This window comes from Mercurialis annua, linkage group LG7 (assembly GCF_937616625.2).
Source record: "Mercurialis annua linkage group LG7, ddMerAnnu1.2, whole genome shotgun sequence".
NCBI lineage: Eukaryota > Viridiplantae > Streptophyta > Magnoliopsida > Malpighiales > Euphorbiaceae > Mercurialis > Mercurialis annua.
Window position 1 is genome coordinate 41,647,306 of NC_065576.1, and position 71,724 is coordinate 41,719,029.

Sequence of the window (71,724 nt, forward strand, 5' to 3'; positions counted from 1 at the left end):
TTTTTTGATTAAATTTTAAAAATATAAAAATACACAAATGCTACAATTTTAAAAATACAATTTATGAATTATTTATGTTATATAATTTTTTAATATACTAAAATTAATTTTAATATTAATTTTATTTTTAAAAATATAAATATATCAATTTTTTGACTAAATTTTAAAAAAATATAAAAATATATAAACGATAGAATTTTACAAAACATAATCTATGAGTTATTTATAAAATACATTATTTATACATACCGAACACGGGTCTGATGTATAAATAATGTATTTATTATATATAAAATTTTGTATCATAAATATATTTATTGTTAAAAAAATATTTAAATTATATATAAATGATGTGGTAAAAATATATACATATCATGTATAAATTATATGTCAACGATGTATCTACTTAATGTATTTAACATGTATAAATTATGAATAAGCGATATATTTATTAATTATATTTAAAAAATATATCTATCGTGTATAAATTTAGTAAAAACAATGTATCTATCATGTATAAATTATATATTAGAGATGTATCAAATATGTATAATATATGTAAAAAATTCCCACACGTCTCAGAAATGTATCATATATACGTATCAGAGATGTATTGTATATGTATTAGAGATGTATTAAATATGTACCGGAGATGTAAATAAAAAAAAAGTTTCGAACAATCGAATATGAATGAAATATATATTGACAATGTATCAAATATGTATCAGAGATGTATCATATATGTATCGTAAATGTATCGTATATGTATCGGAGATGCATTACATATTTATCGGAGATGTATCAAATATGATCGTAGATGTATCATATATATATATATATATATATATATATATATATATATATATATATATAATCAACTAAAACAATGTTTAAGAAAACAAAAAAAATATTCAAACAATCGAAAATCTACATCTAAAAAATATATTTTTTAATAAATAAAATTAAGGAGACATTTTAAAGGAAAACAATAATCAAGGAATATAAAAATTTAAGCATAATTACAATATTATTTATTTGTAAGTAAAAGAAGTTAAGAGATTTTATGCTAATTTTTTTGGGAGGGGCCAAGGGCCCTCTCGGGGACTACCTGACTCCGTCCTTGTCGGAGATGTATCGGCACCAATAAATAAAACCCTACCGCCGCCATTGTTGAAAATTTATATTTTAAAATTAAAATTCATATTTTTAAAATTCATAAATATAATTTAAATAAATATGAATATAAATTATTTATGTTTAAAAAAATAAAAAAATAAAAAGTTCAATATATTTATATTTTAAAATTAAAATTTTAATATTGTTGATAATTTATATTTTAAAATTGAAATTCATATTTTTAAAATTTATATATAATAAATAAATTTTCGAAGAAAGGGTCAATGCGCCCCCTGAACTTGTGACACGGGGTCATCTAACCCAATTTATACTTTTTTGATCAACTAACCCCAAAACTCTTCATTTTTGGGTCAAATAACCCGATAATTTATATTTTTATTTAAAAAAATAAATTTAGAATAATTATATCGTAATAATTAGAGAAATATCTAATTACTATTTTGCATTCCTCGCCTCCGATTTGTATTTTACACGTTTTAAAAATATAATTATGGGGTTATCGACCCAAAATTGAAGAGTTTTGGGGTTCGTTGCTCAAAAAAGTATAAATTGGGTTAGATGACCCCGTGTCACAAGTTTAGGGGGCGCGTTGACCCTTTGTTCATAAATTTTCTATATAATTTAAATAAATAAATATACATTATTTATGTTCTTTTAAAAAAATAAAAAAATTAATATATTTATATTTTAAAATTAAAATTAAATTTTTTAATATTTATGTATAATAAAAAAAATTTATAGAATATAATTAAATTTAGGGTCAATGTCATAAAAATTCACCAACTTTACACGTTTTCTCATTTTAATCACGTAGTTTAAATTTTCTCATTTTCATGCACGAACTACCACTTTTTCTCAAATTCATGCACGGTGTTGAGGTGTCACGGCTCCATTGGTATAATTCGCTGAGGTGGAGGTCATTTTACACCAATGAATGAGTGCCACCTCAGCACCGTGTATGAATTTGAGAAAAAGTGGTAGTTTGTGCATGAAAATGAGAAAAATTAAACTATATGATTAAAATGAGAAAACGTGTAAAGTTCGTGATTTTTTTTTACATTAACCCTTAAATTTATAAATAAAATATTTATATTTTCTTTTAAAAAAATTAATAAAAACAGTGACAGAATAATAAAAAAAAATAAGGACAATGAAAGAATGACCCCGCATCATACGCAGCGCGGGTCATTAAAGCAAGTGCACCACCAAAAGCTTGTGCACATGTTGATAGATATATGCTGACGTCATCAAAAAAGGTAGAATTGAAAACTTTTGCATGATTTATGTACATTGTACCGCATGAAAACAGACTTTTGCATGATTTATGTACATTGTACCGCATGAAAACAGATAAAAACAAAATGAACAAAGAGTCAACGCGCTTTCTAAACTTGCGACACGGGATCATTTAACCAAATTTATACTTTTTTTAGCAATTAACCCAAAAACTCTTCATTTTTTGGTCAAATAACCCATAATCGTATTTTTAAAACGCGTAAAATACAAATCAGAGGTTAGGGATGTAAAAAATTAATTAGATACTTCTCTAATTATACCGCATGAAAGCTCTATCTGTTTTAGTATTTTCTTGTAATTATTCCGCCAAACTACCTTCACAAACCGGCAATGAAAAAACAAGTGGGCCGTTGTTTCTGCACAATTGCACCTGGAACACAAATCTGATGTGCTACGAATTCTGGCCTAAATATTAGAGAGTTTTTCAAAAATACCCATACTGTGTGTAAATAATTTGAAAAATACGGTTTGACCAGTCTGAGTTAAAAAAATACGTTTAACTTTTAAAAGGTTTTAAAAATACGGTTTTTGAATATAAAAATACAATTTTTATTTTCAAAAAATTTGGTAGGTTTACTAACGGTTTACTAATATTTTTCTAATAAAAAGTTTACTATCAGTTCACTAATGGTTTATTAGTAGTTTACTAAAAGTTTTATAAATTTATTTTTGAATTATAAAATTAAAATAAAATATTAATTAATTTACTATCGGTTTACTAATAGTTTTTTACTATTAGTTTACTAACGGTTCACTAATTTACTAACATTTTAATTAATTTATTTTTAGTTTACTAACAGTTCACTAAACAGTTTTATAAAATTGTAAACCACAGAGTATTCATAATAAACCATGCCCTTAATTTAACAATGAATTTTAAAGAGCCAAACTGCCTAGTATATTTATATTTTAATCAAAAAGTAAACAGAAGAGAAGAGATTTTATCTCTAGTTCTATTTTCTCATTAATGGCTTCGTTAAAATAAGGTTATAGAACTTTTAGTATTTAATTATTTCAATTATTTCAATTATATCCATATAAATCTATTGCTTTTATATTCATTTCAAAATAATTGATTTATCGTTCATGATTCTCGAAGTGGCATTCCAGAATCTCCTTTTGACGTGCTTCTGATGTCTTGTTCTTCTGTTTCAGGAAGGCATTTTCCTATCTGACCGACCCAAATTTTTATGGATACCAATTTAAAATTACTTCTTTACAATGCAATATTTTACATACGAATATTTTAATTTTGAGCATCAATATTATATTAAATTTCGGAAGGAAAATGAATTATTAATTTTAGATCCTTTAAATATAATTTAATATGATTTTTTTTAAAAAATGATCTCCGTCCCAAAACAATAGTCCACTTTTTTTATAAATTACAATTTATAGTGTTTATTTTCTATATTGTCCTTATTTAAAGTGTATCATTTATTGCTATTTGTCTATAGTCATAACATTTAATAAGGGTATTGATAGGAAAAATGAAGATAAATTTGTGAAAAATTAGAGCATTAATTGTATATTTTAAACTGTGTGAAAAGGGAAAAGTGAATTATTATTTTAGAACGGAGGGAGTATTATGATAAAAGGTAAATGTATATTTTAAAGGTTTAACCTATCTGAAGGCTAATGTACTACGCATTTTTTAATTATCTGGTCCCTGCACTAATTTTTCACTCGTTTTAATCCTTTTACTTACTGATTTTTGTTTGTTTAAAAGGTCCACTTTTAACAAAATAGAGCGCATTGTCTCACACTCCGTCTACCCTTTATATTATGTCACATCACTAACATGTAGGAGAGATAATGATTCTCACTCAACATAAAATGACTTAGTTTTGAGAGAATATATACCAAACAAAAATAAAAATACATTCTTCTTTAATTTGTTTTTCTTTCTTGTTTTCTTCACAAAAATGTTCTCTCCAACCAAAATCATCAATAACATTAGAACTGTTGGGTTTTATAGGTTCATAACGCAGCGGAATTTCAAAAATTTATCTAAAAACCAAGACCAAGATCCATGTAATTCGAATTAACAGAATAATTACTTACTTGTATGTCGAATTCAACAGCAATGTAGGAAGGAAGGAGGTGGTTCACTTTGGTGATACCTGGCCTCGGATCAGAAACGCCTCCAAAAGAACGCGTCCTCTACGAGTATCCACACGAACAGACCTTAGCCAAAACTAGTGCTTGTGTGCTAGCACTATTGCTTCACAAGCAATTTTGAATTTTAGTGATTTAGTGAATAATGAATTTCGTAATTCTCAAACCAATTGCTTAATGAGTATTTATAGTGATAAATAACACTAGGGTTTGAGACAAATTCGAATTTTAATCTCATTACAATTCTACAAGTTTATGTTTATCAAAAACTCCTTTTTGATAATTATCCATATATATTAATTATTATATTTATTATCTTCCAAAAATAATAAATTAAGGAAAACACTTATCCTTAAATTTCAAATTAATATATATATTTATTAATATATATATATATATTACGAAATATATATATATATATATATATATATATATATATATATATATATATATATATATAATTAATCACTTAATCACATTGGGCTTGTACAACCCATAGCTGTTTTGGGCCTGTTTTTAGTGTGCGACCCTGTAGGTTCATATAACGTTGGCAGTAGGCTCGAAATCCCTATTTCAGCCCACAAGTCATAAGTGGACTCTAGCAAAACATTATGACTACCCAAGTTATATGAATATCGATAATCCGATTTAACCATTTAAAATAATATTTTAATCCCTCTGTCTCTCGATATCCAGATTGAATATAAGGCATAGTTATGTCATCCTTATAACATTCAATCATTAGTTTCTTGACTCTAAGTATACTGAAAATGATAACTTCTTATCAATTAGCATGGCCATGCATTTTCTTCAGTCTATCTTCTTCAAGGGGCCCATAGATATCTTACTCAAATAAATGAGGGACAAATTCCTTCTCAGTCACTCACATTTCTCACATAGTTACTTTCATATCCAATGACAATCTATTCCATTATCCTGTTAAAGATAATGTAAGACTGTATCAAAATATGAAATAGCTATGTAGAAATCCATGATGATTTCAAGGTCAAAGGATTATACTAATAGAACTGTAATGAGAATTACTTATGACAGTGATCTATGTAGTATTCTCACAGTGGGTCATCCAGTGCCTTATTTCTCAAATAGCACCTATGATTTGACTTAATATCTCATATACATGATTAGTAAAACATAATCATCAGTCAACATCATACTAGTCTCAATGTTCTATTAAGACTAGGGATAGATGGTATATAATTCTTTTATTAAACCTAAGGGTTCTACTATCAAGTCACATACTCGATAACCTTAGAAAGAATTAACCATTCTAATATTTTAATCATTAATATAAAATGATAAAAACTGCCAATCAATAAATAATAAAATGATAAAGTCAAAACATGGTCAAACATGATTGACCTAGTGCATATCACTAGCAATCTCCCACTTGCACTAGGCCCAATCTACATTAAATCTAATTCCCATGGACCTAGTATGACTCTCATGCTTAGGCTGTGGAAGAGCCTTAGTTAGCGGATCAGCAACATTATCATTTGTCGAAACTCTGCATATCTTCACGTCTCCTCTCTCAATGATTTCTCGAATGAGATGATAACGTCTAAGTATGTGTTTGGATCGCTGATGTGATCTGGGCTCCTTTGCTTGTGCTATGGCCCCATTGTTATCACATAACAAGTTCACTGGATCGGATATACTAGAAACAACTCCTAATCCAGTTATGAACTTTTTGATCCAAACAGCCTCCTTAGCTGCGTCTGAAGCAGCTATATACTCAGCTTCTGTTGTAGAATCAACAACGGTGTCCTGCTTCGAGCTCTTCCAGCTGAAAGCACCTCCATTCAAACAAAACACATATCCTGATTGGGATTTATAATCATCAATGTCAGTTTGGAAGTTAGCGTCTGTGTAACCCTTTACAATCAGCTCATCTTCCTGACCACCATATAGCAAGAATGCATCCTTGGTTCTTCTCAAGTACTTAAGGATGTTCTTAACTGCTGCCCAGTGACTTTCTCCTGGATTTGACTGGTATCTGCTCGTTGTACTCAAAGCATACGAGACATCAGGTCGAGTGCACAACATTGCATACATGATAGATCCAATAGCAGAAGCATATGGAATTTTACTCATGCGGTCTCGCTCATCCTGTGTCTTAGGACACTGAGTCTTGCTGAGACTGATGCCATGTGACATTGGTAAGAATCCTCTCTTAGAGTCTTGCATACTAAACCTGTTTAATACCTTATCAACATAAGTACTTTGACTTAGGCCAATGAGTCTTCTAGATCTATCTCTATAGATCTTGATGCCTAATATATAAGCAGCATCGCCCAAGTCTTTCATTGAAAAACACTTCCCTAACCATGATTTAACATTTTGCAGTATGGGAATGTCGTTTCCAATGAATAGTATGTCATCAACATAAAGCACTAAGAAAACAATCGCGCTCCCACTAACCTTCTTGTATACACAAGGTTCATCTCCATTCTTGATGAATCCAAACTCTTTGATTGCTTCATCAAAACGAAGATTCCAACTCCGAGAAGCTTGCTTTAATCCATAAATGGATTTTTGAAGCTTGCAAATCTTTCCAGAATTCTCTGGACTGTCAAAACCCTCAGGTTGTGTCATGTACACATCCTCAAGTAAGTTTCCATTAAGAAACGCTGTTTTGACATCCATTTGCCATATCTCATAGTCATAATATGCAGCTATGGCAAGGAGAATTCGAATGGATTTGAGCATAGCAACTGGTGAAAAGGTTTCATCATAGTCTATACCATGTATTTGTCTGAAACCTTTTGCAACTAGTCTTGCTTTATAGGTATGCACATTGCCATCCATGTCAGTCTTCATTTTGAAGACCCATTTGCACCCAATGGTTTTTACACCATCCGTTGGGTCAATCAAGGTCCAAACTTGATTATCATACATGGATTGCATTTCAGATCTCATGGCTTCGAGCCATTTTTCAGAGTCAGGACTATTTATGGCCTCTTGATAGGATGTGGGTTCTTCTTGATCCACAATCATCACATCATTGTTCTCAGTAATGAGAAATCTATATCTCATAGGATTATGACGTGTCCTATCAGACCTCCTTTGGCCTTGTGGTACTTGTACTGGTTCAGCAATTGCTTGTTGATTCTTTTGAGGTTCCATACTTGGTACAATGCTATTTTGTGGTTCTTGAATTTCTTCAAGTTGTACTGTACTCCCACTGGTTCCTTTGGAAATAAATTCTTTTTCCAAAAAGATACCATTTCGAGCAACAAACACTTTGTTCTCATAAGCATTGTAGAAGTAATATCCTTTAGTTTCTTTAGGATATCCTACAAAAAGGAATTTGTCAGATTTGGGTGCTAATTTATCTGAAATTAGTCGCTTTACATAAGCTTGACATCCCCAAATCTTAAGAAAAGACAAACTATGAGTTTTTCCAGTCCATATCTCATATGGTGTCTTTTCAACTGCCTTTGATGGAACTCTATTCAAAATGAATGCAGCGGTTTCTAAAGCATAACCCCAAAATGAGATTGGAAGATCAGTTTGACTCATCATTGATCGAACCATATCCAATAGAGTTCGATTTCTCCGTTCAGACACACCATTCCATTGTGGTGTTCCAGGTGGAGTCAATTGAGAAACGATCCCACAATCTCTTAGATGATCTACAAATTCTTGACTTAAATATTCACCACCTCGATCAGATCTTAGTGTTTTAATATTTTTACCAAGTTGATTTTGTACTTCATTCTTAAATATTTTGAACTTTTCAAAAGATTCAGATTTATGTTTCATCAGATAAACATAACCATATCTACTGAGATCATCAGTAAAAGTAATGAAATACTGAAATCCACCTCTAGCATTTGTACTTAATGGACCACATACATCTGTATGTATAAGGCCCAATAAGTTTTTAGCTCTTTCACCTTGTCCAATAAAAGGTGTTTTTGTCATTTTGCCCATTAGACAAGATTCACATGTTTCAAATGATTCATAATCAAATGAATTCAAAAGTCCATCTCTTTGAAGTTTTGATATGCGTTTCTCATTTATATGGCCTAAACGACAATGCCAGAGATAAGTAGAGTTTAAATCATTTGACTTAAACTTCTTAGCATTGATGTTATAGATTGATTTTTCATTAGTGTCTTCAACATTTAAAATATAAAGACCACTACTGCGTGGAGCATATCCATAAAGAATGTTATTATGCGAAATACTGCACTTATTATTCCTAATAATAAATTCAAAACCATCCTTGTCCAAACAAGAAACAGAAATAATATTCCTACACATGGTAGGTACATAATAACAATTGTTCAAAGATAAAATAAGTCCACTAGGCAAAGATAACTCATAAGTCCCTACAGCTAAAGCAGCAACTCTTGCTCCATTGCCAACTCATAGGTCCACTTCGCCTTTTGTCAAACTTCTACTCCTTTTGAGACCCTGCACATTAGTACAAATGTGAGATCCAGATCCAGTATCTAATACCCATGAATCAGAAGTAGAAAGATTAATTTCTATAACATGAATACCTGAAGTGGTAGTCTCACTACCCTTGTTCTTCTTCAGATCATCCAGATATTTCTTGCAATTCCTTTTCCAATGTCCAGGTTCCTTGCAGAAAAAGCAAGTTCCTTCCTTTGGCGGTTTTGCTTTGGGTTCATCCTTGGTCTTGGGCTTGGACTTGGGTTTAGACTTCTTGAAAGCCTTTCCCTTGCCCTTACCAGACTTTTTCATACCCTTTCCCTTGTTGACCATAAGAACATCCTTAATCTCATTCTTGATGTTCTTTTCAGCAGTTTGAAGCATCTCATGCAACTCTGTGGTGGTCTTCTCCATATTATGCATATTGAAGTTCATGATGAAACCATCATAAGCCTCAGGCAAAGATTGGAGAATAATGTCTGTAGCCAACTCTTGGGCAATTGGGAGACCGAGCCTGTCCAAATGTTCAAGATGACCCTTCATCTTCAAAACATGAGGACTAACTGAGCCGCTAGTAGTCAACTTGCAAGAAAGCAAATCCTTGATGGTATTGAACCTTTCAATTCTTGCTCTCTCTTGGAACATTTCCATGAGATCAGTAATCATGGTGTTCGCATCCAATTCCATCATTTGCTTTTGGAGTTCATTCTCCATGCATCCAAGCATAATGCAAGTGACATCAGTAGAGTCATTGAGATGCTTCGTATAAGCATCCCTTTGAGCTCTAGTAGCAGCAGGAGCTGGTTCCTCAGGGAGGGGTTGATCAGGATATATTCCTTTCTTTCTTGCCTAAGAACAATTCTTAGTTTTCTGTACCAGTCCGGAAAGTTAGTGCCATTGAGCTTATCCTTCTCAAGGATTGATCGCACTGATGAAGTCTGTGTAGTGTTTGTAGCCATCTCTACAACAAAAAATATTCAAGTAGCATTTAATAAAAGGCACAATAAAATTCCCACAACATATATCCATAATTCATATAAAAACCCTTAATGTTAATTTCAACAATTGAAAAATAATAGTGGGACAAGATCCATATTTCACCCTACTTCAAGTAAACTTTGGCTTATCACTTTAAGTGTGGTTTATTTAGGTAGGTAACACTTTACCAATTACATCTCATGCAATTCTTGAACATAGAATATTAACATCACATGTAATCTTGATATTCTATCTTATACCCTAGGTTCAAAACTATTTTGATAACCTAGTTAAGTCTAACCAAATCAAACATATGGATATCACTTTTGTCCAACTTATCTTACTTAGATGACTTTATACATCATGCTTTGGCATAGCCTATACATAGCAATCTAAGTCTTGATAAGTGTTATTACAATGGGAGGTATATTGAAGACTTAATATTAAATAAGGGTTTGTTATTTATCCTATTTAGTTATCCTATCTTATCACATGTAAAATAATCATGCAAAACATATAACCAATAAGATAAACATTAAAAACATATTATTTTACTATTTTAAATCATATTTAACAACAATCATATTCATGATAATTTAAATCATATTTAAAATTTATCATTAAAGTATTAAAATAAAATACATGACAAAAAAAAAACACGCCGGCTTAAAAGGATAACGGTACTTAATGGGGTGTATCAGCGGGGTCCAAGGGGCGCGGCCCCTTGGCGGGGTCTGGGGGCAGCGCCCCTAGCGGGGTCCAAGGGGCAGCGCCCCTAGCGGGGTCCAAGGGGCAGCGCCCCTGGCGGGGCCCGGGGGCAGAGCCCCAGACGGTGGTCCCGCTAGTCGGGTCCAGAAATTTTTCTCACATGTTACTTTTAACAGAATTAAAATTTCTTTATCCGAAATCAATAATCTTAACTGATTACGGTTTATTTTAATATGTTCAAAACAGATTAAAATAACCCCAAAACCCTAATTACTGCATCTTAAAAACTGTTCAGAAACAATTTATTTAACACTTAAATAACAACAGTTTCATTAATTCGGCTCATAGCAGAATTAAATACAGTTTTATAAATTATGTTCATAACATAATTAAACACAGTTTTATCAATAGAATTAAAACAGTTTCACAAACAGTTTACTAATCCTATTTAAAACAGAATTACTAATAGAATCAAAACAGTTTCACAAACAGTTTACTAATCCTATTCAAAACAGAATTACTAATAGAATTAAAACAGTTTCACAAACAGTTTACTAATCCTATTCAAAACAGAATTACTAATAGAATTAAAACTAGTTTCACAAACAGTTTACTAATCCTATTCAAAAACAGTTTTCCTAATAGAATTAAAACAGTTTCATAAACAGTTTACTAATCCTTATTAAAAAACAGTTTTATTATTCTGTTTCCCCTTTTCTTATCAATCCGTATGAACATTAATACTACGAAACCTTTAATCAAATTAAAACGTAATATTAATTTAGAACAGTATATTCGAAGTTTTAATCACATTAAACAATTAATCAAATTAATTCTTCATACTATTTTTCATACAATTAATCACATAAACGTTTTATTTATAATTACAACGAATTATAATTCCTTCAAAAACAATTTTGAAAAACAACCCCTTTTTCAAAACAGAACATACAATAAGCATATATCACATATATACTCAGAATCTAATTAATCAAATTACAAGCAGCTCTGATACCACTGTTGGGTTTTATAGGTTCATAACGCAGCGGAATTTCAAAAATTTATCTAAAAACCCAAACCAAGATCCATGTAATTCGAATTAACAGAATAATTACTTACTTGTATGTCGAATTCAACAGCAATGTAGGAAGGAAGGAGGTGGTTCACTTTGGTGATACCTGGCCTCGGATCAGAAACGCCTCCAAAAGAACGCGTCCTCTACGAGTATCCACACGAACAGACCTTAGCCAAAACTAGTGCTTGTGTGCTAGCACTATTGCTTCACAAGCAATTTTGAATTTTAGTGATTTAGTGAATAATGAATTTCGTAATTCTCAAACCAATTGCTTAATGAGTATTTATAGTGATAAATAACACTAGGGTTTGAGACAAATTCGAATTTCAATCTTATTGCAATTTTACAAGTTTATGTTTATCAAAAACTTCTTTTTGATAATTATCCATATATATTAATTACTATATTTATTATCTTTCAAAAATAATAAATTAAGGAAAACACTTATCCTTAAATTTTGAATTAATATATATATTTATTAATATATATATATTACGAATTTTATATATATATATATATATAATTAATCACTTAATCACATTGGGCTTGTACAACCCATAACTGTTTTGGGCATGTTCTTAGTGTGCGACCCTGTAGGTTCATATAACGTTGGCAGTAGGCTCGAAATCCCTATTTCAGCCCACAAGTCATAAGTGGCCTCTAGAAAGACATTATGACTACCCAAGTTATATGAATATCGATAATCCGATTTAACCATTTACAATAATATTTTAATCCCTTTATCTCTCGATATCCAGATTGAATATAAGGCATAGTTATGTCATCCTTATAACATTCAATCATTAGTTTCTTGACTCTAAGTATACTGAAAATGATAACTTCTTATCAATTAGCATGGCCATGCATTTTCTTCAGTCTATCTTCTTCAAGGGGCCCATAGATATCTTACTCAAATAAATGAGGGACAAATTCCTTCTCAGTCACTCACATTTCTCACATAGTTACTTTCATATCTAATGACAATCTATTCCATTATCCTGTTAAAGATAATGTAAGACTGTATCAAAATATGAAATAGCTATGTAGAAATCCATGATGGTCAAATATGATTGACCTAGTGCATATCACTAACAAGAACGGATGGTGAAAAACGAAGAGGCTTAAAATGGATCAATGGTGGTTTGATAATAGTGATGGAAAACCAATTCGGGTTCACTAATTTTAGGTGTTTCGGTCGTGATCAGCAAAGTTAAAAAGGAGCGAAAAAAGAAAAAAAAATAAAAATCAATATAAATCAATATAAATCGAGATATAAATTTAATGTGAATATTTTAAATGGAACGTATAAAAATAAGATATGTTTCCCTATAAACAGAAGGGGGTACTTTTTTTTCTTCTTTCCCAACTAAAGTCGCTCCCTTTCTCCTGCCTGCTCATGTCTAAGCAGGGAATCATTAAATAAAACAATCTAATAATACCTTTTATAGGAAAGTAAATGAAAAGCAAAACTAAATTGCTATTTAAAAATTCGAATGCTTGCTCTAGCATAATTAATGGAGAAAATACTTGTTTGAATCCTGTAATAAAAGTTTGAGTTCTTTCTACGTAAAAGACAACTCTTAAAATAACTTAAAACCTCGGATTTATTCCACGGCTCATTGCCGGATGGACTATTTTACTAAGGATGAAGGGCAACGCTATAATCGACCTGAATCCTCTTCGTTCAGTGTTCTTCAACTTCATTTCGCTTTTGCATCAATCACCCTCTTCGCAAAAGATGGCAAGCAGAAAGCAGCAGAATGAATCTACGATTTGAAGTGCAAGTTAGCATAATAACTCATTAAACAATATTCGTACCAGTTCAAGAAAATTCAGTCAAGACGGAACAGAGACTACCTCTGAATTGTAAAATTTCAACGGTCTTGTTGGTTCGCTATCGAGAGCATCTATTGGATTCACTGGATGCTTGAAATCAACAGAGGGCCCCTCAGTAGAACAGAGCATGAAACCGATCACCCCACTAAAATAGAATGGAAGCATCAAATTTAGTAACATAGAGCATGCAACAAAATAAAAATAAAACGCGTAATTCTGACTGGAGATCTCCAAAGGTATGACGAGAACAGGAAGGGGAAACAGGGGGAGGAGTAAATGGCAAGGAATATGTATAACCTTGGATAAGTAGGAACAGTTGTCCACGCGTAGTTGACTGAGCCTTTAAATACCTGACGGCAGTTTACCACGATATCCTCAATAATGTGCATATGAAGCCATATGCTTTCTGCCTGAGTACACACGACCCCGCCTGGACGAAGAGCTGTTGCTACTGACTGAAAAAAGGGCTTCTCAAAAAGCTCTTGTGCAGGACCTGAGTGATCAGAAGCAATAATTTGGTTCTAATTTCCGAATACCGACTGATAGAAATATGGAATTCACAAAGATTGAAACATATCATTACCTATCGGGTCGGATGAATCTACTATAACTGCATCATAAGTTCCTGCAGGAACATTCTTCAAAAATGCAACACCTGCAAAGTTTTATACAAGTTCCACCAATTCATAAGCTTACACGAACAATTGGAAGGATATATATTAAGGAAGTAGAGGGTCACACCATCTCCGATATGTAGAGTCACACGAGGATCCTCATAACCAACAGCTATATCAGGGAAAAATTCTTTAGAAACCTGGAAATCACAAAGAGGGCAGACATTAATATTTAAGATCGTGTTCTAATGGGTCCATAACCATAATTATTGAAGATCATCTGAATTAAAGTATTATGATCAATTAGCATCTAAGAAGAAAATTCAAATCTTTTAAGAAAACAAGCTATTAGACCGTAAAGTCTAAAGCATAGAAAACCAAAAAAAATGCTCAAAAGCAGGAAAGGGATCTTTAGACATGCTACTTACATCAACTACCATCTTGTCTATTTCACATATGTCAACCTGCTCGATAGACGGATGCCGAGCCACCTCCCGCAGGACCCCACCATCTCCTCCACCAATAACCAAAACCTGAAGAAGCGATGATAAGACGAAGAACAGAAAGGGCAAAAGAATAAAATAAACCAAGATACCACATATACATTAACACAACTACTTAAAAAACACAGCACTTCAGCATACTAAACCATTTAACTCACTTTAGCATATATTCAGTAAGACTGACTTTAATGCTAATTAAAAAAAAAGCATTGGTACTTAGATTCTAAAATTCCTTATAATTCTCTGTTTTATCCTTTCCTCACAAATTTTCAAAGGACCATACATTAATCTTAACTTTGATAAAGTACCACATCCAGAATGTATTTAATATATCATATGATTCAAATAACCAAACACCGAAGAAGCCAAGTCAATCAGGGCCCATTCGGTGAATCATTACCCTCAAAAGTCTCAATTGCAATAAAACCTAAAGAAAAAACAAAAAAAAATGCCTAGACTTCAATGACTCAAGTACAGGTTTTGCACATATGGACCACATAATGCATTATGCAAAATTTCAACCATGATGAAATACATCCGAGCTTTCAGGTTCAAAAGAATAGACAACATTTACTCAAGTAAATAAGATATCTTTATAGCAATGCATTTTCATTTGATTCTTCAATCAACTCAAAATACCTTTTTCGGGTTTGGAATTGAGCAAAGCGGGAGGTGGGTGATCATTTCTTGGTATGCACATTCATCCCTCTCTGTAAGCTGAATCACCCCATCCAGAACAAGAACCTTACCGTATGTTGATGACTAAAACGAAAAAGCACAAAATAATTTTCCGTTAACACCTAATTTTTTAGATCATATACATGCTAAACTAAAGAAGTATTTAACATATTCCTGAAGCCTCAGTCACCTGAAACACCATGACATTCTGATAATCAGACTTCCCTTGAAATAAGATCTTCTCCACTTTTAAGGAATGTGCCTCCCCTGCAAATTTCAAATAAGAATTTTTAAAATACAAAATACTAGCTGCATAAATGGCAGTTGGAACTACCGCTGCAAGCAGCAAAATTATATTTAGCTAGTTTTCACTTCCGAAAGCTGATAAAAGAGATGAATAAACTTGGCAGAATTTCGATAAGTTGCTGGCCTCCTAAAAACAACCTTACTGTCTTACACAAATCGCGGAGAAACATATATAAACACAAACAAAACAACATAAAAGAGGCACAAAAATTCCAATCCAAATATCCTGATAATCAAATCTAAAGCAGCAAAACGCGCACATGAATTTCAAGAATTCACCTTCCTCAAAAAAGAAACTAAACAGAACTGGAACTAATCATTCCGAGTATGACAATTTAACTAAAAAGCGTCGCACATATACTTTTCGGGTTGCTGAAACTGGAAAAACTCACTTTATACAGACAATTTGCTCACAGAATAAAAAAAAATGACCAAACAAACATCTAATACATGAAAACATACACGATTTCAAACATTTAAAATTCCATTCCCCATGAAAAAGAATTATGCACTAGGTGAGTAACACTGATTGTCAATTGATTTTCAGCAAAAGGTACTGGCTTTACTGGAAGGGGACCACACAGCTTCGACAGCTACACTAATTAGTCACTGAAAACATAACAATTTAGAGAGAAAAAACACAATTTAATCATAAAAAGTCACAAACCCAGTTGAAAAGAAAACTACCCAGATAGGAAAAAACGAAAATAAACAAGAAAAACACATACCCAAATGTGAAAATCAAAGAAATAATAGAAGAAAAGAACATACCAGGCCACATTGGGCTAATCTCAGAGAACCAACCAGGAATAACAGATGAAATATACTCATTGCTGTTAACATTTTCTTCTCCAGCCATACTAATTTACTGAGAATCCAACAAAAAAACACTCACAAACAATTGAGGAGAGGCTGAGCAGAATTTTAAAAAAATGGAATAAAAGAATCAGCTTGGTAAAGACGCTTGCTTTATTGGTGTTTGGGAGTGGGTGTGTTAATGGGAGTTTGATTAGAAGATGAGATGAAAGGGGAGGGGTGAAATTGTGTAATTGAGGAGAGAAAGTGGTTTATATATATAAATAAGAATAAAGTACAAATTTTTAATGATATGACTCTCAATTAGGGTTCCCAACTTTGGGATGAGAGGTTCTCCTTTTTCTTTAATTATTGCTTTTTCAATAAAAAAACATAAACTAAAATAAATATTTACCTTGAGCTTTTATCGAATTTTTAAAAATATTTTGACAAAAGGAAAAAACGATGCTCGTAGTTTTCTCAAAAATATAAATAAGCTTACAAACTTTTTTTTGGGTATAATATAACTCTCATTGTTTCAAAACTAAACAATTAAAGTCTTTTGTGCATTAATGTTCTTGATGGATACCGAATCCTATCATAAGTACTATGTTGCCGAGTGGCAGGAGATCCATCCTCGGACGATATCGGACTCCCGCTCAAAAGGCTTAGTCAAATAAAACCGGTGGCTGTCTCGACTGGAATATACTCTCAATCCACAAGAATAAAACCCGAATCCCCCTGGGACTCGGAGCAAAGCGCGTCGACCCTGAGATTCGGGCAGATCACCAAATCTATAAAGATTCTCGAAGATCTTTTCTATTTTGGATATAAACTCCAACTTATGAAGATAACCTCTAACTTAGGAAGACGAGACTATTTAGGAAGACGAGACTATATAGGATTCATGTCTGAATAAAGAATTATACTCAGAACCAAACCCTACTAAATAGGAATTACTTTCTTATTTCAAGTTTAAAAGGTATACATTCAACTACTATATGAAGAGTTTGAGGTATGCCTAAACACACGATTGTATTCATATACTCAAAATGCTGCTCAAAACTCGACACTGACTTTAGCATCGGAGAGTTAATCGGACAACCACCGTCCCGTTAGCTTCTACCCTATTTTGCAGGTTAATCCACTAGATCAGAAGGCAGACTCCATCTAAACTATTGATAGTTGTTGAAGTAGATATAGAAAGAAAAAAATCTTAATATATAAAATATTTATCAATTTTTAATTTATAAATTTTCTAAATATTTTTTCACTCCCTTCTTCCTAATTAACTCTAATTGATTAATTTTTTTTATTAAAATCAATTAAAATCTAATTAAATCAATCTAAACCCAGTTAATTAGTCAAAATCTAATTAAATCTAATTAAATCAATCAAAACTTAATTAAATTCAATTAAACCAATCAAAATTCAACAAATAAGATCTAACTGAATGATTCAAAATCCAATTAATTCTCACTCATTAAATTTCGTATCACCCCGTCAAATCATAAAAAAAGAATTATTTTTTTCATCTTTTTTCTCATTTTTCTCTTACCTCCACCACCTCTAACACCACCTTCACCTTTCGCAGCCGCCATTTCCAACACCACCTCTGCCCACCGCCACCTACTCCCTTCGTTTGAGCATCGTCTGAGGAGAACTCAGACGAAGGTCTTTTTGTTTAGATTTGAACCCAAACGAAAGGGGAGATGGTGGCAGCAAAGAGAGGTGGCGGTTGATGGTGGTGGAGGTCGTAGGAGATGTTAACACTACTAAAAAGGCCCGTTTTACCGACGGATTTTGGCGACGGACCAAAAATCCGTCGGTAAATAGTGTTTTAGCGACAGACTTGGCGACGGCCCAAGTCCGTCGCAAAAGCACGACAATTTGGCGACGGATTAATGCTAATCCGTCGCTAAATTTCGCGGGTACTTGGCGCCAAGTGTGGCGCCAAAAATCTGCTAAATTTTAGCGACGGATTTGCATTAATCCGTCGCCAAAGTGAATTATCTGAATGAAACACAGCGTTTCATTCAGGGAGGTTTAGCGACGGATTACTAAATCCGTCGCTAAACGGTCCAAATGAAACGCAGCGTTACATTCAGGTCCACATTAGCGACGGATTTTGAAAATCCGTCGCTAAGACGGCCCAAATGAAACGCTGCGTTTCATTTAGGGTTCAATTTAGCGACGGATTCATCAATCCGTCGCTAAATTGCACCCTAAATGAACCGAGCGTTTCTTCTTCCCCCCACTTTCTTTTTTCTCTGTTTTTTGAACTCCTTTCGCCGTTCCCCATTTTCTCTCCATCTCCGCCTTTCGCCGCCGTTCACCCCTTTCCTTTCATCTCCGGCGCCGTTTACCCTCTTTCCTTTCATCTCCGCCGTTCACCCGCCGGTTCCTTCCATCTCCAACTTCCGCCGTTTTCTTCTCCGCTGCCGTCCGCCCATTCCTCCTCCGCTGCCGCCGTATCATTTGTCTCTGCTGCTGCCGTTCATTCCTGCCTCCGGTCACCAGAGAAAGGTAAGTTTAATATTTATGATTTTGCTTTTTTATTTTATCAATTTACTTAATTAATTTTTTTTATTTTTTTAATTGAAGTTGCTGCCTCCGACCTCGATCGCCCGCCCTCGATCCTCCGTTGCTCCGGTTTGCTGTTATCGTCCGCTGCCCTATCAAAAAACGTAAGTTTGTTAATTGTTTTGTTTAATTTCAACTAATTCTTAAGTTAATTGATTTAAAGTAGTTTAATTAGTATATGTAAATTAGTTTAGGTTAAATTAGTTAGTTTATAGTTTAGGTTAATATATTAGGTTTAGTTTTTTATAAATTGAGTTTAATTTTATGATTTATGTTAATGTAGTTTAGTTTAGTTAGTTTAGGTAAATTATTTTATTAATTTAATTAGCTACTCTAGTTTGATAAGGTTAATTGTGTTTAATTTTATTGTTTATGTTGTGTTTAATTTTTTCGTTAGGTTAATGTATTTTAATTTTATTGTTTAGATTGTGTTTAATTATAGTGTTTAGGTTGTATTTTTAATGTATTTTATTGTTAATAATGAATAAATTGTTAAATTAGAATATAGCTTAAATTTATTATTTTTAAATTTTGTTTAAATTGGTTTAATGTGTTTAATTTGATTATAATTATTATATTAGAGAATTTGACTAAATTGGTTACTTTAGTAATTTAATAGTCAATTAGAATTTAGTTAATGTTCATTTGAATTTTCGAATCAATATACGTTAATTGGCGTGAATAGGTTATGTTATTTAGCTTGAATTATTGTGTTGTATATTTTGAAAATGTATTGTTTATTTGCAGGGTTTCCCTAAAAAATGGGTGATGCTCATTTTTAGGGGAAATGCTGCCGGATTTTCATTAATTATGTAATATTAATTTGTGATAGTGTTCGTACGTATTGTAGGTTTGTGTTTCTCCGACGGTTGTTGATTTTCGTTGTTGTCAGTTTGCACCGCTCCCGCCTTTTTCCTTCTTTTTTATCTTGCGGTTCTTCTCTACAACAAGTAAGTATTGTTGTTTATTGTTTTTCAATTCCTTTTATTATATTAGATTAAATGAACTTAAAACAAAAAAAAGATTTTATTCACACCGAATAAAATCTCACCTAGCCGTAGAAAACCCGTCCCGTGTCCTCAAGAGATTGAACGACACGGGATTGTACGTGTGTACAGTTCGTAAAACTGGTATCTACGTAATTCGATCACGATAAAAAATATATGTGTAGATGCGGTAGAAAAATATTTGGTAGTTTTCCGTCGTACGTTCTCCGGTGGCTATCTCGTATATGCTGCGTAACGCTATTTCCTAACGGAATACGTATTTCGCGTTATTCAGCATATATTTGATAATGCACTTGGAGAACTGCGCCGGAAGGCTGCCAAATATTTTTCTCCGTATTTACGCATATATCGTGATCGTATTAAGTAGACCCAGTTTTGCGAATGGGATAGGGCCCTACCTTTTTAAGCGGTCAATTGCATTGACTTTGCTGTAACCGAGTAATAAACCCACCTAAATGTACGTGCTACAGAAATGAATTCAGATCGCAGTTGGATGTATAGTGGGAGACTGGTCAGAGGATTGTTGACTGAAGGGTACATCAGTAACGTTAGGGAGTTTTTGAACTTTGCTGTGCAACACCCCGAGTGTATGAGCGGGGCTCAGATAAAATGCCCTTGCCCTAAACCCAAATGCCGGAACACTGCTTTTCGAACTGTTGACGAAGTTGAGTTTCATCTCTACACAGACGGGTTTGTGAGTAATTACCACGTCTGGACTCACCATGGTGAGGAAAATAGGAGGGTCGAGGTGCCTGTTAATGTTCTGCAAGCGGACAACATGTGGGAGCATAGAAATGAAGACGAGGGTTGCAGTTCATTCCAGAGAATGGTTACTGATGCGGGTGGTCCCGAAGTATGGACAGAAGAGCCTCCGAATGCAGAAGCTCAGAAGTTTTATGATATGATGCGTGCGGCCGAAGAACCCATATGGCCTGGGAATGACAGACACTCCGCTTTGTCTGAGCATCTTCTTTAAAGACCTGACTTGCACAACGCTTAAAGAGGACGACCTAATTGAGATGGAGAAAGACATTGCGAAAATATTGTGCAAGTTGGAACGTATCTTTCCGCCTAGCTTTTTTGATTCGATGGAACATCTTCCTATACACCTACCCTACGAAGCGAAGCTGGCAGGCCCTGTGCAATATCGGTGGATGTATCCCTTTGAAAGGTTACGTATTCTTTAATTTTAAAATTCATTGAGGACGATCAAAAAAATTTGTTAACAATGTAATAATTTGATTGCACAGATATCTGAGAAAATTGAAACGGAAAGTGACCAACAAAGCTAAAGTGGAAGGTAGCATTGCCACCGGATATTTGTACGAAGAAATAGCCAAATTTGCGTCATTTTACTTTAATAACGGTGATCCGACGCTGCCTGACCGGCTGCAACGAAACGAGACACGTGATGATGTCGTGGATGATGATGTAGACCGGCTATCAATCTTCAAACCGAATGGCCGACCTATAGGTGCTTCTAAAAAACGAAGTTTGGAGGAGGATGAATACACCGCCGCCCATAGTTACATTCTCTTGAACTGTCCTGAAATCGAGCATTACAAGGAGTAAGTCGTACTCTACTTTTAAATTTATTTGTCACATACATGACTTTACTGTAATAACAAGTATTGGGTTCTTTTTAAAGTTTGTATGTTGACGAGTTGTACGAAATCATTCCCGGAATCACCCAAGTTCAAGTAGAAGTGAAGCTCGAGACTGAATTTGCCTCGTGGTTTGAACGATATGTAAGTATCTAAAATGATTTTTCAGATTATCTCGTACTTCTTATGTAAAAGGTCTGACAAGTATACATTTATGTGGTACAGGCGCAAACTAACTATATAAGTAATCCGTATATTTCGAGTCTTGCTAAGGGACCGCTTAGGCAAGCGAACCATTTTCAAGGATATTTCGTAAACGGGTTTAAATTTCAAACTCAGGCTTATGGGGCGAATCAATTAACCATGAATAGCGGAGTTTGCGTCAAAGGATCACTCTACGCTCCAACGGAAAGTGATTTTTACGGCATATTAACAGATGTTCTTGAGTTGGAGTACCCGGCTCTGCCAATTAAGAGGACTGTCTTGTTCAAGTGTAATTGGTTCGATCCGACTGATAGAGGTATGTCAGTGCATCCTCGATATAATATTGTGGACGTCAATCATAAACGGAAGTACGGAAAATACGAGCCATTTATTTTGGCCGGGCAGTCCGGTCAAGTACATTACTGCACATATCCAAGTAAAAAGAAAGATAAGGTCAACTGGTGGACAGTATGTAAGATGAGGGCCAGATCAGAGATTGACATGCCCGATTCCATTACTCCAGCTTTTCAAGAGGACATTATAGAACAACCTCTAAACGTTATAACAGATGAGGGTTCAAGAATTTTGGTTGATCCGGTCGGGGAAGTTGAAACAGATGTGTTTTTCGCTCCTCCAGAGGTGGAGGACGAAGAAGAAGTGCCGTCAATATCAGACGAAGAAGATATACCTGAAGACGATGACGATGACGATTAGTAGGTAAATTTTGTATTAGGTAGTTATATCTCAGATGTTTATTCGAAAATTGAAATTATTTTATGATTTATATCTATATGTATATTTGTTATGTGTTTAAAATTGATTTATTTGCAGATATGCGAGGGAGGAGTGCTAGTGGGACAGGCCGGACTCGGCCCCCCACACTAGCTGTTGTTGAGGAGGAGGATGACCTGGCAGCTCCTCCAGAGGTGGCTGAGGCGCAGGAGGGTGTGGAGCCAGCTCCAGCACCTCGTAGACCTCGAGCTCGGCGCCAGCCTCTTGAGGGGGAAGTCTTGGATGCCGCTGGCAGAGTCCGAGTCATCCCTAACGCACAGAGGTAAATAAAAAATTTGTATTTCTTAATAATAAATGTGTTATATATAATATTTTTCTAAGTCGTAGTGATTTTCGAGAAACAGGAACAGGTTGCTCGATACCAGCACGGTATCCAGAGAGTTGCGGGAAATCTTCCAGAGTCGGTGGTGGGCAGCAGGCACCGCTTGGAGGTTTTTGCCTGAGGAAGCTGTTTCTTTTTACTTCGAGGAGTTTAAGGTAATTGAATAACAAATTTATATTTTTTATCTATATTTATTTGTTTAATTAATTTGTTAAAATTAACACTTCTGCAGAAAAAATTCTTCTGGGAGGACGAATTCGAGGAACGAGTCATCCGCAGTACTTTCGAGAAGCATGCTGCGAACCGTTATTCCGACAGGCTGTCGACCTACAAGACTTCTCGTGAGAGAGACGTGTCTATTACAGACGACGTATGGGAGGCCTGGGAGAGAGTTTGGGACTCTGATGACGCAAAGAAGAAATCGGCCCAGGCGCGGGCCAATCGGATGAGCGAGCCGGCCGGACCTGGTACTGGACCGGTTCGACATACCGGAGGCTCGATGTCTGCTTTGAAGCATAAGGCTGTTTTGGTATATTTTCTTTATTTTAATTACTATTGCATTTTGTGTTATATTTTTTTGTTAATTGAACTTACAAATTACTAAATTTGTGTGGCAGGCTAGGGAGCTGGGGCGTGAGCCGACACATGCTGAGGTGCACAAGCGGATGCACACTCTGAAGGCTGACCCGACACGATTCGTGGACGAGCGCGCGAGGATTGCAGCTGTAAGTATCTCTTTAAACTTTATTGTTTGAAACTAGTAATTAAATAGTTTCAGTAGTTAAATAGTTTGAATATAATAGGTTAATTGTTTGAATCGCGTAATCTATTTAGTTTGAATTAATTAACTTTTTTGTTTTTTAGAATTAAGTGGTTTGGTTGTTGATATGTGAATTGTACAATTTTATGTCTGCAGGATTTCCCTGAAAAATGGGTGATGTTCATTTTATAAACGAAATGCTGCCGGATTTTAATTAAAAATAACGTGAAAGTTTTAGTTGTTCATTATATCAGAATTCATATTTAACTAATTGTTTTACGTTGTTTTTGTAGGAGCGGTTTGAGCAGGAGATGTTGGCTGCCACACAGACAGCCGAGGGGAGTACTGCATCTACCCCAGTGGACCCAGACCAGGTTTATCTCGCTGTTGAGGGGGTGAAGAAGCGGCGTGTGTACGGATTAGGCTCAGTTGGTTCTGAGTTCGTCGCCTCTCAGCGGGGTACTTCTAGTAGACGACCCGGAAGCTCCTCTCAGACCGTGTCGCCAGCCGCCGATGAGAGATTCCGTACAGATCTCATCGCTCAGTTCGCGGATACGATCCGTGATCAGGTCCAGATTGCGGTTGCAGCGGCGATGCAGCAGTTGCAGCAGCGGGCCCAGGGAGATGTGCTACCCACTCCTCCACCACCGCCACCTCCACCGTCACCTCCACCTCCACCCGCTACTGATGACGGTGTCACAGATGACGGCACCACAGACTTGTAGTACTTTAGTGTAGCGATGTTTTTGTATACAGTTCTGATGTATCGTACGTTATATATTTATATATATATTATTTAGTATTTTCAGTGTTTTTTAATCTTTTTTACAATTTGTGCGTTATTAAACACAGGGTTTATATTTAATTAAAAGCCGGAAAGCGAAAATATTCTGCCCAAATAGATTACATTTCCCGACGGATTTTGCATTTTAGCGACGGATTTTATCCGTCGCTAAAATGCAACCCGTTTTTTAAAAATGTGAGTTTGGCGACGGAAATATCCGTCGCCATTTATCCGTCGCCATTTGGCGACGGATAAATGGCGACGGATATTTCCGTCGCCGTTTGGCGACGGACTTATCCGTCGCCAAACGCGTCCCCTGTCGTCGCCAACCGCGTCGCCCAAGACGTGTTTGGCGACGGATATTTCCCATTTGGCGACGGATTTATCCGTCGCCAAATGGCGACGGATTAAATTGAGACGTCGCTAAACCGATTAGCGACGCCACAATTGCCGACGGATTGTATCCGTCGGCAAATCCGTCGCTAAACGGTTTAGCGACGGAAAACGGCGTTTTAGCGACGGAAAAATCCGTCGCTAAAACGCTGCATTTTAGTAGTGTAAAATAAAATAAAAAACATTTTAAGAATTATATGTAAAGTTGACGATGTGAATTGAGTTTTTGTTCGGGGTGATGTAGCATTGAGTTAGTGAGGAAGGAAAAAATTGGTGGCCAGGTCAGCAAAAAGTAACCGATTTCTAAAGGGTGACCTCCTGCTATAATGTTTTGCTAAAGTTTAGTAGGCTTATTTTCCCCTATTCTTCATGATATTTGGGCCTTCTATTACCATAGTTCCTACACTTTATTCTTGGCCTGTATAATCTCTGAGCTTCAAAGTCACGACTTGTAAAATCCTTCCGTTCAAAATTTGGTTAACACCGTCAATTTTGATGACTTGGCGCCTAAAACAATAAAAAAATTAAAATCATAGTCCACATCAGCTGACACGTCATTAAAACACCATAAAATTTTAAAATGCCCAAAATACCCCTAAACCATAAAATTAAAAAAAATTAAAAATGCCCCTATCAGCCACCTCTACCCCTACTCCCACCGTCGACCACCTCGGACCCCACTCCCAATGTCTCCACCGACCACCCAACGTCGCCGATAATTTTTTTTCCCGACCACTCTGTTCTTGACAAAGAAAAATCTGGTCACCTTCGTCTTCAAGGCAAACCTATCCGGGTTTGCTGTGAAGATGAATAGTCGTCTTCAAGGCTTGTCCATATGGGCTCGCCTTGAATATAAATTGATATGTTTGAATAGATCCATTACTAAACAAATTTGTTCATCTTCAGGCGAACCCTTCGTCTAAAGACGAAGGGTTGCGTGAGTGGATGACGCAGAGGCAGCAGTCGGAGTGTAGACGAAAGTCGGAGCGGAGGTGGGAATCAGAGCGGAGGCAGTAAACGGGATGGAAGCGGTGGGTGGTGGCTGGGATTAGAGGCAATGGCACTTAGGTAATTAGTTTTAATTGTTAAACTTTTTTATTTTAGGGGTATTTTTGGCATTTTATATATTTAGGGTAATTTGATGACGCGTCAAATGATGTGTCATGTACTTAATTTTAATTTTTAAGTGTCACGTCATCAGAATTAACAATGTTAAAAAAGTGGACGGAAGGGTTTTACAGATGGTGACTTTGAAGCTTAGAGATTGTACAAGCCGAAAATGAAGTTTAGATACTATAATAATAGAAGGCCTAAATGTCAAGACAATGAACAAAAATAAGCCAAGTTTAATTCCCATTTTATGAAAAAAAAATACCTACTTTAAAACATCGATATAATTCAGTGCTTCCCAAGTTAAACATTTGATATATGATTAATAAATTCTAATAAATAATTAAATTAGTGGATTCGGTTGAATCAGAAATCCATATTGATTCAAAATTGATTAAATTTTAAAACACTAGACAAAACAAATATGTGTATTACATATATTTTTTATTTTTATTATTTATTTTTTTATCATAAATAAATCTATTTTATATTAGTTGTTAGTGGAAGTTAGTAAGAATTAATTAAAACTATTATGTATTTTTTAAATAAACAAATCATGGCCTGAGAGAATCGGGGATCGAACCTCCATATTTATGTGTATTACATGTATCTTTTACAGTCATTTTATTTGTTTTTAGATATCATTTCAACGAATGATAGAATAAACTACAAATTTAATTTTGAATGTAATTCCGGCTCTTAAAATTGCTTGTTGCATACTTGTTGGACCGAGTTATTATGTGGTTGGACATTCATACAACAACTCTACTATCTTTCAATCAGTTTTATACCTCTCTTATTAATTGTGCATCAATTTAATTGATTGTTTTCTTTGTTTTTGATAATCAATCATTGAATAATCACTTAATGTTTATGGATTTGTGATTAGTCTTGTAAAACCACTTTGTGAATTTGTATTTAACTCTAGAAAAACACTCTTTGTATTAGTTTGGTGTTAACCTCAAAACACCTGCATCAGTGGATTAAAAAAAATCTCAATATTTGATTGAGTAGTGTAGTAGAATTGGTTTGTGATTTAAACCACTTTAAATTTTTGTGTTTTTTTTCTCTAAACCCGAAGACTTTCACCTGAACTTTTAATTTATCTATTAAACTTAAAACATTTTTCTTCTTCTCTTTGGAAGCTATTTTTTTATTTTTGGAAGGTGAGAGATGGATACTTTCCTATTTTAACCTAAAAGCCACATTCTCCCTGTTCACGTTAATACTTACTTTATAATTTCTAATAGATTGGCGATAGTGTGACTAGAGTTTTATACATAATCAGATTTAAAGAAATACATTTGGTTTTACAATGCACATGAATGTGGTGTCAAGATGTCTGATCCTTGGGAGAGTTTAGGATCGGTCTATTTATAGGCAAACATGTGTCCCTTACTTTTCCTAGTCGATGTTGGATTCGTGTGAACCGTTTGTTTTGTAGTCTAATTCCATCATTAATCCCACCCCCACCCTCTACTTCCCGTTTCACGTAGATATTTATGTTTGTAATGTGAAGCGAGCTTTTGTTGGGCATGGTCATCTGTTTGATTTCTTCTCTTCTCTTTTCTTGCATCTCTCTGACAGCCTGTTATGCAGCACTTAATGTGTCTTGCACCTTTTTATGTTTTTCCGTTGTTTTATGTTGCTTTTATTTTCAAATTTTGTCTGGTTTACCTCTTTCTTCCCTTTTTATTCTTTTTGTTCTTCTTGTGCTTCTCTCTCTCTGCTTGTTATTATCCTGACTCTTCGACTTTCTTTCTTTTTGACCATGGCTGAAGGCTATTCAAAGGTTGTTACTTCTTTGAAGAAGTGGCCATGTTCCCCGACTCAAGAGTCATTGGTTTCACTTCGGGGGACCTACAACATTCCTAATGATTTTCTTCTTGATCTTCCGGCAGAGGGTCAGTTTGCTAACTCACGTCTCCCTCCCGGATCCTCCTTTGTTTTTGAAGAACAACTTCTGGATGGTTTTCGTTTTCCGTTGGATCCATTGCTGTTTCGTTTTCTGGGATCTTGGGGTGTCGCTTTGTCTTAACTGCACCCCAACGCCATCCATCATTTCATCTGTTTGAAGTCGCTCTACCATTTTCACGGTGAGCGGTTTACTCTTAATCGCGTCCACTATTGGATGAATTCTCCTTATTGCCGCAAAGAGTGGACATTCATCTCCTTGGGGTTTCGCTCTGGGTTGAAGATGATTAAGGATCTCCTTGACTCGATTAAGTGGAAAGGTAAGTTTTTCATTATTTCGCATCCGACATGCTCCTTTGGTCCTGCTACCTGGCGCTCCCATATTGAACCTCGCGATCCTTTTAAGGTTTCGAGAGAGGAGCATGCTCTTATGCAGTGGATTGGGGTTACATATGCTGAGGGGTCCCGGACTTACGCTGATTTTATCAACGTGTATTTATGGAGACGTGCTGTTTCAACCCCTGTTCCTCTTCCGATTGTTTCTCTTCCTGCCGCTTCTCTTCCCGCCGCTACTCCTGCTACCTGTAAGTTCTACTTTCTTTGTTTGCTTCCTTTTATTCGGGTGGATTTGTGTGTTTCTCATTATTTTGTGTGCTGATAGGTCACCTTCCTAGTGTGTCTGCCGCTCCTTCAACTGAGCATGCCATAGTTCCTCGGAAGCGTTTGCGGAGTGGTGAGAAGTCCGAGAACCTTCTTATACCTTCTCTGTTTGTTTCCCCTTCTTCTCCTTTACTGTTGACCGGGGTTTCTCAACCGGCTCTCTCTGATGGTCCGACCGCGGTTGTACGTTCTTTGTCTCTTTGTACCAGGACCGCTTCAGCCCTTTCGGTATATATCCCTCTGTCTTTGGTTGGGCTCGTACTCCCCTTTGGGTCCTTCATCTGCTTCTGCTTCTTCGTCTCTTCCGGTTAGTGACGATGAAGAGGAGGTGACTATCCCACCTAATATTGTCATCCATCGGGGTTCTCACCTGATTTTCCCTTTCGGTAGTAGTCGTCATGACTTGGGTGTTCTTTGCCAGGTTCGCGACTTTATTGGGATGATGGAGCCTCCATCCCTCTATTATCGTTTAGAAGGTGATGACCTTTATGACTCGATTTGTCAGGGGTTCTTTAATGCTACTGATGGCATTCGTATTGCTCAGCAACGTTATATTTTTTCAAGGAGTGTGAACTGGCAGCGGATCAGGCATATCTTAAGTTTGCCTCTTTGCAAGCAAAGAAGGCTTTGATCGAACAAGACCTTTTGCGAAAGGAGAATGTCGATCTTCGTGCTGAGCTTGTCCGGATTAAGGCTGACCATGCTACGTCGGAAGAGGGTTTGGAAGATTCATCTTTCCTTGTCTCTCGATTGTTAAGGTTGCATCGGAGAGCTACTCGCGAGAATTATCTGGCTCTGCATCCAGGCGGGGACACTTCCTTCCTTATTGTTGATGCTCGCTTGTTGAAGGAAGAAGCTCAGCGCCTGTTGGCGGATCACAAGCAGGCTAGAGCTGTGCCGCCTACCGTTTGTTTACCTTCTTCTACTCCTCCACCTTCTTCGGTTTGTTTGTTGGGTTTTTAGATTATTCAAGTCTCTTTGGTGATTGTTCAGACTTTATATTCAAACTCTTAATGATCTAAGAATTTTTTTGGGTGGTATTAAGATCTATATCCTTGGAATGTCATTGAAGATGATTATTGGAAAATACTAAAATTAAACGAATCGATCAAAATACCGGTTGAACCGGAGAAGAGCTACTAACCAGACTTTCTTCATCATTAAGATCCAAGATGATACTTTGTGTGATAGTCATGTTCTTAATAGTCCTTTTCTCGATTAACTTTTACTTATATTTTTTGTCTATTCTCAGTGTTACTAGATTACAATATAAAGATCGTATATTTAAATGTTGTTGTAAGACTTTCATTCCAATGAATTCTAACTTCGGCAAATAAAAAGTCGTGTAATAAGATTTAAACATACGATCTTTCAAACTCTAATCTTACAAATAATTATGAAACAACAAAAGATACAAGTAAAAAATATAATCAAAATGCGACGAACAAGCCGATAATCTCACTAAAGGTGTCATCTTGACTCACAACGATGAACAATATTTTCTTGAGCCTTTCTACTTATAGATCTGTGCAAGGGTCTATTTTGATTACTTTTGATTAGTCTATGAAACTGTTTGATTCGTTAAAACTCCATACTTTTTGAAATATCGTCTTTAATCAGACTCTTGAAGATAACCTCAAAACAACCACACATAACTAAACATTAACTCAAATATTAAAACAAACACCAAAATAAACTTCTATGAAAATCTTCAACTTTTAGGATCTTGGCCTAACCAAATTTTTTGACATGCAAATCAGAAAGACTTAAAAAAAATTAATCGAACCAAGAATTTTTTAGATGCAAATCAAGAATTTCGGATCAAACTAACGATCTTCAACAAACATCCAAAAAACAAAGAATATACATATATATATATATATATATATATATATATATATATATATATATATATATATATATATATATATATATATATATATATATATATATATAGAGAGAGAGAGAGAGAGAGAGAGAGAGAGAGGGGTAACAAATGTACTTTTCCGGTCTAAAAAGACCAATATCTCCCTTCTAAACTATGGATTAATATTTTTTAAATAAAAAACAGAGGTTCTGTTTTTGGAAAGGTCTTGTTCATTTTCAGTCCCATTCTTCATTTTCAGTTTCACTCCCATTTAATATTATATGAGAACACACATATAGTAGATTATATACGAAACTAAAATATAAAATAAAATCTTTAGATTATTTATAGGCTGGCTTAATAAAAATATTTGTATATTAGAAATGATTAAATACTTAAGTATGTTTAGTAACATTCGGAATATATCGTTAAGTATTGACAGAAGAAATGAAGAAAGGTAAGAGTAGCAAAATTTTCGGGCAGAATCAAAAACATACACTCAAGGACAAAATTTGCATGTCTCTCTACCCAAGAAAGAACAAGATTTTTTAATCGGTGATTAACTATATTTGATTACAAGAGTATCTAGAAAGTATGGCATGTTAGGTATAAAAAAAAAAGTACTACCATTTAAATTAAAAAAAATTAATTCCAATAAAATACTAAACATTTACATGTTTTATCAGTTATAATTAAATTTTTCAAATTCGACTAGTTTATCCCAATTTAAGATATTTGAAATCTTTTATAGCCATTCGTGAATTAAATCGAAACATCTGTCATTCGTGAATAAACTAAACTAGCCGATTTTGATTGATTTTATTATAAAATATTTTAAATATTTCATATTATCCAAAATCGATTAGTTTAGCCCATTCATGAATGACATTTTTTTTGATTTGATTAACAAATGGCCAAAAAAGTTTTAAATATTTTAAAATTGGCTAAACTAGCCGATTTCGAAAAATTTGATTATAACTGATAAAATCATCAAACGTCTGGCATGTTATTAAAAAAAATACTCTCCGTCAATAAAAAAAGCTTCATTTAACAAGTATTATTTTAATTTATTTTAAGTTTTCTATATTTTGTAGATATTAAAAAAATATCAAAAAAAATTATTTATTTTTTAAATCAACATAATAATTTATGAATTAATTAACTAAAAAACAAAAAATAGTTATAGTAAGAGCAGAGATAAATTTGATGATCTGATAAAAAAACAGTAACCTATCTCCAATCATAAATGTTTTTATCGTAGATTTGCCTTATAAATATTTTAGAAAAATAAATTAAATAACTGCGTTGGAGTAAGTACAAAACTTGATTCTTAAAAAATTTACGATATTAAAATTTAAATTATCGTAATTATTTTAGAAAATCGATAATATTTTGTTTGAAATAAATTTAAATCATCACAAAAATTTAAAGGAAGCAATAAAACAACAGAATTTGTCAAGAATTACAACAAATAATCACTCAAAATAATAAAATTTTGATCAAATTTAAAAAAAAAACACAAACAAAACAACCTTCATCACAAAAAGAGAGATTATAAGTTTACCACATCATTTGTGTATTAGCCTATCATATTATGACATATCATTAAAGTAGTGGTACTATCGTAATTTTGTTTATTATTTTTTTACACTTTTGAATAGTAAGATTATAATAGTGCCATTATTTTAATGACGTGTCATGATGTGATAGGTTTAGCACACAAATGATGTGGTGGACCGAGTCTACCTAAATATTTTCTCATAAACAAACAACAAAAACACGACAAAAACTATTATTGTAAAAAAGATAAAAGTATAATATATATACATAAGGATGAAAAGACGACGTGATCCGATCAGAGACAAAAAAATCACCGCCTCATTATTCTCAAAATTAAAACGGGCGATGAGAAAATTAAAAAGAAAAAGATTTGAATATAAAAAAGGCGGATAATATGAATTTATAGTTAATAGAGTAAAATCAGAAATATTTTTTATATTTTTATAAAATAAATAGATGCTTTAATTTTTTTTAAATTACTTTAAATTATTTTACGGTGAATAAATAAAATTATGAATAATACTATAATTTTATGCTAATTTGTATTTTTTTTATAATTTATTTTATCTATATACAAAAAATAATAAAATTATGAATTGATGTGGAGTTGATGAACTAAATAATTGTTTCAACTGTGAAATATATTTAGATATTTTTTTGAGTTTAAATTAATGTGATTTTTTTTATTTATCTGTTAATAAATAATATAGTAAAGTAATTTATTAAAAAAACTAAAGTATCTTTTATGGTGCACTCTTTCCGGTTTATAATATTTGTATAAGAATTTTAAAAATATATTAATTGCTACATTATTTTTTTTAAATTTATCCCTACCAATAGATAATTTAGTAAGATTAAAACACTAGTTAAATATAAAACTAATAATAGTTAAGATGAACAATTTAATAAAAATATATTTATATTAAAATATATTTATTAGTTTTTTAATATATGTAAAATGATAAATACGATAAATATTATGGATCGAAAGAGATTGTTTTTTTAGAATAATGAAAATTTCATTAATAGAGAAATAAAAATACAACTTGATCAAATATTGAATATATCAATACATTCAAGAGGTACAATAATAGAATATCAGTAAAATAACAGAAAATCATATCTAATTTCTTCAATCGCATTGACGGAGCTCTTTGAATATGCAACTCGGCGATCCGTCCGCTACACTCGAAGGTTATTTTAAACCACAAATCGACTCTTTGATCTTTGAATGAGTCCGATTGAGAGAATATTAGAAATAAGATTTTTACTGATAGCACTTCAGATCAACACTCCGTAGATAATTCCATCAAGGAAATAGCAAAATCCATAAAGGGTAAGAGTCAGAACTCCACTAAAGAAGACAAAACATCCATAAAGAAAAAAAGAAAAATACCAACAGATTTTAGATCTGTGATTATTGACGCAAAAAAAATTAAATACGAAATTTGAAGAGAAAACGAGAAGGTAGTGAGGTGATTTTGAACTAAATACTGGCCAAAATCACCTCCTTTTTTGCGGCTAGGATTTCTGAAATGAAAGAGAGAGTTTATCCAAAGGATTGTTAGTATTATAAAGTATACACGTTATTTTATTTATTAGAAAATAATAACTATATTCAAAATAAGATATTGTAATTATATTTATAGGTTAATAACTAAAATTGACAGTTTTCATTTGTCCATAATTGTTGGTAATGAGGACAGCATGATTTTCGAGATGCTTAGGACACGTTAACATTTTGGGAAGAGTGAAAATGCAAGACACGTTAATATATCATTTCACTCCTAAACTTATATTAATATACCTATTTAACCATTAAACTTTTTATTTTATACATCACACCTTTAAATTTGTTAAATTATCTTTTTTAATCCTTAACTTGAGAGTTTTAAATTTATTTTAATTTATATTTTATTTTTAATACATATTTAATTTAATTAATAATTATTAATAAGTTATCTTTATATTAAGTATTTATTTCTTTTCATGCTTTATATCTTTTTTTAATTGATATCGTTTAGTTTTTATTTGTTTTGTATACATTTTCAGTTCCAATAAAATTATAATAAAAAAATAGTTATCTCATTTAATAATTATTTTAATTAATTTTTCTTTTAAAATATTTTTCTTTAGTTTATTAAATGTTTGTTTCATGATTTTCATAGTTTATTTATATTAATTATCAATTTATATTAAATTTATTTTTCTTTTATATGAAATATATATTTAACAATATAATATAATAATTTGGATGACCATTTGAGCTTTCCGTAACATGGTCATCTAAATCATCCCGTTGTAGTTGCATATTAAAATAAAAAATAAATATTAAATTAAAATAAAGAAAAATAGTTATTAAATAAGGTGTGACCATTTTTTATTAGAGCTTATTTGAAACTGATAATATATACAAAAAAAATAATATCATTTAAAAAAATAGTATATAAAGTATAGAAAAAAATAAATATTTTAAATAAAAATACTTATTAATTAAATAAAATATATATAAAAAAATATATATAATAAATTTAAAAAAATTCAAATTCACTTGTTAAGATGGACAATATAACAAGTTTGGAGTTGTGATGGGTTAAACAAAAGATTTAGAGGCCAGATAGGTAAATTAGTATAAGTTTATGACTCAATATTTTATCAAGCTTTAGATTTTTGGTGATGTGGCAAACGAGCTGACAGTCCTGTCAGAGTCGCCATGTCAATGCGCCTAAGATTCAATCTCCATAGGGATTAATAAAGATAATTTAACAAAAGGTGTAATGGATTTAATAAAAAATTTAGGGGTCAAATTGGTAAAATAAGTACAGATTCAGGAATCGAACAATAAACTATGCCAAATAAAAATAAGTGAATAATAATAAAATTACAAACGTAAATATGCTATTGTATTTTAAAAAAAGGTGCAAAAATGTCCCTAATGATTTGTCTGTATCTAACTAAGCTATCAATTTTGTTAGCTCAAAATAACCTTAACATTTTAAAAAAGACATTTAAACACTAATTTAACAAGATTTTTATAGTATTGTTAAATGATTTAACGAGTCACCTAAAGAACAAAATAGAACACCAGTATAACAAGCCGAGTCTCATAAGATTTGTCCACTGAAATGGACTCCTCGCCAAACGGTAATAAGTCAAAGACAAGAGACCCACTCATGGATGAACTCCCTAAAAGCTTGTAATGAAGGAATCGAGTCATGTAAAAACTTGTCCATCTAAAACCGAGCCTCTATGGGTTTGTTCAAGCAAAGACGACTGAATCCCTCAGGACTCGGTAAGTACATATATTTCAGAGATTTGGAATCCTAATCCGATACAATACCGACAATTCAGGAGGTTCTTAAAGACTTGTACTTTTTAAAAAATGACTAAGAAATATTTTTATATTTGGAATCATAATCTTAGTTAGGAACACAATTCCTCAGTCTATGGCATTACCATACCACCAGGCGAGCGAGGGCCTCCGATGGTGGGCAGTATCCTTGTCGCTCGTCTAACAACAAGTCTCTTCTTTAATAAAAATTGACCTACTTCGTCAATTTTCGTTAAAGAGGTGGGCAAACTGTAGACACCTATTTTTCGGACAGGTAAAAAGTGATAAGGAACTGAAGTGTCCAACGATGGTTTCAAGAGAAACCCGTCCGGGTGACGAGCTTTCGATTTTCTTTTGGGAATATAAGTAGGTGTAATATGTGCACAGTTGCAAAATTGAAGGATTAAAACGTAATCCAAAAATATTGTAATCTAAGTCTAGAAATTGGACTAATTGCCATATCTTAGAAGTTTATTGGCCAATTTGCAAGTTTGACGGACTGAAATTGACCTTAACCAAATCTATAGGGTCTGAGGAACCTTTTTTTTACACTTTCAGGCACCAAAACGCACTTTTGGCAACCTTTTACTTAGGGGGTGTTTGATAACCCAACTTATTACTTAAATTAATATATTAAGCACTTAATTGTTTTAAGTTGATTATAACTCAAAAAATTAACTTATTCAGTTAAGCCAAAACCACTTAAAATAATAAGTCAAAAATTTTGACTTATTTTTTTTTACTGAAAACATTAAGTTATTAAATATTAATTTTATCATTGAATAAACTTTATATTCTTATTATTTTCAATTATTACTCACAAATAAAAATATTTTATCTCACATATATAATTTTTTTGTTTTTTAATGTCACAATGAGTGTATTATATTTAGATCAGCACTTAAAATTGCAATATACTATATTTTTCATTAGAAATCTTTTTTTTTCTATTGTTATTTTTCTATTTATACTCTATGTCGTTTATTTAATATTTCGCTTTTTAATATTATTTGAATTTCTGTTTGTAATTAATGGAAACCGAACTCCAACATAACTATAACGGAATCAAGTCATACATGATCTACCCTTATGGGAGAATCCTAGCACTCGCTTAAAAGGCGAAAGTCTGATGGTATTGGCATCCGATTTCATGAGATCGCCAAACTTGAAGATTATCAGATTTAAACAATTTTTTAGAATTTTAAAAACTACTATTTTATTTTAAGGGCTAATTTTTCAGTTAAAGGGGAGTATTTTTATCATCTTTAAGGACTAATTATCAACCTATGCAACTAAAATTTAATATTTTTATTTATGATATATGTATTATTTATAATATTTTTATATATTATCTATTTATGTTTTAAAATTTTAAATAATATATAATTTATATTTAGTAATTTATTTTTAAAATAGTTTATCTTTAAATATTTAATATGTAAATATAATAATTTTAATAATATTCAGTAATTGCAAACTTGTAGTTACCAAACAGACTTATTTAATTCAGCACTTAAAAAATATCACCAATTATTATTTTCAGCTCTTAAAATTCAGCACTTAATTTTCAGCACTTAATTTTCAATTTTATCAAATGCCACCTTAGCCACTAATCCTTAATACGAATTTAACTAAAAAATTAGAGTTTAAAGTTAATCTTAACACTTACTCCCTCTACTCCCTTTTATTTGTCCTTTTTTGAAGTTTTTTTGTTCCAAAATATTTGTCCATTACAAGTTTGAATGATAATTTTCAATTTTTTTTTTCATTATTGCCCTTTACTTTAGTTAGTGGAGTAGAGATAGCATTTATTAACATGCGGACTTTAATATACCAATGTAAGATTATTAAGTCATTTACATGAAATGTTAATGACTTTCTTAATATGTGTGTTTTGTTAAAATGGACAAATAAAAGAGAACAGAGGGAGTAAAAACTTATCACTTCACACTCTTTCACCCTAGAATATTCTAGAATGTTTTAGAAGATTTTAAGAAACCCTAGGTCACCCCTAACCACTATAAATACAGCCTCAATGTCACGACCCAATTTATTGAGCCGAGACCGGCGCTAGGGAACGGGAGTGGTAGCTCCGGAACCCGTAGCAAGTCTAAAACCACTATAAATTTTCCGCGAATTAAATATATTGTTTCATATAAAACGTTTTCAGAAAATCCTTTTAAACATTCTCATTATACGTATCAACATATTTAAATTACTTTTCAAAACCATTGCGAACCATCATTATAGACTAGGGTCTTACCGAGCGACACCTCTTGTCCAGCTCTGCCCTGTCTCTAATCATAATCGTAACCAATTCCACTTTATGGCAATTGGTTAAAGAAATCAAACGGTTAAAATATGATCTTTGTAAATAAATAATATATATACTTTATATCAAATCAGAGTTGCCCATATAAATAAACCGTTTGAATATAAATCTTACATCTCATACAGACATCTACCGACTACTGCAGCTCTACGAAGAAAACGTTCTTTAACATGACCTTTCACTATTGTGGACTTCCGGAACAAGAAAAAGGAAGTCCGTCCTTCAAAATGCTTTAACCTGAAAGAAAGACTGTGAGGGGTCAGTATATGGGAATATACTGAGTGAGTTCATACATTTACTAATAAGTATTCAAATAAAACATAAAACGATACTCAATCGTATGCAGCCAAGTACAGGATCCGATTGAAACCTTATTCCTCAAACATACTAATCATCAATCAAGCAACCCAATCATTAATATCAAATTGCGAGTCCAACTCGCTGGTGGCCCAGCCACTAGATACGGGGACTCCAGATTACACCGTAGCCGAGTGCTCACTCGTATCAAAATCATATACCCAATCGTAAATTTCATAATCATCATCAGCTCCCAGCTGAGTCACATCAAAACTGGTGATCACGCAGTCCTATTGTCGCCCAATAGGTAGCACGTTCTATCGGATCAATACTGGTTTCAAATCAAGCATATGCAATTCATAAAAAGAATTCGCATCGCAATCATGCAAAACAAACATAAAGCAATATAAAATATTTGCTTAAATAAATACTTTAAAAGCAAATCGTATAAACTCACAGTGACCGCTTATTCCAAAAATACTCCGATGTTTAGAAACGTCTAGCTCCCCGAGCTCCTGGTCCAGCGGCTACTTGCCTCGCCGGATCTAAAACTATTTTAAAATAATTGACTCACGTCAAAATCCTATTCTAGGATTGATTCTAAACTCGAGACACGACACATTACTTTTATCGATTATCGTGCCTCTCACGTGTATATTCCGATAAACAACATCTAACTCGTGTACGGTTCAAATATCCCTTTTAAATAAATTCTCTTTTAACCTCATTAGGTTAAATAATTCAAACTAATCGATTATTAGTCGATAAATTAATCAATTCCGATAATTTTACGCGAAAACGTCCAAATTCCTCAAAAATATCGATCGGCCAAACACTGTGCGAGCGCACGTCTCACTGTGCGTTCGCACAGTGTGCTGTGCGTTCGCACAGTTGGACCGTGCGGCGCACAGCCGCGGGTTTTCACCCCGGCTCTGTTTCCGACATGCTTGATATAAAAACGATCCTAACGCATCCAAAACGCTTAATCTATTCAAAACATCCAAATTTAATCCTAAAACCATTTAAAACGATTAAATCGTTCCGTGGCCTAAAATTTTAACTCGATATAACTTTAAATTCATCCATCCAAACGGTAAAACGTCAAGCTTACCGTGATTCACCGTCGAAATACGATCAATTCGAGCTATAGAACGTCAGAAACGGACGAGAAATGGAGATCGAGCGGCGGAACCGTAATAGAACGGCGAGAGGAACGAAGAAATCAACTGATAAGGTTTTATGATTCTGGACAATTCCTTCATGATGAAGGTTATATATATATTTGGCTAAATGTTGCTTTTGGTCCTTGAACTCTTTGACTTAAACCAATTCTCTATTAAACTTTCTATTTTAACTTAACGATTACTTATTTACTTTAACTTAATTATGTATGTATTATTTATATCCAAATAAATAATACGATTCTAAAATTATTATTTCCCGTCAATAATCCTCTAATTTCAATTCTCGAGTCTCAATTGACTAATTTACATTTTAGCCCTTAAACTTTTCAAAATTTACAATTTAGTCCTAAACGCATCCGCGTCCAAATTTTAAAAGGTCTCCGATTGATTCGAGACTTTTACCATAAATACTATAAATTATTTCGCGGACTTTGGCGAAGAAAAATCCGTCACGGGATTTATAAATTATTTTATATTAATTTCCGAAGTTATTTTCTTAATTCCCGCTAATCCTCTTAATAAGTATTATTCTTTACTCCCGATATAATTAAATTAAATCCTTCATAATTTAATTTATCGAAATTCACGACACGAGGCACGACTTAATTATTCTAAAATATTTGGGGTATTACACTTAAGCTAGCCTGGCTAAAGGTGACACACAAACCCTAGAAAAATAGACCAAAAAATCGGCCACCACACACACACGCACTAAAATCCAGTCCTGATAACACTAAACACGTGTTGATTCTCCAAGAACGCAACATCCGCACAGATTTGAAGCTGGATTCCGCATCCATTTTGCCAGTAAACGAGCCAAGGACTCAAAGCGGTAATTCTGAGGACCCTCTCACTATGTTCTTTTGATCTTCCATTAATACACATATAATACCCATGATTGTTGTGATTATGTGCTTAGGATACATGTTTAGGTAGTTTCAATACTTTTGCCATTAAAATAGCTATAATTAACCAATTTGATGCTTTCAATAATTGCCATAAAATTCAATGATAGACATATTAAATTGCTGTAATTAATCATATTTAAGCTCAAATACATAAATCCAGTTAATCTAGAGCTCTTAGAATGCATGTTTCTAGGAGATTTTATCTTATTTTGCCATGAAAACTTGAAAAGCGTACTTGCTGCCAATAAATAACTTTTTACCTAGATGAATTTAAAACACTCCGATTATGTGTTTTTTGGATTTCTTGTTCGATTTTATGCTGTTTTGACTACTTTTGCATGAAACACGAAGTTAACGAGTGAGAACGAAGCAAAACAAAAATCCCAGAACTGATGTCGACGAATGGCCGCTGCCGCCGCTGCAACCGGTGGCGCCGCCACGACAAACCAGCAGTGTCTCCACCTTAACCTGCCGGCGCCGGCACTTCAAGTTGGTGTCATGATCCTCCTTCGCCAGACCTCCAGATTCGCTCCCATATCCTTCCAGAAGTAATCCAAACTTCTAAACATGTTTCTGGGATCATCCGGACTCCAAATCAGGACCAATTTGAACCCAGACGTAGATAATTTAGTGTAGAATCATATTTTGTAATGTAAAAGACCATACCCGATGTAAAACGGACTCGGAAATCAAAATATGTAACATAGTGTATAAACCGGGCCCACGAGCCCGAGGCCCTGCAAACCAGCAACTTCAAGAGGCGATTACGGGCTAACCCAAACTCAGAATCAACTCCGGATCAAACAAATAGAACCGGATAGACGAGATGCACAACTCCCGTGATCTGATCGAGAGCCCATTCTGACCAGACCGATGGTCAAAACCCGCGCGAGTGCCAAGCACTCAAAGTCAACGAGGTTTAAAAGTATCTCTAACCTTGTATGTATAACCAACTGCCCCTGATCATGCTAGCAATGTTTACTGCTTTCCAAAAACATTCCAAATCCAATAATAACCGGTTAAAGGAGTAATCACCTAAAGTTGGCCCGTTAATGCAATTCCACACCATCATTTAGACATCGTAGGACTGATAGAAAAAAGTAGTAACAATTGTATAGGTTTTTCAAGACTCGCCTAAAAATCGATCAATCACATTTATTTATCCGATTTTAGGCTTCGTGCATATAATCAATTCAGACCAACCAGACTTATGACTATTTGCTACCTCTAAGGTTAGCTGTGTGCTTAGGAGTACCTGCTACTTGCCTCAAATGACAGTCCAGATCGAGTCATATGCGCGTCAAACATGTTTATTGCTTTCATACATGTTTATTTACAACTTTCATATCTTGTGAAACTGCATATACTGTTGAGATGAGATATAATGCGAATATGCCCAGTATATAAAGTCGGTTACCGATAAGTCAAGCACAAAAGTCTTGGGGAGGTCCACGAACCCTAGTCTTTGATCCGATGCACGATAGTCTTACTGGAGACGAGTAAGGCTATCTAGTCGGTTAAAAGGCATTTCCTAGTTAAACTACGTGGCGACTCCATTTTTCAAACCATTTCCAAATCGAGAAGTCAGCCATAAACCTTGGGCGAGCGGCCCCCGAACCCCGCTCCGCTCACAGATGGGTTAAACAAAAGGTTTAGAGGCCACATGGGTAAATTAGTACAAGTTTATGAGTCAATATTGTATTAAGATTTAGATTTTTGGTGATGTGGAAAATGAGTTGGCAGTCTAATCAGAGTCGCCATGTCAATGCGCCTAAGATTCAATCTCCATATGGATTAATAAAGATAATTTAACAAGTTTACAGGTGTGATGGATTAAATAAAAAATTTAGGGGCCAAATAGGTAAAATAAGTACAGATTGAAGAGTCGAATGATAGATTACGCCAAATAAAAATAAGTGAATAATAATAAAATTACAAACATAAATCTGCTATTGTATTTTGAGAAAAGATGTAAAAATGACCCTAATGGTTTTGTCTGTATCTCACTAAGCTATTAATTTTTTTGGCTCAAAATAACCTTAACGTTATAAAAAAGACATTTAAACACTAACTTAACAAGACTTTTATAGTATTGCTAAATGATTTGGCGTGTCACCTAAAGAACAAAATAGAACACCAGAATAACAACCCGAGTGTTATAAGATTTGTCCACTGAAATGGATTCCTAGAACTCCCCAAACTGTATTAAGTCAAAGATAAGGGATCCACTCATGGATAGATGATGCACAAAATTGCAAATATACAATATCGTGATTAAGTAATAAAGAGTAAGTACAGTGTCGAACCCACGAGGAATGAATCTAGTACCAAAATAGTTAACTAATTATTATTTGAACTAACAAATTTTGATTGATTTGATTTTAAACTAATTAAACTAAAACAGAAAATAAAATAAGGAAATGCGATGATAAAAAGAAAACCTAGAATATTGTTTTCATATGGGCAATCCTTCAAATCTTTATTCTAATCTCTATCAATCCTAACTTTAATTATTCTTTGCAATGGCGGACAGATCTAATCTCGTTAACCCCCTATTTCGTAGACGATGTTAACCTATCGTTTATAACCTGATTACCCCCGAATCTTCCTTACTGTTACGGCTTAGAGGACAATAGAAAATAATCCGACAATCATAAACAAAGCTTTAAGAAAAGTTATCCACACGTGCCATGCAACGCAAACATAGTGGACGAACTCATGTTTTATAATTACGTTCTTATTATCTTTTCTAACCAACTTGCTTTAATGACGTTTACTCACAAATCGATCATTAATCATGTAATTGGTGATCAAGTAATTACAAGCATTAATCCCAATAATAAGAATTGCAAGAATAAAGAAAGATAAAATATTAAATTTCAGATTTGAATTAACTCATACTACACACAATATTCTAGATTTAAAGGATCTAGCTAGACATAATTGAAGAAATCAATAATTCAAAAGTAATAAACATAATTAAATAATATAAATAAAAAGTACTCGAAATAAAACCTGTAATTATTCAGAACACAAGTCTTCGAATCAAAGTTTCGAATATTAAAGTATTGAAATAAAATTCTTAAGAACTAGAAGAGATTAACTAAAACTTAAATTGTTGTAAACTAGAAAAACAATGAAAAACTAGATAGATTACAAAGCTAATGAGCTAAGTTTATATAGAGGAGAAGTCCTAGAAGCATCTTGCAAGTCGATTTCAGTCTGAATCTAATTCCATTTAGAATTAGGAAAAATCCAAAAATCCAAATCTGACAGTCCTGAACCTCTTCAGGATTTTGATGCTCTTCAGGATTTTGCTACGTCGAAGTGATTCTTGCCGAGCAAGAATTCCCGCCGCTCTTCAAGACTCCCTTTACTCTTCAGGATTGTTTCGCCGAAGTGAATCCGGCCGAGTAAGGATTCCTGTCGCTCTTCAAGACTCCCTTGCTCTTCAAGATTGTTTCGTCGAAGTAAATTCCGCCGAGCAAGGATTCCTGAAGAGCTTCAAGAAATATTTCTCTTCAGGAATGTCTTTTCTTCAAGAATGTCTTTCGAATTTGATTCTTCTATCCAAAACGCTCCGCTTCAATCCAATTGATATACCTACAAAATAAACACCTTTCCAAGCATAATTTCCCCAAAATAAGAAGTATTATCATCAATTACACTTAGAAAAATGTTATACAAATTTCACGTATCAATAGACTCCCTAAAAGCTCGTAATGAAGGAGTCGAGTCATGTAAAAACTTATCCATTTAAAACCGAGCCTCTATGGATTTGCCCAAGGAAAGATGACTGAATCCCTCAGAACTCGGCAAGTACATATATTTCGAAGTAGTATCTAAATACGGATCGTACCCAAAGATTTGGAATCCTAATCCGAATACAATATTGACAATTCAGGAGGTTCTAAAAGATTTGTACTTATTAAAAAATGAATAAGAAATACATTTATATTTGAAATCATAATCCTATTTAGAAACACAATCTTATTTAGAAATCATATTCCTAATTAACTCATTCCTATTCAAACTAATATCCTTAAATTCTTTTTCTATTTTGATTTCTACTAATTATTCTCTCATCGCCACTAGGTAAAGAGTTTGAGGTATGCCTAATACACACAACATGAATACAATTACTCTATAAGCTCTTAAGCTATTTGTAAAATTTAGGCTGACTTTACCCTCAGAGTGCTAATCGGACAATCAACGTCCGATCAGCAATCTAACATCTATTTTGTAGGTTAATGTCGAGAAGTCTGAATCCAACAACTATCCTTCTTTTAATATTTATTTACAAAAATTACTGTAAAATTTTAAAAACTACATTATTTTTACTTTTTTTTTAATTTTATTTATAAAAATACTGATTGAAAAAAATAAAAAAAATCCATCAAAAATACACTGCCAGAGTCCGGCGACTGGTCGCCGAAATAGATGATTGGACTATTGATTTGTTAACTGTATTTAATAGTGTTTTCTAAGTGTTTTCTGGTTTATTTTTAATTTTATTGACTGCTATATATAATTTTTTAAAAATATTTATTAGGTATAGTTTATGTGTTTTACTTGGTAGTTTTTGTATTTTTTTGAATATTTTTCCGCATTACTAATATCGAAAAATAAACCTAAAGTAGATTAGTCTAACTAAAATATTTTTTCTTAGTGTCTTAGAAAATTAACTTTTTTACCAATATTTTTATAAATATTTTTTTTTCTTGAATTGTTTTGAAAAAATCCCTTTATTATTTTACGAAACTCTTCTTTTCAAATTCATATTCTTGAAGAATATTATTTATTTTGCAAAACAGTTATAATTAAAAAAAAAAAGATTAAATGGGCTCCCCTAGTAAGTATGAAAACGACTTGGAGATAACGGTGAAAAGAAAAAAGAGAAGAAATAGAAAAGGTTGCACTCGATGGTTGTGTGATGATCATACTCGTGGGCGGTAATTTTGACTCTGAAACGACAGAAAAGGAGGATTTGCATGGTGATGATGATGGTGTTGTGTTTCCATGCTCATGCATTTCTGTTTCATCTTCATTTCTTTCTGTTTTCTTGTTATTTGTCGGGTTGGCATTGCGTGGCCTCCTTGCAATCATTTTTTTTTCTTTTATTATACTTTAACTTTGACATAAAAATAATATTAATTTTGTTTTAACTTTTTAAAACTTAAAAAGAAAATGAAATACTTTTTCCAAATTAACTTTGAAATATTTTTTTTTATATGTACAAGGAGAGGCGGCCAGGACAGTGGATAGAAATTGAAATTAAGAGAGGCAAAATAGAAATTTGTTCATATAATATACACAATTTAAAAATTTATTAAATTAAGAGATTTTTTGATATGTAAAAACTATTTGAATAACATGATTTTTTAAAAAAAATTACTTAAAAACTTGTATTTTTTTAAAAATGGAAAAAGTAAATGTCCTTGGACAAGACAAAATCTAGGAAAACTAGAAACTAACGCAAAATCTAGAAAAAACTAGAAACTAACGCTCTTACCGTAAGAGATACCATAAAAATCATACATGATCCGCGGTAAAAGAACTCGGAGGCGGATTCTCATGATGCGTGCTACCAATAATGTAATCATCACCAGCGGCGGAACGACGGGAGGGTTAGGAGGATCGGCCGACCCTCCTCGCCGCCGGAATACCGAGGGGCCGGTGCTATTCTCTACCGGTCACCTTCCTTCTGGCGACCCTCCCCCGGCCTGGCAGTGACAGCAGATGGAGATCTGCTGTAGAGGCCGGACGACGAGTTGCAGCGCCGCTGCAACTTGTTTTTTTAATTGTTATAAAAGTCGTTCGACCCTTTTTTTATTTCAAATTTGTTTAACCAAACGACAAGTCGTTTGGCTTAGAACCAAACGACTTATCGTTTGGTTCCAACACGTGAAACAGAAGGATGAGCCTTGTGTTTCAAACACCAGCAGCCCTCCCTTTTAGTTTTTTTACGTTTTTCTTTGTTTCTTAACTTTCCCTTTTATTTTCCAAACCCTAACCCTAAAATTGAACCTCAATCATTCAATTAATCACTTTATTTACCACTTAATTATTAAACCCATTACTATTTCTTCTCAATTATGGAAGATATTGTGATTTTTTCAATTTTAACTCATCTTTTTTTTATTTTTGCAATAATTAATTTATGCTAGAGATTATCTAACAATAATCATAAATTATATTTTCCTAGGTCATATATATTGAATTAGCAATGTCAAGAAGTGGTGAACTAGACAAAGCTTCAACAAGTAAGTAGTTTTAAATTTTTGTTAATTTTTAATATTAATTATTTAATTTACTTTAGTGTGTTATATAAGTGAATTGATTTGGTTGCCATTTATTTTTTAAATTGATAATTGTTTTGCCATAAGTTGATGAATGATAACATCCTAAATAAATTAAATTGATGATTTTTTTGCATAATTTGATGAATTGATTTGATTGTCAAAAATTGAATTGATGATTTTTTTGTCTAAATTGATGACTTAGTTTGGTGGATTAAATTGATGACTTAGTTTGGTGGATTAAATTGATTTTTTTAATTTTATAAGGTAAATCAAGAAAAACAAATCTATTGAATTTTTTCAAACATGCACCTAGAAATCTTAATTCGAGTATTCCTTCATCTTCCGAGACAACTAATATTACACAAGAGAAGTCGTGTAGAGTTTAATCCCAATCAACTTGTTGTTGATCCTGGACTTCGAATGTGTATTGATGATTATGATGTGGGAATTAGAGACCAAGTTCGAAGAGAATACTTGTTAAGGGGTCCGTGTCAACCATATGGTCATGATTTTCCAAAAAAAAAAATAAGCAACGGATATGAGAAGTTTTAAAGAGGCATGGTTCAAAAAAATTTCTTGGTTAGAATATAGTGTAGAGAAAGATGCAGCATTTTGTTTTACCTATTTGCAAATTCAGGTACAAGGAGTGAAAGTTTTACAAGGAAAGGATTTAGCAACTGGAAAAAATCATCGAAAAATTTTAATGACCATGTTGGTGGAGTAGACAGTGTTCATAATGACGCAAGACGTAATTGTGAGGATTTTCAGAATCAACGTCAAAGCATTTCGCATGTTTTGACTTCTCAAAGTCGTGAAATGGAAATTGCTTACCGAACTCGTTTGACAGCAATGTTAGAAGTTGTTCGTCTTCTTCTTTGGCAAGGTTTAGCATTTCGTGGTCATGATGAGACTCGTGATTCTTTACAAAGGGGGAATTTTATTGAGATAGTGAAATGGTATGATAGGAAGGATGAAAAGATGAGAAATGTCATTGGTGATAATGCTCTTGGGAATAACCAAATGACATCTCCCAAAATTCAAAAAGAATTGGTTAGTTCTTGTGCCTCACAAGTAACATTAGCTATGCTCACCGAACTTGGAGATATGAAATTCTCCTTACTAGTGGATGAGGCTCGTGATTGATACGTAAAGGAACAAATGGCAGTGATGTTAAGGTTTGTGAATAAGAAGGGTGAGATAATCGAAATATTTGAGCATGTTAGTGACACTTCTTCAAGATCTTTAAAAGCAGTTTTGGACATGTTATTTGCTCGCCATAATTTATCTCTTTATAGATTGCGAGGACAAGCATATGATGGAGCATCCAACATGAGGGGAGAGTTTAATGGGTTGAAAGCACTTATTCAACGGAAAAATCCTTTTGCTTTCTATGTCCATTGTTTTGCCCATCAAATGCAGTTGGTGGTTGTTGCTATTGCAAAACATATTGCAGTTGTTGCTGAATTTTTTACTAACATCAGTATGATTGTTAATATTGCTGGTGCTTCTTGTAAAAAAAGAGATGAATTAAACAAACATAGGGATGCTGACATTTTGGAGCAATTGTAAACTGGTGAGCTTTCTACAGGAAAAGGGCTTAATCAACCGACTAATCTTGCAAGACCTGGTGATACTCGTTGGGGTTCACATCATGTTACTTTAGTCTGTTTGTTGTCTATGTGGGGTTCAGCCTTATATATGCTTGAAAGAGTTTATGAAGATGCAATTGAAAGAGAGCCGAGGGGAAAAGCAAGTGCCTTGATTAAACTGATGGAGGATTTTCACTTTGTATTTATTCTACATCTGATGCTTAAGTTATTGGATATAACAAATATATTGCCACATGCCTTGCAACAGAAAGATCAGAATATTGTGAATGCAATGAACTTGATTGAAGTTTTAAAAATAAAGCTACAAGACTTGAGAGACAATGAATGGGATGCTTTGCTACATGAAGTCAGCATGTTTTGTAACAAGCATAGCATTGTGGTGCCTGATAGGGAAGATCAATTTCTAATTCCAGGACGGTCTCGCCGTGTGAGGCACTTGGTAACTTGTTATCATCATCATCATAATGAGGTTTTTCTTCCTGTGATTGATTTGTTTACTGTTGAGATGAATGATAGGTTTTCTGAATATAGCACTGAATTATTAAGGTACATCTCTTGCCTTGATCCGAGAGACTATTTTTCTAGATTCGATCAACATAGTTTGATTTGCCTTGCTAAACTCTATTCTGATGATTTATCTGCTACTGACTTGTACTTCTTGAGAGAGGAGCTAGAGATATACATTTGTGAAGTAAGAAATAGTTCTGATTTTACTAGTTGTGAAGATCTTGCTATCCTTGCAATTAAGATGGTTCAAACTGGTAGACATTCTACGTTTCCATTGATTTATCGTTTGATTGAGTTGGCTTTAATTTTACCGGTGGCTACAACATCTGTTGAGAGAGCTTTTTCTGCAATAAAGCACGTTAAGTCAGATGTACGGAACAACATGGCAGATGAGTGGTTGAATGATTTGACGACATGCTTCGTTGAGAGAGATATATTTGATTCTATCGACAATGAAGATATTTTACAACATTTTCAAAACAAAGCAAACCGGCGAATTCAACTTTCACCTCTTGCTCTTTCCAATTCTTAGTGTTTTATTAGTTTGTCTCTGTGTTATTTATTATTATCAACACAATATTTAACACTTTAATTTAATCAAAATTTTTATTTAACGTATTTTTAAATTTTTATGTGAAATCTCGACCCACCTACAAAGAATTTCAGGTTCCGCCACTGATCATCATTAATCGAAGCCGGATGGTTGGCTGCAAAGTTTGCTTTCCTGTAAATGTGATACACCTTGACCTCTCAATTCTAGTTAATTAAAGCGCGAATGGCGTTAACAATGTTGAACAAATGTGCTGCTTCAGACCGGTTCAAAATCTTATCAACTCCCAATTTACTATCCACTTCAAGCATGATCCTCTGTAACTGTCACGATCCAAATTCATGGATCGCGACCGGCGCTAGGGTATGGGTATGGTTATACCGAAACCCGTAGCTAGCCTTGCGGATAAACATAATATCAATTAAACCTGCACGAAAATTGCTGCTCGGGGGCAACCGAGACTTCAACCTAAGTCTAACAATTTATATAAACAATTATATAAATGCTCGGCTCAAACCTGAGACTCCAACATCATACTTATATAAAATCAAATTCAGAGTATAACATGCCAAGAACATAAATAAACAGTCGAACCAATCTGATAAAACAAAGTAAAATAATCATAAAGACTGACTAGTTCTACTGCGGTCTAAGAGTAATAAACAGTTGACTAGTTTTATTAAAAATAAAAGAACCTCCGAAGAAATCAAGAAAACGGAGATCAACCCAAAACTCTCAAATCATAAACCTATAAATTTGGAAAAATAACGGGGTCGGATATACTGAAATGAGTTCATACAACTATTTACATTTATTAAGTGAAAACCTTTAAAACCTCAAATCACTTTTATACTAATATAATATAACATTATGGAAATATTGTATTCAAATGATCCCAGAGTAAGTGCGACGTATCACACTGAATCCCAGAGTGGGTGGGAACAAATTCTCGTCAATTCAGCGTAAACAAGACATTAGTCTGCCGATCCCATAGTACTTACCGGTGCACACAGAATCGATACACGCCCATCAAGTAGCTCGTTCCAATCCAGATCCATAATAGCTTAAAACAGTTCGCAGACATTTATATATATGAAAATACACAATTTACTTAATAAAGAGGTAAATAGCAATATAAAATCACTGCTTGCGAATCTACGTGAAAACTTGGCAAGCAACTAAACCTGATCCGACTTTGAAGCACGAACAGACGATAGGTCTAGAAATAAAACATAGGTTAAAATCAACTCAACTCCTAACTCTAAGAATACTAGACACCACATAGGATTAGTATCACAACCCACAATCCAAAGTATAAGCCGAAGCATAACAATCAACGTATACATTCCATAGCCAAAGTAATACCAGAGTCGTATAATAAGTTAAGTCAAATTGAGTTCCCACTTTAAAAACATAATCCGGAAATCCATTTCAAATAAGTTAGTTAAATCCATAAAACCAAGTTTAAAACCAAAGTAGTGAGTCAGCCGAGTTATAACAACTATCAAACATCTTCTCACAAATTGAGCGAGCCAAGTCTAACCCGAACCAAAGTCCAACTAGAGTAAAACCAGAGTTTAATATTTGGAACATCCTTTGATAAACCATAAAATCCTTTTTGAAAACAAGGAACTCAATAAGAACTTAACAATCCAAAATAATATCATGCCCACAAGGTGATCGATAAAATATCCAAATCAAATCATTATCTCAAGATAACCCAATTCCAAAATAGTGAGTCAACTGAGTCATCATGTCGCTCGGTTTCTTCTCACATGTCGGGCAACCAATGTCTAACCCGGCCCAACAACCAAAGTATAAACCAAGTTTTAAAAATTTGGAAACCTTTATAACAATATCAACTTGAAAACCAAGGAACTCAACAAACTTAGCAACACTAAGCCAAAGTAACACCACAAAGCAATCTTGTAATCAATTTATCAAAATACAACAAGAATTAACATTGGCATAAACTATTTATATTTTCAGATTCAAATCCTTTATTCAAACATGCCAACTGATCACAATTATCAAGCCAGTTAACCCACAATTTAATATACACAAACCAAACTAATTCAACTATATCAACTTTTAATCACCAAACGTCGATCGCGACCAGACTCTTAATCCCACAGTGTGAGTCCAACTCACTAGATATGGGGACTCCAGATTACACCGTAACCGAGTGCTCACTCGTATTGAATTCATTATCCAATTTCGAAATTCATATTCATAATCGTATTCATATTCATAATCAAATTTACAGTTGTATCAAATCAAAATTGGTGATCACACAGTCCAATTGTCGCCCAATAGGTGGCACGTTCCATCGGATCAATACTGGTTTCAAACCAATCATATATGTATTTCAGGTCAAAACATTGCATTGAAAGCATTCAATTAAAATGTAAAGCAATATAAAATATTTGCTTATGTAAATACTTTAAAAGTAAATTATATAAACTCACTGAAAACGCTTATCCAAAAACAGTTCAGTGCTCAGAAACGTCAAGCTTCTCGAGCTCCTGGTCCAACTGCTTCTTGCCTCGCCGGATCTAAAACGATTTAAAACAATTGACTCACATTAGAATCCTATTCTAAGATTGACTCTAGACTCGAGACTCGATACACTATTTTTACTAACCGTCGTGCTTTTCATGTGTTTATCCCGATAAACGGTATCTAACTCGTTTACGGATCGAATATCCCTTCTAAATCAATTCTCGTTTAACCTCGTTAGGTTACCGATTCAAACTAATCGACAATTGACCGAATATCAATCGATTTCCAATCTCGATACGCGAATACGAAACGGGTATTAAAAACAACACAATTAGGGATACAAGGGTCCAGGTGCACGTTCGTGCATTGTGGTGCACGATCGTGCACGCCCTGCTGGTGCACGGTCGTGCACCACATGTAGGTGCACGTTCGTACACCTCGTGTGCACGATTGTGTACTTCATGCACGGCCCTCAGAATCCGTTTTTCGGGGTATTCCGACGTGCTACTAGCGTAAAAACGCTCCTAACACATTTATAACACACAATCTAAGCTCAAAACAACATAATTCAATCCTATTATCATTAAAACGAATAAAATCGTTTCGTGGCCTAAAATTTTAACTCGATATATAATGAAATTCATCCATCCAAACGATAAAACGTCAACCTTACCGTGATTCGCCACTAAAATACGATCGTTTCGAGCTATAGAACGTCGGAAACGGACGAGAAACGGAGATCGAGCGACGGAACCATAAATGATCAACGAAGAAATGGAAAGGAGAAAGGAGTATCTGGATGATTCCTTCATCCTTTAGGTTTTATATATATATAATGGCTAATTTGCACTTTGGCCCTTAAAACTTTTCAAAAGTTTCAATTTAGTCCAAAACCTATCCGCGTCCAAATTTTAAACGGTCTCCGATTGGCTCGAAACTTTTACCATAAATACTATAAAATATTTCACGGACTTTGGCGAAATAATTATCGTCACGGGGTTTACAATTTATTTATATTAATTTTCGAAGTTATTTTTATAATTCCCGTAAAACCGCTTAATAAAAATTATTCTAAATTCCCGATATAATTAAATTAAATCATTCTTAATTTAATTTATTAAAATTCACGAACGTGGCACAACTTAATTACTTTAAAATAATTGGGGTATTACACCAACAACATTGTAACAATCAACCAATTTGATATATGACTAAGATTCAAACAAATCATGATATAACATTCACAAATACAAAGATTTAATCCAAATCAAAAATGGGCAGCCAATCAATCAAACAAAACAGTGCGTAAAGCTTTATCAAAATCAATAACCGATTTATACGTAGCACAACCACAACACAACACATAGATTCGAATCGAATGATAAAAGAGTGGATTGAATACCTTGTTAACTCAAAGAGCAAGGAAAATCTCAAAGAAATAGTGGATCTATTGCTACAACAATGAAAAACCAAAGGATCAATGAATACCCAAACGATTCGATTATATAAACCATGAATTGAATGATGGAATGGAGGTCAGAACACTTACGAAGCGTTATGGACACCAATAATCAGAGGAAAATTGCCTAGGAATAGTTTAGAATGAGTTTAGGGTTTTAAAAATTGAATAAGGGACTATTTAGGTTGAGTAAAGTTTATTTAAAGCCTCCAATACGAAGCTAACCGGTTCCATGGCCGGTTCTGCTCAGTAGAACCGGTTTACTCACTGAAACCCAAAAAATGAAGTGAACCGGATCTACGGCTTGATCTACCCAGTAGGTCCGGTTGACCCAAAAAAGCGTCAAATGGACGATCTGAACGGTCGAAAGAAATATAATCCTCTTAGGTACAACATATCTAAAAGGGCAGCCCAATCCGACGGTTCAATTGAGAGATATGAACGTTTTACTAAAGAATGACAGATTTGGAAAATATGCAAACATTGTTTCGATAACAACCCGGACATAAATCAATTCAACATCAAATACTTAAAGGTTCAAGGGGTACACATGTCACTCAACATGACACAACCAAGGCACCACATATGCTAATCCCAACATATATCAATCCGAGAAAGAGTCGCAATCACAACAAAAACATGTCGAAGCGAAAACACAACTAAAGTCCATCACAAATCAAATTTTTAAACGGAGAACCAAACCACCAAAACAAGTCGGAAAAACGGGGTATTACAATAAGCTCACCTTCCATGCCAACTGCAACCCAAGAAACATCCCACGATACTGAGCCTCAAGAATTAATCCTTCGCCCAGCGTACCCGAGAAACTAGCGAGCCAACTCCCCATATTATTTATGATGAGACCACCAGCCTTCGTGATACTAGTAACAGAACTAAATGTCCCATCCACTACTAGAAAATAGTCGATTAGTGACGAATTTTGAATCTATCGCTAAATCTTAAAAATTGATCCCGCCAATTTTTTTCACTTTTAGCGACGAATTGTGGAATCCTTCGCCAAAAGTAATACATGTAGCGCCGAATTATTCCATCTGTCGCTAAACGATTACTTTTAACGATGAATTCCATAATCCGTCGCTAATATCTATCGCTACATGTATTACTTTCAGCGACAAATTTTCACAATCCGTCGCTAAAAATATTATTTTTATTAAAAAAATATTTATTAAAAAAATATTTAGTAAAAAAAATATTTATTAAATAAATTATTGTATTAGAATACGAGAGAAAAGTGTAAAAGTAATAATTTGTTGTTTTTATTTAAAATAGTTATTTATTTAAAAAATAATTAGTATGAACAAATAATTATTTATAATGCGGGAGTAAATTGCGGGAGTAAATATTTGTTCATTTTAGTTATATTTAAATATAATATGTAAAAAAAATCTGAGTTGGTTAATATGGAGTCACGCTCGGGGAACTATAGAGTTAAAGAGTTTTGAGTGGGAGTAATGAAAGAATGAGCGACCTATTAGGAAGTTGGGAAGTTTGCAAAAATTACGGGTGTGTGACAGTGTGTGCTCTATCGCAGGTGAGTGGGCAATGGTGGACAGTCGATTAAATAATATCTCATTTCACGATTTTAATTAAAAACATTAAATTAATTTTTATTTTTTATTTTGAAAAATTAGCGACAGATAAATCCGTTGCTAATTTTTTAAAAATCCGTCGTAAATGTTTTTATTATGTCGCTACAAAATTTTGCATTAATGTGTATCTAATTCGTCGCTAAACGTGTTTGTGTCGGAATTTGGCCAACAACGGATTTTAATATCAATATGTATATATTCCATTATAAATTAATTTTTATCTATACTATATATAAAAGCACGGATGGAGGGGGACAGGCAAATTTACTGAATAATCCTTTTCAGTTTACTACTAAATAAAGGTTTTATAGTCATTAACTAATTAGTTATTTAATTAATCACTATTGTAATTAAAGTCCTAATTAGAATAGGTAGCTAAATTATCTCTAATTTAGTTTTTAGTATATAAAAAATAACTAAATTGTCTCCAAATTAGTAGGAATACCTATCTTTTAGTTTGATTGAACTACAAAATTAAAATACTGTATTTAATCAATATATTATTAATTAAATTTCTATTTTATTATTTTTAAAGATAGAAATTAATAAAATTAAGTTAATTATTTAATTATGGTTATTATAAAACCAAAAGAAGAATAAATTCAGTATGAAAAAAAATTAATAACCGAATATATTATATTTATTTTTACAAAAATTCTTAACTAATTTAATATTAATTATAAATAAAAAATTAATATAATTATACTAAATTTACTATTATATTCATTGGCGAGTTACGTTACGAGCCACGTGCATAGCACGTAATGCGAAACTAGTATTATAAAAAGCAAAAAAGCAATAGAAATCAATAATAATTTTGAATAACATCACATAAACAATGTTCAACCTACATCATTTCATCACAAGAATAACTAACTGCATTACAAACACTACATCACTAATTACTACCAAACTAACAAGACTAGATTGATTCAGCATCTCATATGTCCATATGTTCAAGACCTACAACAAAACAAATAAATACCAAAGTTTGCTTCCTAAGATAATAACAATCAATTTACTACTACTACTACTCGATGATGTTATTTCCAGAAAAAACATAAACAAAACATTATCAAAGTTTTGTTGCAAAACCTGGAACAAGTTTATGATCCATCCGATTTTATTTTCAATTCCCGAGTCTCTTTTAATAGTTTATCATTCGCATCTATCATTACAAAAGAGCAATTGCTGATTTGTTTTGAGCCTCTTCCATCTGCTTAATGCTCGTTTCTCTAATTTGATTATCATTATTCACGAGCTCATCGCTCAAGCCTTTTATTTTATCCAACAGGACAATAAACTTCACAAAATGCTTTTCCGATACCTCCTCATCATAGCAGCACAATGCTTCACAGTCTTTATATCTAATAAAAATCAACAATTAATTTATTTACAAACAGCAAGCAACTAATACAGGACCATGAAACAAACAATTAACTTTAAAAAAAAAACCAATTTGTACAAGACCATGATTATTGGAAATCTTACAAACATTTATATGTATATTATTCAGTTTGGGCTAGTCAGGTTTAATTATAAATACAGGGCTTCAACATAGCAAAAAGATATTTATGAACAAGCAGTTGTGCCAATTGTAAATCAGTTCCTTGAAGGTTTCAGCTGTATAATTTTTACATATGGTCAAATCGGTATATGTAATACCAATATAATGGAAGGGGAATGCAAAGATCCAAAGTACATATAATATGTATTTATTATGACCGAATAAAATTATACATAATAACATAACATAAAAACTAGAATTTTTAAAATTGGGGGTTTTGAACTGTTCTTACTTTGACAAAAAAAAATTCAAACAGTGTGCAAATACACGTGCCACATTTTTTTAGAGTTGAAAATTAAAAATACGAAAGAAGATAAAATTGGTGATTTTACAATGTCAGAGTGCTATTAAAAAAAAGTGTAAAAGTCAGTAGTTTTTGGAATTTTGCCTTAAAAGTATTATCATATTTAGTGTCTTTTATGAAATTCAACCAATCAGAATAATATATAATTAAATTTTAAATATAAAAAAATTAATACCGCTGGAAAATAAATAATTAGGCATATAAAAAACTCATTTAAACTTATTTTATTTTTTTTTGAATTATTTTTAAAAAAATTAATAATTCAAATCACTAACAGTATTTCAACCTATGAGTGTAAAATAGTACATTAAAAGGCATATATCTATATAATAATTGTTTTCTTTATTTTTTGCTTTAAATGTGAAATTAAAATACAATTATTTTTTAATTTGTTAAAAAAATATATCTTTACATTGTACAAATAACGCATTATACAAGAACATAAAAATGTTTAACTCTTATCGCTTGTCAATTTGGAGTGTGCACTTACATTACTTATTGACATCCAAAGAAGGACTCAATTTACGATAAATAATAGTCCACGGACAAGAAAAAGTAAAATTCGATGAAGGAACCGGTTAATCAAAATACGTATAGTTAAAGGATCTAATTATGATTTTATCCTTAAAATACAAAAAGTAAGAGAAAAGTTTTCTCCAAACAGTACGACACCGCGTTTTATGTAAAGAGAAGAACAGGATGTCGTTCGATGAGCGAAGCCGGTTCTTTATTTTATCGAACAACAATTTTACAAGCAAATTTGTTCTCTTCTTGAAAAAACAAGCAAAACAAACCCTAATCGATTTGCTTGCTTCCATTTTTTTTAATTTGTGATTATCAATTAAATAAGAAGAAAATGGTCAGTTCTAATGTTTTCTTAGTGATGTGATTCTTATTAGTTTTTCATACTTTACTTAATATTCCATTTCTTTATTTTTAATTTTGATTATATGAAGCCTCACAAATTTTGATTTTTTGTTGAATTTTCTGTGCAGGCAACTCTCGCTGATTCTTTCCTGGCAGACCTTGATGATTTATCTGATAATGACGCTGAAATTATTGTGAGTTTCTTTCATCATTTTATTAATTTCTGTTTAATCATTTTTCTTTTACTGCTTATGAATAAGTAGATATATCTGTTAGCTATTTTTTTTTGCTTAGAATTCAATTACGGTTAGTGGCGGACTCAGGAATTTGTTATAAGTTGGGAAAAACTGTACTGAAAATTTGTAAGATGGGCAAATTGACAAAATTTAAATTTTAAGGTGGTCGGTGCTAGAAATTGTGAGGCGGAAAAACTATAGTATTAAATTCTATATTCATAATTTTTCAAAGACTTAAAATAATAACATAAGCTCTTCCTAGGTCCGCCCCCTGATTACGGTATGTTTGGATTGAGTAGAGTGGTAACCCGGTATGAATTTGGTGTTTCAAGGAATTTGTTTTGGGTGTTCTTTTAGTTACATTTGGTTTTCCGGCGTCTTTTTGAAGGAGGAAGACGATGGGGATGTTGGAAATATGGAGGAAGATATTGATGGGGAACTGGCAGATATTGAAGCCCTTAATTATGATGATTTGGATAGTGTCTCAAAATTACAGAATACACAGAGATATAATGATATAATGCAGGTCAGTCACTTTACATTCATTAAAGTTACTCATCATGTTCAATACTTTGGTGCTTCGCGGTACTGACTTGGATATTAATGTTTTGTCTATTCTCTTAATTGTAGAAAGTGGAAAATGCTCTTGAGAAGGGTTCTGAAGAATCAGATCATGGAATGGGATTAGAAGATGATCCTGTGTATCAGCTAATTGTGGATTGCAATGCATTGTCGGTGGATATTGAGAATGAAATTATCATTATCCACAATTTTATTCGTGACAAGTACCGTTTGAAATTTCCGGAACTTGAATCGCTCGTGCATCATCCTATTGATTATGCTCGTGTGGTGAAAAAGATTGGCAATGAGATAGATTTGACTCTTGTTGATTTGGAAGGGCTTTTACCATCTGCTATTATTATGGTTGTTTCAGTGACAGCATCAACAACAAGTGGCAAACCACTTTCTGAAGAAGTCCTCCAAAAGACAATTGATGCATGTGACAGAGCCCTTGCTCTTGATGCAGCAAAGAAAAAAGTGCTTGATTTTGTAGAAAGTAGGATGGGGTACATTGCTCCAAATATTTCTGCTATTCTAGGGAGTGCTGTTGCAGCAAAGCTTATGGGGACGGCTGGCGGTCTGTCAGCATTGTCCAAGATGCCTGCTTGTAATGTTCAGATTCTTGGTGCCAAGAAGAAGAATCTCGCAGGCTTTTCCACTGCAACATCTCAATTTCGTGTAGGTTATATTGAGCAAACTGAGGTATTCCAGTCAACTCCACCTTCTCTCAGGATGCGTGCTTGCCGACTCTTGGCTGCAAAATCAGTACTTGCAGCACGGGTAGACTCTAGCAGAGCGGATGCATTGGGTAACACTGGAAAGAAACTTCGGGAAGAAATTCATAAGAAAATAGAGAAGTGGCAAGAGCCTCCTCCCGCAAAGCAACCTAAACCGCTTCCAGTTCCCGATTCTGAGCCTAAGAAAAAAAGGGGTGGACGCCGGTTGAGGAAGCTGAAGGAAAGGTAATTTAGGTTTCTAGTAAATCGATATGCTTAGTTTAATTTTCTGGGTGTCTTGTAACATTCTATAATCTGTCTCCTCAGATATGCAGTAACAGACATGAGGAAGCTTGCCAACAGGATGCAATTTGGTGTGCCTGAAGAGAGCTCGCTAGGTAAAGTACTCTTCGTGTACTGTAGATTACAAGGTTTTTTCCGCTTATATTTATATTTTGAACTTTAGATGTTCCATTGGTTGCTCCCATTAGCGTGGTTTTAAAGCCTAGCAAATATATAAGCCTACTGCATATACAACTCGTCACTATATTATGAAAATTTGCTATTGCTTTTCAGTTTGAGATGGAACTGCATATGAGCATATCCTTTGTGCTCTTCATAGTTAGTTATCTGTGTAGAAAGTTTATGGAAAAACCTTTCCCTCTCTTCTGTTCAGTTTATTATGTTGTAAGTTCCGTTTAATGGTTGATGTGCTTGTTGACAATAGGTGATGGACTGGGAGAAGGTTATGGAATGCTTGGTCAAGCGGGAAGTGGGAAGCTGCGAGTAGCCATTGGTCAGAGCAAACTCGCTGCTAAAGTTGCTAAGAAGTAGGTGTTTTCTTCTTTTGTTTATTGATGCACAACAAAAGTTCAATGACGAGCTTATAAATTTTTCTGTTCTCTTCTTTCCTCTCATTATCGATCTCCTACTTACACTTCCTGTATTTGGTTAATAGATTCAAGGTGAAGCAATATGGAAGCAGCGGTGCTACATCTGGTCTGACGTCAAGTCTGGCATTTACACCAGTTCAGGTTTGTGATTATGCCCCGTCACGTTGCTTATAATTTTCTGATGCTGGCGATGTCATCTTATGTATGTAATTAATATTTCCGTGATGCATATATTACTGACTTCAATTTCACAAAGGAGTTCTAAGTTAACCCAAAGGGTGCAATTTATTGCAATTTTGCTCAGGTTCTTGTTATATACACAAGGGCTTGGTGTCTCGATCATTATCCAGTAAAATGTGGTTTTCTATAAGTGACAACGTATTTTTTTTGTCGGAAATTGACAACGTATCACCTGTCTTTTTTATGAATTCAGTTCAGTTAATCCCAAAATTAGCCATAATTCTTATTAAATTGTCTACTTATGTTTTTTTTCTATCTTTGCTTGACAGGGTATTGAGCTCTCAAATCCACAAGGTCATGCACACCAGCTAGGCAGTGGAATCCAGAGTACATACTTTTCTGAGACCGGAACGTTTTCAAAGATCAAGAGGATATAAAGTAAAGCAAATACACAAGATCATTCTGATTTTTCTTTTGTAGCAGATTCATAAATATTGCTTCTGATCGGTTAGATGAGAGCTTGTAAAATATAATTTTGAGATTGTATTTTGCATTTATAGCTCCAGAATGTAATTGTGAAAATGCTTGAATGAGTTGCTTGGAATCAAAATAGATATTATTGTTGCTCACTGAAAAATACCTTTAATATGCCATGTGTATTCTAGATAGATAACTGATAACTAAAAGATTATAAAAGATTAATATTATTTTTGCCAAATCTATACTATATATAAAAGCACGGATGGGGGGGGGGACAGGCAAATTTACGCTAACGTCCTTAAAATTAATTAATTAAAATATTAACTAAATTAGAGTACTTCTAATATATCTAGAACACTAACTAAGTTAAACTACCTCTAATATATCTAACTAATCCTAATATGATTAATTGATAATACTAATTAGATTATATAAATCGGACAACATGTAAAACTAAATTAGAGTACTCCTAATATATCTAGAAAACTAACCAAAGTTAAACTACCTGTAATATATCTAAAATACTAACTAGGTTAAACTAATCCTAATATGATTAATTAATAATGCTAATTAGATTATATAAACCGGACAACATGTAAACACATGCTTTTAAGTTTTAAGTGTTTGAAAGGTATTTAACTTCCATTGCTTTATTGGTTTACGTAGTAAAATTATAAACATACTGAAAAAACAATTATTTAACCACTAATAATAGCAATGTCAACATTATAATTTCATATTTAGTTATTAGGTCATATAAATAATTTGCTTTTGTGTTTGATGCAAATTTAGGATTGTTGTCATTTGATAATTAAAGTTAGAATTTAATTTAATAAAAACTCTAATTAATTTAATATTAATTATATATAGAATGTATTAATATAATTATAATAAATGTAATACGTAAATTCTTGATTATCTATAATTTCCTATAATTAATGTATAATAATATAATCGACAAACACTATATAAACCATTTATACTTTGTGTAAATTTGTCTATTTTTCATAATTTTTATTGTTTGCTTAGACTACATACTTTTTTAAGTTATTCATTACTATCTCTTTTAAGTTAAATGTTTTAGATATTTTAATTAATAAAATATAATTTTATTTGTATATTCTCTTATTATATTGAATAATATTTTTTTTAAAAAAGTTTTTTTATTTACTACTTCAATATAATAATTGGTCCCTTGAAAATTTTAATTAGTCTACTAATAAACTTTAATTATTTATATTATTTTTAATTAAAAATTAAACAATCGTTCGCGTGTCACATTACGAGCCACGTGCGTAGCACGTAAGACAATACTAGTTACTAAAAAAGGCCAAATTTTTCATAAAATTTTCACAAAAGTCAGATGAAATTAGTCCAGCTCGGTTGGAATTTGAAAGTTTTGCAGCAATATTCTTTGGAGCAGTTGTACAAGTCTTCTGTACGCCCACTGGACCGGAAGCTTCTCATGCTCAAGCTTGTACTTTTTTAGTTAAAGATCAACGTCTTGGAGCTAACGTACAGGCATAGAGCTATGGGAATACTGTCTTAGGCTACGGGAAGAAAGTTAAGTTCAAAAGGTATTTCAGTTTCCATTTGGATCTCTCCTCTCCTTTCGGTCAAGATTTTCTTTCAATTTTATCTAATTTGTCTTGAAATGCATGATTTCATATGTAATTTTGCTCATGTGGTGTCTATGTGGCGGTAATGTGTCAATGCCACATATCAGCACCACATAAAAATATTGTGTAGTTGGATATAATTGAAATGAAATCATTCATAAATTGGATAAAATTGAAAGGTTCGGATTTTTATGAAATTTTTATAAAAAAATCGGCATTTTTAATTATTTGGCTTTATTTTTATATAGTACTTTAAAAGACGCAATTACTCAAAATTTAATATTGTTTATATAATTTGTTTAGATATTTTTTTTAGTATTGTTTTCTAAAGAGGTTGATAAGTCTCCTCCATGCATTACGATGTGTTGACAAGAAAAAAGATATATATTAGACTTTATTCTATGGTTTTTAGTTTATTATTTGACAATTGACAGGCATGTTGAAAATTCAATGTTTATACTATGATCTTATCCCAGTCCAAGATAATAAATTAATTGCATATTCTTCTGCCACAGTGATGCTACACAAATGTATATAAAATATTATCTCGTACCAAGACATAATCTTTCTTGATATAGAGTCAGACACATATTTCAATCTAATAATTTTTAAATTTGATTATTATTTCCCCATTATAATAAAATAATACGATAATCTAAATTAATCTCAATGCAAGTTATAAAAAATTTATATATCAAACACGATTACCTTCAAAATTTGTAATTTTAAGTTAATTTCTTTTTATTATAAATACGAACAAATTCTTTTTTTCTCGAATAAGTTTTTACTTTCTCTAAAATAAAGTTAACGAATATTTCCATTGCATTCATTTTTACTTCCATTTACTTCACTTTTTCTTAGCTAGAGAATTCCAAATTAATGAGCATTATGTACTCACTCTAGAATTATTACTTAAATTGAAAAAATCATTCATTTTTTAAATTAATGAGCATTCCATACACAATCAATAAAATAACAAAAAAAATCATTTAAAAATTAAACGAAAAACTACTATATAATACATATAAGATTTAAAAAGAATTTTTTTTTCAAATGGCATAAACGTTATGCATCAAACTGTTAGTTCGTGGGTTCAATTCCTCCCACAAACGTTCTTTCCTTCCAAATTATAAACAAAATTATATAATTTTATGAATATAAAAATAATTTCCATAGTGATGATATGGAAGAATTAATATAAAACGGGGTCTAATTAAAAATTGGCCAAACTCGATTGCATCATTTTAAGCATGTGTGGAGCATTGGTAATGGTGGGTTAGGTCACACTTTTGTTTTCTTCATCATAAATATTCATCCGTTTCTTGCTCTGTAATTTACTAACTTTTTTTTGAACTTAAGTGACGATATACCCCCTCAACATGTAAGCAATGAGTAATTAACATATAAATTAATTTTATATACAAATCAATACACGAATTTGGTAATTATGGGCAATTTGTCCCATTTTGACAATTTGCCTTCTCAATTTGTTAGTTAATAGTTTCCTCAATTGGCAGTTTGCCCTCTTAATTTATAAGTTAATTTGCCAAAATGGATTAATTGCCCATAATCACCAAGTTCGTGATGATTTGCCAACAAAGTTAAATTATGTTTTATTGCCAATTCCTTAGAAGTAAAAGGGACAAATTGCTATTTAAATTCTTTTTCTTATGTTCCCTGTGATTTACTAGATTTTGTACTTTTCTTGCTATATCTTGCATAATTGATTATTTCAGTCATTACAGAAAGGCCTGTTCATCTAAAAAATTTTTTTTTAAAAAACTTTTTAACTTTAACTTTCATTTAATTCAAATTTAATAAGTATATTTTAATTAGCTAATTCTCCAATTACTAGTAGCAAATTCATATGAAAAGGTCTGATATTTTTCAATCTTAATCAAGTTAGTATTTTTCCAAAAAATAGTTATCAAAATCATATTATAATTGACGAAATTTAAAAATTTAATTGCAATTTTAAAAAATAAAGTACCTTTGAGTTTAATAGTTAGCTACTATTGAAATTTTATCAAAATTAAATTATAATTGACAAAATTAATTTTTTTTATTAAAATAAAATAATTCAACCTTTTTGGACCTTATTAAAAAATAAAATAAATCTTATGTACGTGTTTAAAATATAATCAATTATATTATTTTACAGCTGATAATAACAATCTAATTTCATTTCCACTACAAATAAAAAAGCCAAAAACTTGACCATATAGAGAAGAAAAGATAATCTAGAGAGATAAAGTAGAGTCATACTGAATTCATAACACTATATAAATTATAAACCTTAAACAGAAAATAATTAAAACATTTTTGATATTGATTTTGATTTTTAATAATGGCCAGTAGAACCATATCAAGATTGCTTTCTCGTTCCATCAACTTTGTTTCTGCTTCAGGAGGTAATCACAACTTATTATTATTATTATTGCTTTATCATATGATTTTGAATTCTTTTTTATTGGTTTTGTCAATTGTTTTTGGATTGTTATATGGCTGTTTACTTATTTCTGATGAACTTGAGCATGTTCTGGTCATGTTTTCTGTTTGGTTGCTGAGAAATTGAAGTGGTGGAAAATAAGAGAGTTACTTTTCAATTTTGAATCTTTTTGCTTAAAGACAACAACTTTAATTTAATTCATGTCAGTTTTCCCATGCCCTGATGTCAGTTTTTCTGTTTTTTCTTCTACTGAAAAAAAAAGGAAAATATTGATCATAATAATCAACAAAAATATTTGTGTTCTGCTTCTTGATTCATAACTTGCACTTTTTTGTTCTTGGTGTTGGTGATGATGTTCTTGTTTGTTAAACTTGTTCAGATCTTCTCATATTGCTCACACCTTGAAAAATCTTGTTTTTCTTTGGCAATCCTTGTCTCTCTTATTATTATTTTGATTATGCAAGCACGGAATTTAAATCTCGCCAATGTTAAACAAGAATTATTAATGTTTTGGAATTCACAACACCGAACAATTTTCCGATAGAAAAGATGCAGATACCGTAATATGAGTTGTTCCGACATTCACATAAGCATTTCATTATCAGAACTTTGCTCGGTGTTCCTAATTGTAAAATAAATGATAGTTTGTGTCTGACATTGCTAAAATTTGTTATAATTGCGAAACAAGTAAAGTTAATGAGTTATTTTGCAATTAACTCTTTTAAGAATTGGACTTGTCTATTCTTCATTTATAGGGTAGGACCTACCCTTGTTTGTTTAGGTGTATTTCATTCCATCTCCTAACATTTTTGGTTACATCCAAATGTTAATGACTTTTGTGAATCCTCATTTAGAAAAGAAATGACTTTGCAATCCTGATGATGACTTTTCACCTTACCAAGTTGTTTTTCTATATTTGGGTTATCTTTTTCTGAATGGAAAATTGACAATTTACTTTTGTTTTTTCTGTTTTTAGTTAATTTTGTTATATGGTTTTGATTATTGAGTTGATATTATGTCACATTTAATGTATGCTTTTGTTTACTAAATGCAAATTTATATTTTTTTTAGGCAGGAGTTATGGACTTGGCAGAGGAGTTGGTAGATATAGTACTAGCTCAGCTGCTGCTCTTGATGAACCAATCGTGCCATCTGTCTCTGTCAACTATGATAAGCTTTTAATTAATGGACAGTTTGTAGATGCAGCTTCAGGTGAATTTTAATGTCAATACCAGTATAATAAAGTTTATTTGTTCAAAAAAGGTATGATGCTGTTATGGTGTGTATTGATGGAACATTTGCTGAATCTTATGATTTGTAGGGAAGACTTTTCCGACATTGGACCCCAGGACAGGTGAAGTCATTGCCCATGTTGCTGAAGGTGATGCTGAAGATGTAAATAGAGCAGTTTCTGCTGCTCGTAAAGCTTTTGATGAAGGACCATGGCCAAGGATGACTGCTTATGTAACATTTTTCTTTTTTAAGATGTGAAGTTATGTTATTTTTTCTTGATTTGAATAAAGGATTTCTAAGTTCTAGAATTTCGTGTTGGTCATAATAGGAAAGGTCAAGGATATTGTTGCGCTTTGCCGATTTGATTGAAAAGCACAATGATGAACTTGCATCACTTGAGAGTTGGGATAATGGGAAACCATATGAGCAGGCTGCTCAAATTGAAGTACCAATGCTTGCACGTCTATTTCGATACTACGCTGGTGTGTGAATGAACAAAAGAACAAAATATGTAATTTTCGTTTTTCTGCTATCCTATTCTGCAGAATACACTTAGAAGATCATTTGTTTCTTTTGAACCTCAGGCTGGTCAGATAAAATTCATGGTCTCACAGTTCCAGCCGATGGACCGTATCATGTGCAAACCTTGCATGAACCAATTGGTGTAGCGGGACAGATTATTCCATGGAATTTCCCCCTTCTCATGTATGCTTGGAAGGTCGGACCAGCATTAGCATGCGGCAACACTACTGTTCTCAAAACAGCAGAACAGACTCCCTTGTCTGCTCTCTTTGCATCTAAGCTGTTGCATGAGGTAGTTTTAATAGCTATGTTATTAATGCCCAAAAGAGAAGCACAATAGCTTTACTTCATCTTCTATTTCATAAGCATGAATTCATTTTTCTTCTCCACTGATGAAACAAAGTTTGATGACCAAAAATTCAGTTACATATGATTTTTATCTTGGCTTCTGATTTGATAACCACTCTAACAGGCTGGACTTCCAGATGGTGTTCTGAATGTGATTTCTGGCTATGGTCCAACCGCTGGTGCAGCTCTTGCTAGCCATATGGATGTCGATAAGGTACGAAGTGCATACAAAATCCATTTTTTTGGTTCCCCGGGCTCTAAAACTATATGCTGGGGGGTTAATTTTTTTCCGGATACGCATTTAAACTTGGTGGAACATAATAACTGGAATCCCAAGCTCTTTGTTAATTAGCACAATCGATTTACTGATTAAATTTGCAGGAATTGTAACTTATTTGAAATCCCTGTGCAGCTTGCTTTTACTGGATCAACTGAGACCGGAAAAATTGTTCTCGAGTTAGCAGCACGAAGCAATCTTAAGCCAGTAACTTTGGAGCTTGGAGGGAAATCCCCTTTTATCATTTGCGAGGATGCTGATATAGATCAGGCTGTTGAACTCGCTCACTTTGCTTTATTCTTTAATCAGGTACTTCTGCGTGGATGTTCCTTGACATAAATGAGATTCAATTGAAGTAGCCACTGAATTTTGTTAATTTTTATTATTTGTAATCTGCAGGGCCAATGCTGCTGTGCTGGATCCCGCACATATGTACACGAGCGTGTCTACGATGAGTTTATAGAGAAAGCAAAGGCACGAGCTCTAAAGCGTGTTGTTGGTGATCCATTTAAGGGAGGTATCGAACAAGGCCCTCAGGTAAATCGGCAGCGCTCTTTTTTAAAACATATTGAAGCAGTGTGATTTTACTGTCGAATAAGCTCTGCTCGCAATTTTCCGATCTATTTTTGGTAAACTATAATTCACATAGAATACGGAACTAACAAATCAAAATAATTTTTCCTCATTGCCTTTAAGTACTCGAGGTGAATAACATAGCTTCTGATAATTGATATCGAACTTTGATCAAAACAGATCGATTCAGAACAATTTGAGAAGATTCTTAAGTACATAAGATCTGGAGTTGACAGTGGCGCTACCCTTGAAGCTGGAGGTGATAGATTCGGTTCCAAGGGGTATTATATCCAGCCTACAGTTTTCTCAAATGTTAAGGTATGTACGATTTCGCTGACAAGTTCGAATTATGATATAGTGGCTAACCAACAAAATCATTATACTTTGTACTAGGATGATATGTTGATTGCACAAGATGAGATCTTCGGTCCAGTTCAGTCGATCTTCAAATTTAAGTAAGTAAAGCAATTATATTTATCCTTCATTTGGATTCTATCATGAGATGATGATTTGTGCTTACAAACTATGTTGGACGAAAACGTGAACAGAAACACGGAAACAGAAAACACTGTATGAGAAACGGCAAAACCACATTTTTACAAAAGTAGGTTAAAGTTTAAAGTTTAAAGTTTTAAAAGTGTTTCCGGAAAAATGTGGAACTCTGCAAGTTTTCATGGAACATAGCTTACAAACATATTTGTATTTGAAAACCATTGAGGAAATCGATAAGTTCTCGTGCAACATAACTTGCATGCATATTAGTATTTATATTTCTTTGAGAATGCATATTAATGTTCAAAATTATTGCAGGGACTTAAAAGAAGTTATCCAGAGAGCAAATAGCACTAGATATGGGCTGGCTGCAGGAGTCTTTACACAGAACATAGACACGGCAAACATCCTGACCCGAGCGCTGAGAGCTGGAACGGTATGGATCAACTGCTTTGATGTCTTTGATGCAGCCATTCCCTTTGGTGGATACAAGATGAGTGGAATTGGCAGAGAAAAGGGTATCTATAGTCTCAGCAATTACTTACAAGTCAAGGCAGTGGTTACTTCTTTGAAGAATCCGGCATGGCTCTAAATACTCGCAATACTTCCCGCTTCATACTAATAAAGTTAATGGATTGCGAAATAAAATGTGAAGAAGATCGAGGAGATGATAATGACGAAGATTAACTGTTTGTTGTTAAGAACTTGAGTTGAATTTCGCTCTCTCATCTCAAATTGCAAACTTAGCACGATAGCAGGGGCGATTGTTGCCTATTAAAGTTAATATAAGGGTGTTTATGCTATTTCTGTGTTTCTTTTGAAATTTATTCTCCTTGGTTTTTTGCTAAATATTTCACTAATGAATAATTTGAGAAAGAAAAACAAACGATTTAGCCATAAAACTGAGCTGTGAATAGTAAAATGGTTATTTGACATTGATATTGAGTTTCGGCTCAGTAAAGTGAGTCCTCATCACCAAAATAATAATAAAAAAAAGGATCTCACCCATGTTCTGCCCATGAGTTGAATTGACAAGGAAGAATCCATGAACTTTCTTGGTTGATATGGGTAGCAGTGTTTTAATAACTGGACCGGATTGTATGGTTCAACCGTTTGACTGAAAACTGGAGATTAACTCGGTTTTTTTTTTGTCAAAGATGGTAATCAGACACTTTAAAATATCAATTGTTAGTTATTAGTTACGGATATGGGGTTTGAACCCACAACCTCTCAATGCATTTAGAGGTGTCTTAACCATCAAAACTAGGCCTACATTAACGTCAACCTGGTTTGATTTTTTCCTAAAACTAATAAAAATGATTCAATTTATTTAAATTGGAAAAAAATGTATTAAATAAAAAAAATTAACCAGTTTTGTGTGTGTCAAAGTCGTAAAATTTATATATATAATTTTTTTTGGTAGTTAACTAGTTGACCCAATTGAATTAATAATCGAACCGGTTGAATTATTTGAATTTTAAACCGATGGCTACACTGATTCGACCACCAATTCGGTTTTCTTGAAACACTGATAAGCCGTGTACTAATTCATTAAATAACATTATTCCAACTTGGTATATACAGGTGAGCTACACATCCATGGTCATCTCATTTCACTGTATGTATCTCTCAGAACACAGCTGTCTCTACTTCAATTATTTGTACATTTCTGCAAAATTTATCTACTTGTTGATGGGCAAGCATGCCATAAATATCAATTTTTTTTTTTCATCAAGAGAACTTTTTTGTATTTGATACTAACATCAATAAATTTTTTATATTTTATAAAGATGTAGCTCCAGTATATTACAATAATAAAATTTGATGAGAAATACTGAATGTAATTACTTGCAATACATGTAAAAGATGTTATATGTTCATCAATTCTTCCTATGAAAATAAATCTTAAACAAAAAAATAACTATACGAAATTTTTTCGATCTCTATATTCTGACGGACGCTACTAACATTTTGAATTTTTATATTTATAATCTATTCTGGTAAATTTTCCCGTTTCACCATTTTTCTGTTTCAACATTTCTGTTTCCGTGAAGCATTTATTTGCACTCGGGTGGGAGGACCTTGAACCTAGGTTTATCGTTACAATAAGAGTAAAACATGAGCTTCTTTCTAGCCCAATCCATGGCCAGAGTCTGATCTTTTGAAAGCTTAACAAATTCTTCACCTTCAACAGCCTTATTAGAGCAACTAGTTGAAGAATTAGAGGCATCTGAAGATGATGATGGATTATAAAATGTGCAGCCAGTGAGTTGCATTTGAGAAAATGAAACAAGAAATGGAGAATATTTGTAGTTGACTGGGTATTTTCCTCCCTTTGTAGCCCATTCTGATCCATCCCAAATTGTTGCATATACTGACATTGGTTTTGATGGGTATATTGAAGGGTATGCATTGCTCTTGGTGAACTCTCTTACTGGTATGTTGTCCACTAAGAAGCTGCAATAAATTTTTTGTTTTTGTAAGAATTGGAGACAAGATTTTTTTGAGTTAAAAGTAGTAATATTATATTTCAATTTGGTTTACAAGCCAAGATTTGATGGAGTTAAAAGTAGTATCCTATACTTCAATTTGATACCGGCAGTGTTTAAAAACCGAACCGGTGACCAAAAATCGATAAGACCACCGATTTCCAGTCCAACCGGTTTAATAAATAAATAAAAAAAAATTCCAGTTCACCAGTTTTTTACCAGTTCAATCTTGGTTTGATCCGCTTCAACTATAAATTCCAGTTTTTTTAGCGTTTTAGACCGGAACACCGGCTGATCCGGTTTTTAAAACACTAGGTACCAGTACTTGGAGTGTGTAAGAACCGAATTAAATTGAACAACCGAACCGAACAAATAATTTCAATTCTATTCAGTTTATTTCACTAAAAAAACCATTTTCTAAATTTGGGGTAGTACAAAATTCGGTTAAATTTTAATGCAAATTGAACTGCAATAACCGAACCAACTAGTTTGATCATAATTTTTTTTAGTTCCTTGGAATTTTGGTACTGTTCGGAATTTGAATAAAAGTAAAAATTCGACTCAAATTAGTTTGAATTGAATACACATGTCTAATTTAAATTATATTCTTAACTAGTCATTAACTTTTGAAATAGTAATTAATTAATTGAATTTAGTACCAAATTTAAACATAAAATGAAGATCTGATCCAGTAAGATTAAATTAAAGAAAATTATGAGTTGGGTTATGGATTGTGGATCTTACACTATATGATGAGTGTTCCAAATGATGGTGTAATAATGATGCTCCGCCGTTGGATCAAACCAAAGATAGAATTTTTCTTCTCTTCCGGTGCTTGTACTTCCATTTGCATACACATTTGTTTGAATTACCCAATCATTTCTCTTGTCATGCCCAAGTAATTCTATATCTATCTCATCATGGTTATGTGGATAACTCTCTGCATTAGACATCTGCAAAACAAATTAACAAAAAAATAAAATTTGTAATGTTATATATCAAAATTTAATTATAATTCAGTAACTGTTTCGTAAATATGTTGTAGTATGGTAGCTGTTTTATAACTTTTTATATTTTGATAACCGTTATGTAGAAAAACTACAATTTGATAATCGTTTTATAACTTTTTACAGTTCTGCAATAGCTGAAAAATGTTTAATACTAAAAATAAGATTCTCTTATAACAATTTTAAATTTAGTAAAATGTGTATTCTCCTATTTGATCTAACTTTTATGAAATTTTAGTAGATTTAAGCCGATAAAATAGCGAAACAAAAATGATTTAGAGAGAAAAATGAGC

At 33.0% G+C, this 71,724-nt stretch overlaps 8 protein-coding genes across 8 annotated transcripts in view; 6 read left to right on the forward strand and 2 right to left on the reverse strand.

Moving 5' to 3' along the window:
* Window positions 1-13,214: 13,214 nt before the first annotated feature.
* On the reverse strand, window positions 13,215-16,787 carry LOC126656558 (spermidine synthase). The gene is made up of 9 exons (XM_050351147.2): window positions 16,443-16,787; window positions 15,556-15,632; window positions 15,327-15,449; window positions 14,613-14,717; window positions 14,312-14,384; window positions 14,154-14,225; window positions 13,868-14,063; window positions 13,592-13,715; window positions 13,215-13,500 (listed from the first exon to the last, which is right to left on the reverse strand). The coding sequence occupies exons 1-9, from the start codon at window positions 16,528-16,530 to the stop codon at window positions 13,435-13,437; spliced, it is 924 nt and encodes a 307-aa protein (XP_050207104.1). The 5' UTR covers window positions 16,531-16,787; the 3' UTR covers window positions 13,215-13,434.
* A 1,461-nt stretch (window positions 16,788-18,248) lies between these two features.
* LOC126657195 (uncharacterized) lies at window positions 18,249-21,032 on the forward strand. The gene is made up of 4 exons (XM_050351851.2): window positions 18,249-18,992; window positions 19,071-19,153; window positions 19,900-19,999; window positions 20,527-21,032. Exons 1-4 carry the CDS (start codon window positions 18,623-18,625, stop codon window positions 21,030-21,032), a joined length of 1,059 nt encoding a protein of 352 aa, XP_050207808.1. The 5' UTR covers window positions 18,249-18,622.
* A 1,665-nt stretch (window positions 21,033-22,697) lies between these two features.
* On the forward strand, window positions 22,698-24,523 carry LOC126655054 (uncharacterized). The gene is made up of 5 exons (XM_050349058.2): window positions 22,698-22,918; window positions 23,001-23,133; window positions 23,211-23,507; window positions 23,596-23,703; window positions 24,032-24,523. Exons 1-5 carry the CDS (start codon window positions 22,698-22,700, stop codon window positions 24,461-24,463), a joined length of 1,191 nt encoding a protein of 396 aa, XP_050205015.1. The 3' UTR covers window positions 24,464-24,523.
* A 22,160-nt stretch (window positions 24,524-46,683) lies between these two features.
* On the forward strand, window positions 46,684-47,523 carry LOC126657196 (uncharacterized). The gene is made up of 2 exons (XM_050351852.1): window positions 46,684-46,864; window positions 47,018-47,523. Exons 1-2 carry the CDS (start codon window positions 46,684-46,686, stop codon window positions 47,521-47,523), a joined length of 687 nt encoding a protein of 228 aa, XP_050207809.1.
* A 15-nt stretch (window positions 47,524-47,538) lies between these two features.
* Window positions 47,539-49,029, forward strand: LOC126657197 (uncharacterized). Its single transcript, XM_050351853.1, has 2 exons — window positions 47,539-47,881; window positions 47,969-49,029. The coding sequence occupies exons 1-2, from the start codon at window positions 47,539-47,541 to the stop codon at window positions 49,027-49,029; spliced, it is 1,404 nt and encodes a 467-aa protein (XP_050207810.1).
* Window positions 49,030-57,277: 8,248 nt separating this feature from the next.
* On the forward strand, window positions 57,278-60,595 carry LOC126656586 (U4/U6 small nuclear ribonucleoprotein Prp31 homolog). Its single transcript, XM_050351182.2, has 8 exons — window positions 57,278-57,348; window positions 57,485-57,550; window positions 57,981-58,118; window positions 58,223-59,115; window positions 59,197-59,267; window positions 59,597-59,699; window positions 59,828-59,903; window positions 60,272-60,595. Exons 1-8 carry the CDS (start codon window positions 57,346-57,348, stop codon window positions 60,377-60,379), a joined length of 1,458 nt encoding a protein of 485 aa, XP_050207139.1. The 5' UTR covers window positions 57,278-57,345; the 3' UTR covers window positions 60,380-60,595.
* A 3,655-nt stretch (window positions 60,596-64,250) lies between these two features.
* LOC126655868 (benzaldehyde dehydrogenase, mitochondrial) lies at window positions 64,251-68,738 on the forward strand. The gene is made up of 11 exons (XM_050350210.2): window positions 64,251-64,452; window positions 65,562-65,702; window positions 65,812-65,954; window positions 66,052-66,205; window positions 66,308-66,537; window positions 66,718-66,807; window positions 67,006-67,179; window positions 67,270-67,407; window positions 67,624-67,761; window positions 67,837-67,898; window positions 68,254-68,738. The coding sequence occupies exons 1-11, from the start codon at window positions 64,389-64,391 to the stop codon at window positions 68,525-68,527; spliced, it is 1,608 nt and encodes a 535-aa protein (XP_050206167.1). The 5' UTR covers window positions 64,251-64,388; the 3' UTR covers window positions 68,528-68,738.
* A 1,017-nt stretch (window positions 68,739-69,755) lies between these two features.
* Window positions 69,756-71,724, reverse strand: part of LOC126654729 (probable xyloglucan endotransglucosylase/hydrolase protein 33) — a 2,440-nt gene continuing 471 nt past the window's right edge. Inside the window, exons 3-4 of the mRNA XM_050348688.2 lie at window positions 71,169-71,377; window positions 69,756-70,392 (exon numbers count right to left, since the gene is read on the reverse strand). Coding sequence (XP_050204645.1) covers window positions 69,993-70,392; window positions 71,169-71,377 — 609 coding nt within the window. The 3' untranslated portion in view covers window positions 69,756-69,992. The remainder of the gene's footprint in view (window positions 70,393-71,168; window positions 71,378-71,724) is intronic.

Bases quoted from the DNA above. Each gene is read 5' to 3' on its own strand.
- LOC126656558 (XM_050351147.2), bottom strand. From the start codon at position 16,530: ATGGCTGGAGAAGAAAATGTTAACAGCAATGAGTATATTTCATCTGTT. The intron at 15,450-15,555 runs GTGACTGAGGCT...TTTTCGTTTTAG, and splicing joins AGAATGTCATGGTGTTTCAG to TCATCAACATACGGTAAGGT. The intron at 13,716-13,867 runs GTTATACATATT...ATTCTATTTTAG, and splicing joins ACTGTTCCTACTTATCCAAG to TGGGGTGATCGGTTTCATGC.
- LOC126657195 (XM_050351851.2), top strand. From the start codon at position 18,623: ATGAAACGCTGCGTTTCATTTAGGGTTCAATTTAGCGACGGATTCATC. The intron at 18,993-19,070 runs GTAAGTTTAATA...TTTTAATTGAAG, and splicing joins CCTCCGGTCACCAGAGAAAG to TTGCTGCCTCCGACCTCGAT. The intron at 19,154-19,899 runs GTAAGTTTGTTA...TACGTATTGTAG, and splicing joins CCGCTGCCCTATCAAAAAAC to GTTTGTGTTTCTCCGACGGT.
- LOC126655054 (XM_050349058.2), top strand. From the start codon at position 22,698: ATGCGAGGGAGGAGTGCTAGTGGGACAGGCCGGACTCGGCCCCCCACA. The intron at 23,134-23,210 runs GTAATTGAATAA...ACACTTCTGCAG, and splicing joins TTTACTTCGAGGAGTTTAAG to AAAAAATTCTTCTGGGAGGA. The intron at 23,704-24,031 runs GTAAGTATCTCT...TTGTTTTTGTAG, and splicing joins AGCGCGCGAGGATTGCAGCT to GAGCGGTTTGAGCAGGAGAT.
- LOC126657196 (XM_050351852.1), top strand. From the start codon at position 46,684: ATGCACCTAGAAATCTTAATTCGAGTATTCCTTCATCTTCCGAGACAA. The intron at 46,865-47,017 runs GTCCGTGTCAAC...TTGCAAATTCAG, and splicing joins AAGAGAATACTTGTTAAGGG to GTACAAGGAGTGAAAGTTTT.
- LOC126657197 (XM_050351853.1), top strand. From the start codon at position 47,539: ATGGCAGTGATGTTAAGGTTTGTGAATAAGAAGGGTGAGATAATCGAA. The intron at 47,882-47,968 runs GTGCTTCTTGTA...AGCTTTCTACAG, and splicing joins TATGATTGTTAATATTGCTG to GAAAAGGGCTTAATCAACCG.
- LOC126656586 (XM_050351182.2), top strand. The intron at 58,119-58,222 runs GTCAGTCACTTT...TCTTAATTGTAG, and splicing joins GATATAATGATATAATGCAG to AAAGTGGAAAATGCTCTTGA. The intron at 59,904-60,271 runs GTTTGTGATTAT...TTTGCTTGACAG, and splicing joins TGGCATTTACACCAGTTCAG to GGTATTGAGCTCTCAAATCC.
- LOC126655868 (XM_050350210.2), top strand. From the start codon at position 64,389: ATGGCCAGTAGAACCATATCAAGATTGCTTTCTCGTTCCATCAACTTT. The intron at 67,180-67,269 runs GTACTTCTGCGT...TGTAATCTGCAG, and splicing joins TTGCTTTATTCTTTAATCAG to GGCCAATGCTGCTGTGCTGG. The intron at 67,899-68,253 runs GTAAGTAAAGCA...AAATTATTGCAG, and splicing joins CAGTCGATCTTCAAATTTAA to GGACTTAAAAGAAGTTATCC.